At 37.7% G+C, this 72,089-nt stretch overlaps 1 protein-coding gene across 1 annotated transcript; it reads left to right on the top strand.

Annotated features, from left to right (window-relative positions):
• Positions 1 to 26,730: 26,730 nt before the first annotated feature.
• FUT13 (fucosyltransferase 13) lies at positions 26,731 to 30,176 on the top strand. The gene is made up of 3 exons (XM_087661912.1): positions 26,731 to 27,690; positions 28,916 to 29,089; positions 29,182 to 30,176. The coding sequence occupies exons 1-3, from the start codon at positions 27,145 to 27,147 to the stop codon at positions 29,749 to 29,751; spliced, it is 1,290 nt and encodes a 429-aa protein (XP_087518038.1). The 5' UTR covers positions 26,731 to 27,144; the 3' UTR covers positions 29,752 to 30,176.
• Positions 30,177 to 72,089: the final 41,913 nt, after the last annotated feature.

A 72,089-nucleotide genomic window follows, 5' to 3' on the forward strand; every position in this document is an offset into this window, starting at 1 on the left:
AGATGCATGGAATACACGTGGGATTAAAATATAGGGGAAAATATCGGCTACACTGGCCAGGTATAAAGGTGCAGGGACTTGATTTTTCATTATCAGATAAATATACAAGTCTTCTTTCTCCTTCTCCTTGCTCTCCAAGCTTCCATGTCTTCCTTCCCTATCTTCTAGTCTTTCTCTCTCTATTTCTAGTCTTTCTCTCTCCTCATAACTGTCTTTCTCTCTCTTCTGCCCTACTTCTTCTTCTCTCTGCAGTCTTCTCTCTCCTCTTTCTCTCTCCCAGTTCCTCTCTTTGACATTGTCTATACATTATAGATGGGTTATTGATCTTGTAACCATGCCTACAGGGATCTGGAATATGCAGTATTTAGTGCTTGCAAGAGAAGATCTAACCAATCAAGTTGAAGGTAAAGCTTTAACAACCAAGACTACTCAAGCTGTTTGTCGCTTTTTTCTTAAAGAAGTATTTTGCAGATATGGTTGTATTGGCAAGGTAACCGCAGATAGAGGAGAATTGGATGTCGATGAGGCACGCAACTTCTTTGCTCAATTGGGTATCAAGTTGGCTTGGACATCAACCTACAATCCTGAAGGCAATGGAAAGAGTGAGAGAGGACATCAACCTATTCTCAAAGCTCTAGCAAAGTCTTGTAGAGGAACGATCAAAGAATGGCCTAAAATGCTAACTTTTGCATTATGGGCTAACCGAACTACTCACAGTACAGTGACTGGCTATATGCCAGCTAAACTTATGCATGGACAACAACCAATTATGCCAATTGAAGAATCTATTCTCACATGGAGTTTTCTACCCTGGGAGGAAGGCATCAGTAGAGAAGAGTTGTTGACTTTGCACATATGCCAACTAGAAAGAAGGCCTGAAGATGTTCAAGCAACTATTGAGAAGCTAAAGACAGCAAGACTAAAGATTCCAAAAATTCAGTCAAGAGTTTTTATTCTCCCATAAACAGCAAAGTGCTATGTAAAAAATACTAACGGAAGTTACGAATTATGGCAGGAGCAGAAAATGTCGCAGCAAGACCACGCCCATCGACTCCCGTTCACTGACGAGGAAAGGGAGCTATATTGCATCCAATTGGAGAACCGTGCCTTCGGCCAGCTCAAGTTCCGAACCATCCACAACATCGGAGTCGTGGTGGCGAAGGAGGAGGCAGCCAGGAGGGTAGTGGAACAGTGCAACCTTACAAAGTTCATTGAAAAATTCTCGCAAGAGTTGGATCACTTTAAATGTGTAGAATTCCTTAGAACATACAATCCAAACCAGGAAGGTGGCATTGTAACAGTGGGCCGAGGAGAGGGTGCAAAGCAGGTGCAAGTCCTGTTGGACCCAGCCTTGGTGGAAAAGGCTCTGAAATGAAGAAGGAAGAGGTACTCACGAACGACGGCATAAGCATCCAGGACATCCCTGACACTAATGCCAGGTTGCAAGCCAAGTTGGTGCACGTGCTCTTCTCCAGCCAACGTTACAATTCCTTAATGCATCGGATTAGCGTGCCAATGCTGGAGAATGTAGCAGCCCGCACTCTAGACGAGGTGGATTGGAATGGCTACGTGCGGAAGACGATTGATCAAGCGGCCAAGGCACTAGCCGTGGGAAGTGCACCAACCTAGATAATCAATACAGTGCTTCTAGGAAGATGGTAAAGCGTTGGTTTTGCCCGTATGTGGTAAAGGTCGTTCATGACAATGCCACATATTCATTGGCTGAATTAGATGGAACAAGCATGAAGATACCCGTAGCTAGAAAAATAATCAAGCTCTTCAAATGAAGAGAAAGTTCAACATATGAGTTAGAAGACTTGGATATAATTTAAGAGCATGAAGACATAGAGGAAGAAGAAGAGGCAAAATATGAAGACATTGACATGGCAAAAGATATTTTTTCTAACACTGCAGATTCGTAAGACTTTGGCACATGCTAGAGGATGTGCAGGTTAGGAGGGGGTGGATGTTGTGCCGCTATGCACACACCGTGTGAAAAAATGTAGAGTGTGGATTTCTTATTGATTTAGAGAGCCAATGCCATTTTAGACATTAGTGTTATTATCCATGGTTCAAAAATATTAGATTTTTGGACAAGTTTTAGCCAATTTTTTATATGTTAGATATTATCTCTTGTAAAAATACATAAAACTGTGGACAAATTCTAGATTATGATAACATGTAAAAGAAAGCATGTAGCTTTCAGCTAATTTTAGAGGATTTTATGTAAAAAGAAATATTTGTCAAATCGTGCGACGTGCGATCGCTGTTTTCAGGCAGTGAACAGCACTCCGAAGTGGGAGATGAAGAATGAGTGATTTGGAAAAATTATGGCCAAGTATGCTAGTATTTTACCCCCCTTTCGGAGCCAATGGAAGCATCAGATTGGCCATCTGAGCAGCATAGAGGAAGGTATTATTTTATACACGTTTTTGTCTATTAGAGTTTTATCTTCTCATAATGCAGGAATAAACTAACAGGCTTTATCTCTATTAGTATTCTTCTACATTTTCTAATTCTTTTTTGGAGTATTCTTCTACGTCTTCAATTTCTTCAAACCCTTCTCTTCCGTCTACTCCTCTCCCTGAATCTACCTTCACCCTGATAACTCCTACCTCCGTGGTGGACTCTCGATACAAAATGCACCGACATCGTGTTAAGGGAAGTTTATGCTATCATCATAGGTGAATTCTTAAAGATATGTGGGCTGATTTGGGGCTGATATCTTCAGCCATATTCAAAGAATTAGCTACAATAGTGTTCTTTTAATTCATTTCTTACTCTACAGAAGACATCTTGTCAAGATATGCAAGTATTATGTGCCCCTATGGCAAGGCAATGTTTGTAGATCATTCATAGATGCTTTGAGTTGAATTAAGAGGAGCTTTTTCTCTTTTTTCTTGGCTGTGGTAACTTATCCTTATCAGGAACTCAATTTGAAGCTCTCTTGAAGTAAGTCTCTTTGCCCTACAAGCCTTGTAATTGACTCATAAGCTTTTGTCCCTAATCATGCAAAGTTGATTCATGCTATGGCATCATGTATGAATGATATGATGCAGAGTTTTTTATGATACGTGACATCATATTGTACTTGATTTTATCATTTGTGATTGCTCTTACAATCAAGAAAAAAATCTTGATTTGAGTTAGAACTTATGAGATAATACTCTTGTGATCTTTGCTAAGAACATGCCGTTGGAAGCTCTCTTAACATCTTCAAGAACTTGCCTTGAAACCTTCAACCCTTCTCTTATCTCTACCATCTCCAGAGTCTAAACTCTTGAAACCCCATACATTCTTCTCTCTCAAACCGTTGTGATTGACCGTGAAGTACCTCTTGAACCTTTAAACATTCACTATAGTCTACTTATGTCTTGAAGACACTTCTCCATATATCTTGTCCAGTTTTCTTGCCAAACCCTTATGGTGACCTTCAACCCTACGCGCTGTGACACCATGCTACAAGTATAGCACGCTCGCTGAAATATGCTCCAAAGTTTGTCACAATGGATACTTCATTGTACATACTATCAACCATGGTTTCAATAGAGTGTCATTTTAATACCATGCCAGATGGAATACGTAACTTATCACAATTCTCTGTAATACCCACTCCATCCCCTATCCCTTGAATCCAACCAATAAACCCATTATCGATTACATCACTAACGGTTGTCATCCGCATATTCCTAGACAACCTTAGCACCTTAACACACTGCCATGAATGAGATTACTATAGTGTCGCATTAAAAATATCTTCATGGGAGCCCTTCATCACGACAGGAAGGATTTGTCTAAAATCACCTCCAAGTAAAGTGACCTTTTCATCAAATGGTTTATCACAACTCATAATATCCTTTAAAGTTCTATCAACTGCCTCAAATGCATACCTATGCATCATGGGAGCCTCAGCCCACAAAATAAGGCTCGACTATCTCAATAGTTGAGCAAGATTGCTTTGAATAAGAATATTACAGGTGGATTGATTACTTAGATCTAATGGAATTTTAAACCTCGAGTGAGCGGTACAACCATCCTGTAGAAGCAAAGCAGCAATGCCAGATGATGTCATTGCCAATGCTATATGACTATCACTGCGTAGCCTAGCAAGTGAACACTTATCAAGAAATGTCTTCCCAGACCCACCGACACCATCCAAAAAAAAAATCCCCAAAGTTTGCACCAATAGCATCCATAATTGCAGTATATGCAACTCTCTGTCCGTCATTCAACATTGCCTCTATAGAAAGACAAACTCTACGTTGCTCTACTATATCATATGCATATTCATCTTCTAAAAGAGGGTTAGCACACAACTGAGAATCTATTCGATGAGGCTTTGGCAATCCATCAAAGTCAGACAATCTTCACCCATGCTGCCGCAAAAGGTCCTGAAGTTGCAATAAAGCCTTGTTTGATGCCTCTTGTTGCAGATTTGCAAAAGATACATGTGTATGCTCTAGTTGCAATTTATACAAAATATCCTCTACCATTGGTGCCATAAACCTATCCCAAAGCTGACTAGGCTGAGCAAGCTCACAAAAGACCAAAATTGCAGCAAATAAAGCCCGTAATTGGGCACCAATTTGCAAAAAGGCAGCTTCTCCCAAGCACATTTCACACTCATCATCACTTCTGACACGCCCTTTGCAATGCAAGCTTCCTTAAAAAGTATTGTACATCACATTGCCAACAGTACGCAAATCCTCAAAAGACGTACATATGCGAGACATTGTTAAGAGCATTCGCAAGTAATAACGCTCACCACATGTAGGCGGCACAAAGTATATTTTACCACATGTATTTCCATGCTTTCTCTTTGTCCACACCTTTTGATGTGCATTCCACACCCAGTACATTGGGAAGTATTGATAGCAAATAGCCGAGCCTCTGGATGAACACGATTGCATGCAAACCACTTTGTAAGAGTGGTTTTCTTAACATCTTCATTTTGCATGACATTTAATATATTATCTGTATCCTGAAACACCACACAATTCTCACTAGGCAAGTGCACCTGCAACCGTTGTATATCAGGCTTCTCATTGTGCAATGCATAGTCATATATTCACCAACACGCTTCTGAAGCATAAACATATCGTGCATCTAAATAACTCTCGATCTCATCCACTTCATGGATGCTTGTACCATTCAACCATGAGCTTCCAACAGAAAACTTAATGGTTGCACGATCATGTCCCTTGTATATATACTTATACAAATACTTAACAGCTGCCACTGTTGAGCATACCTCAACATTTATATGTGCATTGTATTTCTTACTCAAGTAAGGATTATATGGAACAATCCATCAATTATCAATAGTATTACCCTTTATTGTGACTGTGTTTCCATCATCCCATCTTCTATAAATAAGATAGCTAGAGCTATCAACAGTTGTCACATTCACAAACCTCTGAGGAAAATTTTTAGTACATTGACCATCACGCATGCAAGGGCTCTTGGGATTCAATACACCACAATGACCATGGATATTACACTTTGAGATAGTTTCAAACTAAGCTGAAAACCTTGCTTTATCAGGAAACTCAGCACAAACAAACCTATCATAATGGCATGCTTCAGAGGGTTTAAAAGGGTGCACGAAAATTAGCAAAGTATGAGAATGTGGCAACCCTCGCTTTTGAAACTCAAGCAAACTAACATAGCCTACAACATTTCCAAACAAATTCCTTTTCAACAATGTATGCATCATATCATCATGTTTTTTATGAAAGACCCGAGTGGTCAAATCAGGACGATCATAAGCAATCTGTCCAGGTAACAAAGCATTAGTTATCTCTGACCACTTTGGATTACATGTCATTGTTATAAAGAGATCTGGTTTTCCCTTACTTCGCACTATAGCCATGGCATCTTGGTACAACTGATACGTGTGCCTTGGCCCACCAGTAAAAGAAGATGGCAAAACCACCCTTTTAACAACAAAGGCACCAATAATCTGTACTGACCCATTATCCATAAATCCCATCATATCTGCCAAGCCTTTATAAACTTTTGAGCGTAAAACTGATTGATTCTGATGACACCAAGCCAACCTACATTGCTCTACACTACAATAAGCATCAACAATAAATCGTTGCAACAATCGACCACCATGCAATATGCAAACCTCGGTGTCCTCACACACTTGTAGTTGAAATGCATAAAATTGCATCTGAGTAACACAGTTCTTATTAGAAAATCCATGTACATTAACTAGAATATTAACATTACTATAAGGCACCTTTACATGCCAACCATCATCACCCATAGGAAAAAGAAGAACATATAGCATTGGCCTATATGCCCTATGCAAGTTCGAAATAGCAATACATCATCCACCTCGACTATAAACATGTATATCTCGATGATCAAGACTATTCTCATCGTCTTTTCCTGGCATGATAGCCGCAACTTCAGTTGCCACTGGAGCAAAGTATTTTCTATTAGCCTCTTGCATGCCAAAAATAATTGGTCTTAAATCATGCAAGGGATTGTTTTGCAATTGCATACCCACGGATATAAAAGCTTGCGCATATACATTGTATTGATGCATCATAGGCTGAAGCTCCCTAAGTAAATTTGGCAATAAATTAGGCATAACACCCAATTGATTAGATAACTCATTCTCAGTATCATAAACATAAAGTTGTGCAAATCTTGGCCGTTCTTATCCTTGCACATTAGGAAGTAGAGAGCCTATACGGTGATAAATGGAGCCATGCACTCTAAAGGTATAAGAATTCACCGCAACAGATAAAAACTCATCAACATTTGCACCAAGTGACACAAATGCAAGAGAACTATTACACGCTCGTATATTATTCTTAAATACTCTACTTTGAGGATGCATACCATGCAACAAATCATGTAATGGCTGCGATGGATGTTGCAATAGTGGAAACATTACTTTTCCATTCCGACAACAATGTTTACCAAACAAAACCGATCCTTGCACTTGAGTCTCACATCTCCACAATTTAGCTGAACATCGCTCACACATCTCAGAAAGACTTCCCATGGAATGCACAACCAGGTCATGAAATAGCAATATTGTAGTTGCAAGATGAATATCCATTGTAGGAAAAGCATGAAAAATGGAACAAAAACCTCCATTTTGAGGGCTAAATTATTGACACATGACTCATTAATCACATGACTTCCTAGATTTTGACCATTTTTAGTATTGCAATTATAATTCATAGCAAAAGAAAATTGTTGCTCAATCAATTCACCATTCCCATCTAAAACCCCCATGTGAGAAGGCATATTTTGCATACTATGCAAGGTACTCTGAACTCCCTCATGGATCACACTATCGTGATCTAGAGCTTCTCTCTGTGAAATGTTTTGGCACCCAACCATAGCAGAATACATCTCTTTGTGCCCCCTTTGACCATGTTTTGTTTGTAGCCGAATCATTTGAGTCCTAAGCCTAGCAACTTGTCGTCGTCTATGCCGCGTAGAGTCAAGTCTATGCCTATGAATACGTAATGCATAATCTCTGCTAGTTGACCAATGTGAAAATCCCATATTGAGTGGATTCTCACAAAGCCTGCACACCAAGAGAGAACATGCATTCTTTCAAGAAGAGACTTGATTGGGATTAATATTTTCAAAAAGACTTAAGAGGAGAACCAATCTAGAATCACATAATTCAAAACACTATATTAATTTATTTAAATCAACACAATGTTACATACAAGGAATGCTAGTACTCAAAATAAAATTTATATATTTTTATATTCCATATATAATTAGATATCTTATCCAAAGAGAGACAAAGAAAATTTCTATCTAACCAGCAAATGATCCCCCAAGCTTATAACTCAAATCCAAATATATCATTCAACAAGAATACTCGATATACCCAAAACATTAAGATTCTTAAATCATTACCAACACCAACAATCACGAAACTATGCCAGCATTTAGCAGAGACTTGATGAAGATTCAAGAACTACCTTTGCCATGACGAAAATAATAGCAGAGTTATCTCTTCACAAATTGCAAGAGATAACAATTTTTTCTATAAGTTAATCTTTAAACTTGATCCATCTAGTCTAGCTTAGTTTAAGTTTGTCACATAAAAAGCGCAGCTGCATAATTTCTCAGCCCATGAAATGCAACTTCACAAAAAGAAAGCACACATCATTTGAAAACTGATGCAGGTTTCACAAAAAGGAAGCATATATCACCATAAGAAAGTGGTGGCCCAAGCACTTTACAATAAGCAAGACAATAGTCGCTTATAAGTGTCATCCCGAGCAACAAATACATACTTAAAATGAAAAATGTGATCTAATCCAAGTCCTTATACATTGAACCAAACATTGAAGAGAGAGAGGGAGGGAGGGAGGGAGAGATGAACATTTAAATGTAAAAACCAATTAAGTTTTCTCTCTAGATTGCAAGACAATAAGTTTTCCCTACAAACCTTAAGCGAGAGAGAGAGAGAAGGAGAGAGAGGGAGGGAGGGAGGGAGAGATGTGAACATTTAAATTTAATCAAATATTATAATTAAGCCAAACACCAAGCATTCTATAGAGATTATTACTCTCATACGGATCACATTGCAAAAATCGACAAAGTTCTATCTAGATTGCAAGAGACAATGCATTTTCCTATATATGAAACCTTAAGAAAGAGGTATCATATCACATTGCAAGTACCCAATACATTTTACTTAGTTTAGCTTTGCCACATCAAAACCAATGTAGGCCCCACAAAAAGGAAGCACACATCACCACAAAAAAGTGGTGGCCCGAGCACTTTAAAACAATATATGGAACTAATGATAAGCTTGATCCTGAGCAATCCTGAGCAAGTCCTCCCCCTTAGTTGTAACCATTCCTTTGACGACTCAATTGTTGAAGCAAGGCATTAAACCTATTAACATTCATTTGAAACTGCAAGAATGGTAGTCGACAACCTCTCTAGTAAATCATAGGCTTGTGGTTATCTCCAAGCCCCCAAAACGATGCCCACATATCATTCACCAATAAATTCATCAGCCTACTTGTCTCAGAGACAATTGTCGAAAGTTCCCTTACTTCAGCACCCAGACCACTCGAGACTTGTAGAAGAACACTCTGGGTGTGCTCACACAACACTATATAAACCCTTAGCCTGTTCATGTAGCTCTGCGGAGTAAATGGCAAGTGCATGATCAACACGCGTGCATAAACTCATCTGCAATTCCATCAACTCATTCATCTTTGCCTCGAGACGTTTAAATTCCGAAGAACTTGAAGCAATCTCTGTGTTCCTTCGAACCCTTGCTATTCTTGCAGATTTAGCAACACACGTTCCTTGTTGCCTTGTCACTTCTTTCATTTTTCACACACTAACTTTACTAACTCTATTAAACTCCACATTTTGGCTACAACAACATATACAAATATACAAATGATTATCTCCAAAAAAAGTATACAACACTTAGTCGTAAATACAATTAGAACTATCTTCTATACCCATGCGAAAGGCTCCAAGCAGGCAAGCATCGAAGAGATGATGTCATGGCCATTTTCTTTAATTCCATTGAATCAAATGCATTCAATGGCATCGAATGCACTATGTTTGGAACATCATCCATGGCATTGCTTTGTTCCATGATGACTACACGAAACTTTCAAGAGAGTATAAGAGTTCCAATAGAGAAATCTCAAAGCTACTCAAGATACAATCAATAAACACATTTGCAATCAAAAACCCTAAATTCAAGGTGACATAAAAGAATAGTCATGCGCATGAGCACATGCTTAAGTGGGGCCATACATGATCACATGCATACATGGTGCTTGCCAAAGGCCAACTAATAACCCCTCCCTCTCTAATGGATGTCCATTCATCCACATTTGCACACGACTCTCACATCACCAAAGGCCTAGCAAGCACCACTCAAACTTGAAAATATGCAAGCCTCAACCATATTCGAGACTTGAAAGCAAAAGAATAAACATGCATTAGGCCCAACATGCATAAGCAAATGTGTATATGCCGATAGTGAGCACATGCATACACAATGCTCAATAAAGGCCAGCCAACCATTGTCTAATCTTCCCCCTTCTCTCTCTCTCTCTCTCTCTCTCTCTCTCTCTCTCTCTCTCTCTCTCTCTCTCTCTCTCTCTCTCTCTCTCTCTCTCTCTCTCTCTCTCTCTCTCTCTCTCTCTCTCTCTCTCTCTCTCTCTCTCTCTCTCTCTCTCTCTCTCTCTCCAAGCCTTGCCAATGGATGTTCGTTCGTCTACATCTGTACATAGGGATTGCCAGAGGGTCGAAGGTGTTGTAGATCAAAAGGTGTTCGAGGTTCCAACCAAAAGAATACCAAGGTGAAAGATGAAAAAAGAAACCATTAAAATGGCTCTAAAAAAGTTTTGTAATCTAAAAGAGATAAAGAACATATTTCAAAATGTAGACTTTCATCAATCTAATAAGGCAAATAAGAAGTCTCATAGAGGTTATACATAAACTAAGCAAACTAGAGATCCGAGGATGTGCTTATGTGGTGATTCTTTCAAGTTAACATTGCCAAAAACCTATCAAGATAAACTTTGAAAGAAGCAAGTTACGCATCAAGGGCAATGTTCTCCAGTGTAAGGAGATGAACCTATGCGGTGATTCAACTAGGTCAACATCGCCGAGAACCTATTAAGGCAAACTTTCAAAGAAGTAAGTTGCACATCAAAGGCAATGTTCCCAGGTGTGACCAAGCTCTCATTCTTGTGAGTAATTAACTCACATACTCCATCCTCTATACAACCTGCACTGTCAATAAGATCTTTCATCTTCTTGTCACGATCATCCAAGGATCTAGCATGTGGCCAATATTTTTGAATATGGTTGTATATCTCCCTTATATAGCCCTTGATTTCTTCCAACTCATCATGTATTCCTCACTCCATCACCAAGGTTCCCTTCATATTTCTCCCCCAACATTCTCTCAATCCTCTGTAGACGGCTACAAATGTTTTTACTAAGAGAAATCAAAGCTCTTTCATGTCAAAATAATGTCTTCACTTGCTTCTCAATCCCATCCAAAAGATGAATGATTCTCAAGAGCCCAATAGAACTATCATATCCTCCAACATGCTTGAGTGCACGACGAATTCCCTTCCTCCTTGTAACGTCTTTCACCTTGTGCATACTCATTTGTACACTAGGAATGCATTGTATAACATTTGATGCAAACACATTCTTGTTTGCTACAAAAGCCTCCATGCTGCGCAAAACACATGTGTTAACATTAAGGTGCATATCAACTATCCTTAAAATTTAGAAACATTGAAACATCCTAAACGACATTAGATTAGCCTTCCAATACATTAAATTTGAAACATATGTGCTTTACACCATGTGATTGATCACGATAATATTTACTATAGCAAGCATCACTTGGAGTGAGGTTCCAATCTGTTTATCTCACACGGAAGACTCACGTGTATCCTTTACTAACTCACATACAAGTATTTTAAGCAAATTCACATGGCCTCCTAGTAGGCAAGAGATTAGAGTTATTGTCACAATGGATGTATTCATTTGAATATCCCTATGAATACATCCCTCATGATGCAAAACCCCTCTCTTAGTCTCTTGTCTTTGTTCACAACCCATGGACAAATTCAAAGTTCTCTATAATTATACCCACCTCACAAATTGTAATAAGCAAAGTCGAGGATGGATCTTTTAATGTACATAATGTTACAACAACCAATGAGTTGGGCTTTTAATTGGAATGAGGTTTTTTCCCTAGACAAAGAGTCTCATAGCTTATACACACTACACAACATTCTTTCCTAGAAAATCATGCCCTGCAACAATGCAACAATCCCCATCCCTGCTAATAAAACCAACATTAAAAAGTTCCAAAGTTTAAAAATGTCTAAAATAGGGTTTTTTATATGCATACCAACCTCACGAATTGCAATGAACAAAGTAAATGATCGATCTATCTCTCAATAATGAAAGTCATAAATAAATAATATTATCACTTAGCCCCTAGTGCATTGAATGCTACAACTACCAATGAGCTACCTTTTCAATTTGAATGATCCCTTTTCTCCAACACAAATAGCCTCATTACCTTATCTCATTCGCATCTATAAGATGGACTCCTATAGTCCAAGGGTGCACACTACACAATATCCTTCCTTAGAAAAGCACTACTTGATAATCCATGAAGAACATAAGTATAGAAATTTGTAGTCCCTACATTAGAGTTCAAGAGATATGGCTCCATCCTGGTACTTATAGAGGTTGATAATATAACACATATCTTAAATTTAATATAGAAAATAATAAAATAAACATAAATTTAAATCCCCATATTGTTGATATCTTGCACTCCATGTCTTAAAATGCATATCTTAAAATGATTATTCTAATATAATGTACATCCTCATATTTTAAAGTGTGCAGATAGGTATTCTCTATATAAATCCAACATTGAAAACTCCACTATTTCAAAAGCACACACACACACACACACACACACACACACACACACACATACTCATATTTTAAAGTGTGTGGGTAGGTATTCTCTATATAAATCCAACATTGAAAACTCCACTATTTCAAAAGCACACACACACACACACACACACACATACAAACACAATTTTTTTCTATAAAACCAAATGACTACACAAACTCAAATCAAAATACAAAAACTTTGCATCCTACATGAGACCCTGAGACACAGAGAGAGAGAGAGAGAGAGAGAGAGAGAGAGAGAGAGAGAGAGAGAGAGAGAGAGAGAGAGAGAGAGAGAGAGAGAGAGAGAGAGAGAGAGAGAGAGAGAGAGAGAGAGAGAGAGAGAGAGAGAGAACTGAATCTTCCACTCCATGTACTAAAATTAGTGAAGATAATAAAATAAACATAGATTTTAATCCCCATATTGTTAACATCTTGCACTCCATGTCTTAAAATGATTATTCTAACATAATATAGATCCTCATATTTTAAAGTGTGTGGGCAGGTGTTCTATATACGTCCAATATTAAAAACTCCACTATTTCAAAAGCTGAGACAAAGAAACACACACACACACACATATAGACACAATTTTTGCCTATAAAACCAAATTATTACACAAACTCAAATCAAAATACGTAAACTTTGCATCCTACATGAGACTCTCACAGGGAGAGAGAGAGAGAGAGAGAGAGAGAGAGAGAGAGAGAGAGAGAGAGAGAGAGAGAGAGAGAGAGAGAGAGAGAGTACTGAATCTTCCACTCCATGTACTAAAATCAGTGTAGAAGATAATAAAATAAACATAGATTTAAATCCATATTGTTAATATCTTAAGATGTTGATATCTTCTATTTCATGTCTTAAAATGCATATGTTAAAATGTTTATTCTAATCCAAGGTAGATCCTCATATTTAAAGTGCGTGGGTAGGCATCCTCTCTCTCTGCCCCCACACCTACGTCAAGAGAAAGAGACCTCCCCCCCCTCTCTCTCTCCCTCTCTCTAAGCAATCAACCAACCTACCAACTAACCTACTTCATACCCTATGAGAGACATAGTCCATAGCTTTAATCAACAATTGAATAATAATTATCATTTACTTCATACCCTATGAGAGACATAGTCCATAGCTTTAATCAACAATTGAATAATAATTATCATTATCAATTAAATTATCTATACTCAAATTAACAACCAACTAACTAACAAATACAATCTATAGTACTACTTTCTTATTTTGGCTCTTGATTCAGTTATCTCCCGAACCTCCATCCCCCCCCCCTTCGACCCCATTGTTTCTCCCAAGCCTGATCTTGAATTTCTCCCAGGCTTAAATTTCAATTCGAATCATCATTGATTTTATGATTTTATAATCCATACATGGTCTATGATCATTGAGGCCAATTGAGGTGGCTTTAATGTCCGATGTCCTCTCTCTCTCTCTCTCTCTCTCTCTCTCTCTCTCTCTCTCTCTCTCTCTCTCTCTCTCTCTCTCTCTCTCTCTCTCTCTCTCTCTCTCTCTCTCTCTCTCTCTCTCTCTCTCTCTCTCTCTCCTCATGACTCTCTTCTTCTCATGATTATAGATTATAGATAGATAAGAAAGTAGTGTACATTCTCTTTCTCATTTTTTATTTTGCAGACTTGTAGGCATGCTTACGTTCACGATTCTAGGAGCAAGTTGAGCTTGGGGACAACTAATAACTAACAATTATTAATCACCTAGTTAATCAACTAATAATTATATATCTATAACTATAATAACAAAGTAACTAATCAAAATAAATAATTATCAATAACAATAATAATCAACATTAACAATTATTATTAATCAACAATAACAATGACAAATATTAACTTAATAACTAATAATAACAACAACAATAATAATAACAGCAAACATATCATTATAATAACAAAATAACTAATCAAAATCAATAATTAGCAATAACAAAAACAATTGACATTGGCATTAACATTAACCATTACAATTAATCAATAATAATAATTGATTAATAATAATAATAATAATTAAAAATACTAACTTAATAACTAACAATAACAATAATAATAATAACAAGAAACACAATATAATAAAAATAAAATGATAATAACTCATCACAATGATAACTAATAACTAATAATTATTAATTAACTAATAATTATATATCTATAACTATAATAACAAAATAACTAATCAAAATCAATAATTAGCAATAACAATAACATTAACATTAACCATTAGAATTAATCAACAAAAATAATTAATAATCATAATAATAATTAAAAATATTTACTCAATAACTAACAATAACAAAAACAATAATAATAACAAAAAACACAATATAATAATAATCAATAATAATATAATAATAACTATAACTAACTAACAAATACATACAATATAATAAAAATATACAAAAATAACTAATAACTTAACTAATAACCATCTTATCTTAATGTTAATCTTAATGCCAATCAGCTAATAATTATCAATTAAATTAACTATGCTCTACTTAAAAACTAATAACTAACAATAATCAAATCAAATAATTATTAAATACATTCAATAACAATAAAAGAAAAACTAATCAATTATTAAAATTAATTATTAATTAATTAATATTATATTGATAATATTTAAATTAATTAATTTTAACAATAATGTATATATATAACAATAATAACAAAAAATTGATCAAAATCAATAATTAGCAATAACAATAACAATTAACATTAATATTAACAATTATAATTGTTATTGTTATAATATAATAATATTATATATTATAATATTATAACTATAATTATAATTATAATAATTCTGGATAAATAATAATAATAACCAATACAATATAACAACATGATAATAACTATAACTAACAAATACATAGAATATAATAACTATATAAAAACAACTAATAATAACGATTATATCTATACTCTTTCATAATTTGGCTCTTTCTTATTATAATGTAAAGTATAGATCAATCTATAATATAATCTATATCTATAACAATAATAACATCAACACTAACACTAACATTAACTCTAATATAAACATTATAATATAACCAATAATCAAAATTATAATATAATTATATAATCTATATCTATATCTGTATCTATATCTATACTCTTTCTTATTTTGGCTCCTTGTTCGGTTATCTCCCAAACCTCCATTTTTGCCCTCGAGCCTATTGTTCCTTCCAAGCCTATTTTGAACGAAGCCTATCTTGAATTCGAATTCATGCATGCATGGTATGTGATCATTGAGGCCAGTTGAGGTGGCTTTAATACCCGACATCCTCTCTCTCTTCTACTTCTCACGATTAGAGTATAGATTAGATTATAGATCTCTTTCTCATTTTTAATTTTGCATTTGGCTGCAAGCTTACGATCCGGACCACTCATAGATTAATAATAATAATAATAAGCAACCATTAACTATTAATTAACATTAACATTGATATCATATTATATTATATTATATTATAAATACTAATATAATAATTATTATTATAATTATCACTACTATTATTATTATTGTTATTATTTACAGTTTATATTTATTATTAATATTGATAAAACAAAAAATATAATATAATAATAACAACAATGATAATAATCATTAACTATTAATTAGCATTAACATTAATATCATATCATATTATATCATAGTATAATTATATTATACTTATAACTATTATTATTGTTAGTTTTACTATTATTATTATTATTATATTTATTATTATATATCTATGAATGTCTGTATGTAAGAAGCTGAGAATAAGAATTTAGTGTAAATAATATTGACATTATGCCATGTCACATTGACATTGGTATAAAAGGAGATGACATGTAATTTTACATCATCCTTTTTGACACATTAATACAATTACAGTCTTTCTCTCCCTTCTAGCTCACAGCTTCTATGGCTTCCCCTTCTTTCCTGTCTTTCTCTCTCTAAATCTAGTCTTTCTCTCTCCTTGTCACTCTTATTCTCTCTCTTCCTGCAGTCTTTCTCTCTCTTCTGCAATCTTCTCTCTCCTCTTTCTCTCTCCCTGGTTCTCTCTCTGACAAGTGGTATCAGAGCTTGAGTCTTTGATCCATTATTTTCTTCCATTTTCAGTCCCATTTTCCTATTTCAAAATCAATTTCAGACAAAAATGGTACAAGACAGTGACTAGTGGAGTGCTGCAGGACACCTACAGTTAGCAAGAGACTACATCTGGAGATATCCAAGGTCAGATATGGTGGATAAATGCTTAAATGACTGGACGTCATCAAATTTCATGCAAAAATGGAGGTAACTAGGGTAAAGGATGGTTAACCGGGCTTATTTTGGGGTTCAACTGTGGTTACTTTTCAAAAGAGGTCTTCCTTTCCTCTTTCTCCAAGCTTTTGCCAAGCTTTCATGGAGTTGCAGCAGAGATCTTCTCCTAACTTTCAGCCATGAGGTTTTTACAGGCATTTCATGCTAAAAACTTTCTTTACTCTTCATTCTTAACAAGTGGAGCACCATTATTGAAGGCTTTGAAGAGGCTTTAGAGAGCAAACTTTTCTTCTTTTTCTCCTTCTTCAAGGATTCCTTCCAACATCTATGGTGTTTTCAACATTTCCAGACCTAGTATGTTCAACTACTCCACCTCCAGTCGCTGGCACACTGGATCAGGAGTTCAAAGAAGTCCAAGATTTGCCCACTGTCACAGGAACCGCAGGTGAAATCACAGTTTCTCGCCCTCATGTCAAGCATGTGTTATTCAGAAATGTCCTGGTACAGGGTCTTGCTCCAACGTTAGGAGTGTTACTTAGAGTCTCCCCAACATTGCCTTGTAACGTTTAATGAGCTCTTTCATAGCCAAGTTGGAGTAGAAGCGTTCGCATGCTGCGTTCCTCTACCTCTAATGCTGAAGTAAGTGCAAGCAGGTATGCACACTCTTCCATCAAAACTCTTTCCTGAGCCACCACATGTGCCAGTTCAAAAACAAGAGAGTTGGTCTTTTCAGCCTTCGGCAATATAAAATTTACTGAGTTCTCTACAGAATTCATTAAATCAAATGCAGAGCCTGTCGCCTTTTTGACTGCAACGGTATCAGCCTTCACACCTCTAGTAACAGGCTTGACCATTCTTCGAGTTTTGGAGCTTGAGCCGAAAGAAGAGACTGAAGTTTATGAGCCTGTCTAGCTTCTGGTGGTGTATAAGCTAAATTTGTACTATAGCTCCTTCCATCAAGGTAGTTTGCTTGGAAACTGGCTTGATAGCTAGCTTTACATTAGCCTGTTTACTTGCTTTCACATTATCACTGTTGTAAATAGATTTCTCAATTTCCTTAGACATGGAAGGTCCTATTGAAACATGCAACAGTTTATCCATCTGATCCTGGAGCTTTTGCTCAACTGGTTGAATCTTCTCTATAAGAAGGCGAATTTCCACAAGCCGAGCAATCACAGGATGATCTTGAACAGATCGCCTCTCTAACTTCATGATTAAGTAGAACAATATGGACTGACAATAACACAAAAGCAGCATATGTTTTGTCTCTAGAAATTGGAGACCCTCCTTGGTCACAAGATTTCCTACTTTGGCTTTGTTTAGAAGGGGTTCAATCTTGCTTTGAAGTTCCTCTAATCCTTCTCGGAATTCTGCAAGTAGTCCAACCAGTTCAGGATCCTCCAGCATAAAAAATGCTCCCTTGGCAAGATATGTAAGAAGGGTCTCTTCTGGTTGTGATGCTCCAAACAACTGCTTCAGGTCTTCATTCACAGCTGCAGCAAGCAGCCGTGCTATTCTTGTCCGTTGGACTTCCCAGTCCCAAGCCCGAGGAAAGCTGATTGTAATGTCAAAATAGCATACGAGTGCACAACTGGATTGTATGAAACACCCCGGCCTCTCAGATTGTACAGCCAGGCAACTTCATCAAGAGTTGTGATAACAATCACATAAGCCGTTTCTTGAAGCAGCTTTGTCCTCAATTCTGTTAACTTTTCTTTTGAGGAATGACCAGCAAACTGTAGTGGGTGAACAGAGACGGGAAAGATGGTTGGATGCATTGTGGTAAGTGTGCATATTACCTGCTATCTCACCTGATTGGGCTGATATCAGTAGCTCTCTAACTTTGCATAGCTCCTCCTGTAAGGAGGCTAGAGTTGTACATGCCATCTGTGTCATCATCTGCACTAGTATCTTCTTCACTACTGAGATCAACTTCATCTTCATCTTCTTGGCTTGAAGAAGAGTCTCGGTTTGCTTGGGACTGGAGTGATCTGAGTTTCACTCCTCCCCAACGACTTGCAAAGATCGATCCCATGGTTGGAACAGTATTCTTAGCAGACTGTGGCTTTGGAATCTGTATACACTGAAGAAGTCACATTGTCTAGAGATTCAGCAATGTTTCAGCATAGGGGATAAGCATTTGGTTCTTCTTCAACAAGTTATGGTTCATGGAGAACCATTGGAGCATTATTGAGTAGAGTATGATGCTGGGATATATTACTATTTTGGTTCAAGTGTTCTTACTACAAGATTGGCTTTGAGGAGTTCATCAAGCAAGCTCAAGTAGTATGATGCTGGGATATATTACTATTTTGGTTCAAGCGTTCTTACTACAAGATTGGCTTTGAGGAGTTCATCAAGCAAGCTTAAGTAATTGGGTATCTTCTCACCTTTGAATCTACTTGGTATGATTCAATTCATTGGGTACTTTAAAGCTTGCAACCAACTCAAGCTATATTGGAGTTTGTTTCTTGGTTAGCTCCATTTTGAAGCAACTATTGGAGTTCTCAATGCTTATGGGTTTTGCTTGATCAAATGGTTGAGAGTATGTAGTAAGGATCAGTAGGGCTATTTGTAGAGCACTTCTTGGATGTATCAAGGATGTATTTGCAGGGTTTGTGCATGTCTAATCAGTGTTCTTACTGATCTTAAGTGCCTTACAACTTTCCCTAGATGAAAGGTAATGATTACGAGGCAAAATAGGGTCATTACAGTGCTAAACAGGGTGCAGTCCAAACAGGGACAGATTTGGGAAAGTTGCTACAGAAATTAGTAGCATCATTCTAACGACAAAGGAACAACTGGAAGTGATACTAGACATCATAAGCTTCGAGTGGAGCCATCAAACGTCTCATTTGGACACATATTTCTCGAGCTAGAGCCTATTTAGTACCGGCAGTTCACTAGCAGTTCACTGTGGACAGTTCTAGAAATTCTTAAACAGAGAGGGGTATTGCTACTCCTAAATTCAAACCAGGATTTCTACTTGATACTAGACATCCTAACCTTCGAGTCAAGCTATCATACACCTTATTTGGACTTATATTTTTCAAGGAACAACATATTTCTTCAACTTGACTGCAATGGCAGCTGAGATCAATAGCTCCAGTTCTAGTGAAAAAGGTTGGCTTCAAACATAGGCTAATATTGACAAACTTGGACAAGGTTGGCTTCAAACACAAGCTAGAATTGACAAACTTGGAGTTTTGGCTGATCAGTGTATTGCTCTTATAAAGGCGGTTATGGAAAAAACAGCAAGACCTGAATCAAATGCTTATGCTTATGGCCAGCATCTATATGCTGATGGTACACTTGAATCAAATGCTTATGCTTATGGACAACATGTATATGCTGATGAGTATCATTCCATTGAACCTTGGCAGCAGAATGGCTATTATGGTCAACATGCTTATGCTTATGAGCATCCACCTCTTCAACAACAAGATTTGGATAATGAACAACATGATCAACAAGAGGATGAGCAAGAAGACCAAGAAGATGTACGAGTCCAAGAAGATGTACAATAAGGGAACAATGAAGAGCAAGATGTACAAGCTGATGGTATCTTCGTTGATGAATTACATGAGGCACTTGCGGATGAGCAAGATGTACAAGCTGATGGCATCTTCGTTGATGAATCACATGAAACATTTGCAGATGTAGATGGTCATGTTGAAGGTTTTAGACTCTTAGAGAAACCTCATGATGATATTTTTGGGCATCAGTTTACACTTAATCAAGGTCTATAACAGCCATTGAACGCATTTGATAATGAGTACCTTGATCATGGTTATGATGACTGGCACATGTCTGATGATGATATAATACACGATTTGGGCATACATGAATATGAAGATGGCATTGTGCTTCCCTATGATCTGGGGGATTATGGATGTGATCATGGATTTGATAATGGGGATACTTCATCGTATCCATTTGATCCGGGTGGATTGGAGTATGTGGTTGAGAAGCATTCTATTCTCTTGGATAATCATTATGACGGAATACCTTTTGATCCAGGAGGCTTTGAGCAGGATTTTGCACCTTCATTACACCAACATCCATATTGGGGTTCAGAATTTTCATCTTTGAGAGGCTTATTTGGCTGAAAATTAGTCCATTTATCTCTGGTTCTACTACAGACAGTTTCTGGACAGCTTACTGTTTTGGTTCAGCTTTAATTCTGGTTTGATTACAAAAGAAGGATATCTATATGGGTTGCAAGTATGTCTAATGAGTTTTCTTTTGACTCATAGTACACTTGATTTGGATATGCCCATCACAAGATATCTCCATTTTACTACAGCAGGTTCTGTAGTAGACAACAAGTTGTCTATTTCTTGCAGGTGTCCTTTCTAGGAGTTATGATGGTTCAATTTTCAGTTTTATCATTTCAAAATGGATGTTCATATGGCCTATTCACTTTTCCCACTTATGATCCTCTCCATTACTTAGTACAAACTAGTGCTTTTCCTATTTTTTGTAGCCCTTATATTAGAGTAGTACTCTGTTTCATCTATCCTTTTCTAGTCTTTCAGGTTTGTTTTTGAGGACAAAAACTTTTGGGAAGGGATGGATTGTAAGAAGTTGAGAATAAGAATTTAGTGTAAATAATATTGACATTATGCCATGTCACACTGACATTGATATAAAAGGAGAGAACATGTAATTTTACATCATCCTTTTTGACACATTAATACAATTACAGTCTTTCTCTCCCTTCTAGCTCATAGCTTCTATGGCTTCCCCTTCCTTCCTGTCTTTCTCTCTCTAAACCTGGTCTTTCTCTCTCCTCGTCACTCTTATTCTCTCTCTTCCTGCAGTCTTTCTCTCTCTTCTGCAGTCTTCTCTCTCCTCTTTCACTCTCCCTGGTTCTCTCTCTGACACTGTATTTGTATATGTATCTATAATCTATAACTATATCTATAATAATTATTATATATTATATAATTACAATATAATATGGTATGTAATGTAATATATAACAACAATAATAAAATAACAACAGCAACAACAAATACAATATGATAATAATAACACTTATAATAATAATAATAAACTAATGTAATATAATAACCAACCATTAACTAATAATTAACATTAAAATTAATATCATATCAATTTATATCATAGTATAATTATATTATATTATATATATATATCTTATTATTATTAGTTATACTGTTATCATTATTATTATTATATCTATCTAAATTTATTATTGTATATCTATGAATATCTGTATTTGTATTTGTATCTATAATCTATAACTATAACTATAATTATTGTAATATATAACAATAATAATAAAATAACAACAACAATAATAATAACAATATAATATAATAAGAAACCATTAACTATTAACTAACATTAAAATAAATATCATATCATATTATATCGTAGTATAAATATATTATAATAACAAAAAAACCAATATAATATAATAAAATATAACAATAATAGCAATATAATATAATATAATAACCAACCATTAACTATTAATTAACATTAACATTGATAACATATCATATTATATCATAATATAATTATGCTATATTTATAAGTGTTATTATTATTATTATTATTATATATCTATATTTATTATTCTATATTTATTAATATATGTATTTGTATCTGTATCTATAATATATAGCTATAATAATAATTATTACTATTATATAATCATAATATAATATAATATATAATATATAACAACAATAATAAAACAACAACAATAACAAATATAATATAATACAACATAACAATAACAACAATAATAACAATATAATAAGCAACCATTAACTATTAATTAACATTAACATTAATATCATATCATATTATATAATGCAATGTAATAAAATAATAATTATATAGTATAGATTAATCTATAGTATATCTATCTATATTCTACAATCTATCTATCAATATTTGTATATGTATCTATATTTATAATCTAGCTATCTATATCTATAAAGTATACATTAGTAATTGCAAAAATTAATAATTTGTATACTATATATATATATATATATATATATATATATATATATATATATATATATATATATATATATATATATATATATATATATATATATATATATATATATATGTACTAAATATAGATATAGATATAGATATATATACATTAATAATCTGTATCTTATAAACTATAAATATAATAACTAATTCATTCATCATTCATCATATCAATGACAATGATAGATTAATAATAATAGTATAAGCCACCATTAACTAAACTATTAATTACCATAAACATTACATTAACAGCAATAATAACATTAACAATAGCATCAACAATAACATTAACATTAATGTTAATGCTAACATTTATATCTACATTATCTTATAACATCAATATTAATAACCACATTAACTTAACATATTGATGTCGAAGAGAGAGAGAGAGAGAGAGAGAGAGAGAGAGAGAGAGAGAGAGAGAGAGAGAGAGAGAGAGAGAGAGAGAGGGAGGGAGGGAGGGAGGGAGGGAGGGAGGGAGGGAGGGAGGGAGAGATGTCCATCGGGGAGACACCTGCTTGGCTCACGCTTACGCCACCCCGCTTGGCCCGTGCTCGTGTCCACCTCCACGTCTGCCTCTACTACACCCCATCCGTGATCGGAGGGAGGGAGGGAGGGAGATGTCCATCGAGGAGACACCTGCTTGGCTCGCGCTTGCACCAGCCCGCTTGGCCGGTGCTCGTGTCTGCCTCCACGTCCGCCTCTACCACACCCAATCTGTGATTGGGGGGAAGAGAGAGAGAGAGAGAGAGGCGTTTGTCGGGGAAATGCCTTGTGGCCCATGCCTAGCCCCCGCCCGGCCCCCACCTGGCCTGCGCCCACATTCCCCTATGCCACTCCCCGCTTTCGCGATCGGCGAGAGAGAGAGAGAGAGAGAGAGAGAGAGAGAGAGAGAGAGAGAGAGAGAGAGAGAGAGAGAGAGAGAGAGAGAGAGAGAGAGAGAGAGAGAGAGAGAGAGAGAGAGAGAGAGAGAGTTGTGCCTCAACGAGAGTGAGGGAGACACAGCGACAACCCGAAGCTTCCACCTGCGTTCGGTTATCTCCCGATAAAAAATGAGATCAAAAATAAAAAATGAGATGAAAAATCTATTACTCTAATCATGAGAGAGAGAGCACATCAGGCATTAAAGCCACATCAACCAACCTCAACCATGCATGCATGAATTTGAATTCAAATTTTGCTTGGGAGATAGGCTTGGGAAGAACAATAGGCTCGGGGGAGAAAATGGAGGTTCGGGAGATAACCGAACCTCTAGCCAAAATAAGAAAGAGTATATACATTAGTAATTACAATAATTAATAATTTCTATACTATATATATATATATATATATATATATATATATATATATACGTACTAAATATACATATAGATATAGATATATATACATTAATAATCTGTATCTTATAAACTATAAATATAATAACTAATTCATTCATCATTCATCATATCAATGACAATGATAGATTAATAATAATAGTATAAGCCACCATTAACTAAACTATTAATTACCATAAACATTACATTAACAGCAATAATAACATTAACAATAGCATCAACAATAACATTAACATTAATGTTAATGCTAACATTTATATCTACATTATCTTATAACATCAATATTAATAACCACATTAACTTAAAATATTGATGTCGAAGAGAGAGAGAGAGAGAGAGAGAGAGAGAGAGAGAGAGAGAGAGAGAGAGAGAGAGAGAGAGAGAGAGAGAGAGAGAGAGAGAGAGAGAGAGGGAGGGAGGGAGGGAGAGATGTCCATCGGGGAGACACCTGCTTGGCTCACACTTGCACCACCCCGCTTGGCCCGTGCTCGTGTCCACCTCCACGTCCGCCTCTACTACACCCCATCCGTGATCGGAGAGAGGGAGGGAGGGAGGGAGGGAGGGAGATGTCCATCGAGGAGACACCTGCTTGGCTCGCGCTTGCACCAGCCCGCTTGGTCGGTGCTCGTGTCTGCCTCCACGTCCGCCTCTACCACACCCAATCTGTGATTGGGGGGAGAGAGAGAGAGAGAGAGAGAGGCGTTTGTCGGGGAAATGCCTTGTGGCCCATGCCTAGCCCCCGCCCGGCCCCCACTTGGCCTGCACCCACATTCCCTTACGCCACGACCCGCTTTCGCGATCGGCGAGAGAGAGAGAGAGAGAGAGAGAGAGAGAGAGAGAGAGAGAGAGAGAGAGAGAGAGAGAGAGAGAGAGTGCCGGAGAGAGAGAGAGAGAGAGAGAGAGAGAGTTGTGCCTCAACGAGAGTGAGGGAGACACAGCGACAACCCGAAGCTTCCACCAGCGTGCTCCTTGCTCCAAGCTTCCACCTGCGTTCGGTTATCTCCCGATCAAAAATGAGATCAAAAATAAAAAATGAGATGAAAAATCTATTACTCTAATCATGAGAGAGAGAGCACGTCGGGCATTAAAGCCACATCAACCAACCTCAACCATGCATGCATGAATTTGAATTCAAATTTTGCTTGGGAGATAGGCTTGGGAAGAACAATAGGCTCGGGGGAGAAAATGGAGGTTCAGGAGATAACCGAACCTCTAGCCAAAATAAGAAAGAGTATAGATATAGATAATGTCACTTGGCAATAAGAGCACCTTTTTGGGACAATTAGATTGGAAGGGACATTCCCACAAGGTGATGCATCTTTGGACCTATCAATTTGGTTGAATGTATTTGCATTTGAAGATGGCCACTTTGTGGGTTCTTTAAGAGGAAGTTTGCAACCAAAATGTTGGGGAATGGCTTGTAGGTCTAGTCAAATTTATAGGATTCCTCTAAATTGGAATTAAAGGCCCATTTAATAGATTACCCAAATGTTGAAATTGAATCCAAATGAGGCTTCGTGGGGCTAAAGTAGGTAATACTTGAGTTAAAAGAGATTTGGTTCACCTCTCCTTGGATTCTAGCTCATTTAATTGAAACGTCTAGAGGTGTAGGACCTACAACTTTCTAAGTTCAAGCCAAGGAATGTGGGGGGGCAAGTGACTTGGATTCCTAGAACAGTATAGTGCTCGAGGAAATCCCCATATGTCTAAAGAAGTCTTATGGACGACTATTACTAAGGTTTGGAAAACTAATCCTCATAACAAAGTTACCTTTTTACTTTGGAGGACTGCATTGGTGAGACTTCCAAATAGGGACATACAGAGAAGATGGTCAAAGGCCCTCTCTGTTTTGCCCCTGTGTCATATTGAAGAAGATTGATAAATCCTTGGTTTTGGGGTTCAAGAGAGTCAAGGGTATTTGGAGAAAAAGTGTAGAAGTGGCTTATTGATGCATGGCTGCGTGGCTAACCTAGAAACATACATTACCAAGATGTAAGGGAAGAATTCATCCTACTATTAAACTAAAATAGCATGTGATAAAAGGCCTTGCTCTTTATTGTTGGGAAGCTAAGAGGTATACCATCTTTAAGGCTATCCCTAAGTTGATACCTTCCCTATAGGATAAATTTTAAGGCTAGTCCAATGGATTTTGAGGTTTTGAAACCTTTTTGTTGTGAAGGTAGTGGCAATGTCTTCCTTTGTAAGCTTTTTGCCTATGAGGGTAATGTTTGATTGGAATGAGACATTGTAAATATTACCTCATTTTATACACATTACTACTTGACATTTGAAGAAAAGAGTGGGTGGGGGCACATTTCTGTGTCTTGTACACCCCCTATATTTGTGTGCATATGCGCACATGCACACACACACATCATGGTCCCTTGGGGTAGGCCCTATGAATCCTTTCCATTCGGTGCTTCATTCGTCACATATGTATCTATGTCTATATGTACGTATGTTTGTATGTATACATGCATCAGCATATGTGTGCTATATATATACATGCATACATACATATTTTTGTGTAAGAGAAGTCCAAGCTTTGTTCGTTATGAATGCATGTGCGTAATATGAATATATGCATGCAATATATTTATCGTACACAGATGTGAAAACTAACAGGCACATGGTTTTGTATGACCGAAGTCCGAACGGAACTGAAACGAGGGTTGGGTGCTTGCAAAATATCAATGCAAAAAACCGTGTCGGCTGGAGTTTGATTAAGGCTCTAAATCAGAGATTATTACGTTAATGCTATTGTTTGTGGCAGGAGGAATTGCGTTTGCCTTATGATTTGATCCCAAGCCAAAAAATCATCCGTCAGGACAGTGCAGGGGTGCAGATTTACTGGTGTATAATTTGTACAGTGCAGGGGTGCAGATTTGATGGTGGAACACACAGATTTATTGGTACATAATTTGTCCGGTGCAGGCCTGCAGATTTAATGGTGGATCTGAGCTTTTAAGGGCGTTTACTCTGCACCCTGCACACAATTCCTTGGGAGAACAGCAATTTTATGACACATGTAAACCTAGAAGCACTTTCAAGAATGAGGGGTTGGGCTCACAGGGAAGCCATTGCTTGCTTCAAGAAAACAGCCCTTGCATGGAAACTGTTTTCCAGAAGGTCCTGGCTGCACTGTGCCGGCTTAGCCTCTGTGCTTTTCGTCTGCCTGTTTACACTCGGTGATGTGCGGACCACACCACCTGCGACAATTGCACCAGGTCTAGATCAGGATAGCTCAGCAGCAGACTTCAATTTCACTGATATTCTTGATGCGTACAAGCGGTGGGATGCAAGATGGGGATGTGGTGCGTTCAGGAAAAAACACGACAAGGTGTATTCGAAAAGTCCGAGCCTGCAAGATCCGAATGCAATTTCGTGCAGTTCTTTGAACATGAAGCATGTAACGGTCCATATCAAGCAGTGGACATGGCTTCCAGACAACCTTGAGAATCTCTACTCTTGCCAATGCGGCCTCACTTGCATGTTGACGAAGTCTGAGGTGCTAGGTGACGATCCAGATGCGTTGCTTTTTGAGTCTGCGACTCCTCCTTTAACGGTAAGTCATCTAACTAATGCCTGTAGATCTTTTTGACGTACTGGCACAGACTGAGCGTGGATAGAGGTTTAAAAAAACTTCCTGATAGCATGCTGCACATTTCCTTTGGTTTCAAAATCAGTTCTAGTGTTTCTTTTCTGAAAACAAGTTTTTGCTGAGAATTATGCTGGATGAGTCTTGTTTTATCATTAGTTGCATGTGCTAGAGCCTAGTTTATATTTGATGATCAGGAAATGTTTGTGGAAAAGTTTTCCTATAAGCTGCCATGTGAACCTAACATTTATGCTGAAGTAGGACTTGCTTGCACTGCTTGATGATGTCTCAATATCTGATGACATGTTTGCAAGCATCTGTTGTATTCATCCGACAGTAGAAATTTTTCCATGAAAGATTTAGGAGGCCTATGGTTTTATCAATGAATGGGAAAATCCTTTTCTTCCACAAAGATGAATACCCCTGTACAGATGAGCTGTTCCTTGGAAAAGCATTGGCATGGTGTATGGGTAGTAATCCCTTTATATGCAGTAGGTTGGCTTTTGTGTTTCTTGGTACACCTTTCTCACACTTCTTCTAGATGTTTGGTATCTTAAGCTGTCCTGCTTTCAGCAAGACTCAATATGGGGTCTTATGGTTCTTTGGGATAAGATTATTTTGTGCTGTCCACGAAATTTGTATTTTGTTTATGAAACACTGTTATGAAGCCTGTGTGAACCACCCACTTGCACATCCCAAAATGTCATGTGTCATGCCTATCTTTTAGTGTCATGTATAAGGGCATCACAGTGCCGTGTATCAATCTTGAAACAACTTAAAATGTTTCATGCTCGTAAGTGTCCAAATCTATTCAGGATCATTTATGGCCTTATATTCGAAGCCTGTAGGGGCCTTCTTGGGTTTGTTTGTGTAGGATAGTTTTCAATTATTATCTAGCGTAGGATTGTTTTCAATTATCATCTGGCTATTTTATTAAACAAGGCACCGCAAGATGTCAAGTGAGCTTGGAAATTGTTTTAAAAATTATGGTTTTTAGACAACCCATTGGTGGTGTATCAACACTTTCTAAAGTGACAAACATGATCTATTGTGCTTGCTTGCTTACATTGATGAACACACTTACCTTATCAAGTGACCATGTTCAAGTGTATTTCATTCTTTGGTAAGGTTCCAAAGCTTAAACCTTTTCGTATTTGCCTTGTCTAATGGTTCATCTTTTCTGCTCTGAAAGAGGCGGCAAGGAGAACCTTTAAGGGCATATTTGGACTTGGAAGCAGGAAGAAAATCTTCAGGACATGAGGATATTTTTATCAGCTATCATGCTGGTGACACAGTCCAGGCTACTTATGCAGGAGCTTCTTTTCATGTTCATAGGAGCTATTTTGTCTCTTCGATCAAGAAGACTGTAAGTGCAACTTAAATTCACTTTGGTTATACACATTAGGTGATAACTTGACAGCTGGTTAATTAACCTAGTCCAGTTTTGCTACCTAACAGGATGTCCTGGTCTACTGGTCTTCATCTCGTTGTCTAAGTGATCGAAATGCAATTGCTCAGGAGTTTTTATCATTGTTGCCTCACCATTCTTTTGGGAAGTGCTTAAATAATGTTGGTGGCGAAAACGCAATATTAAGGATGTACCCTGAATGCAAGGGAAGCTATGGTGATAACCATTATTGGGCTTACCACTTGCATTGTGCCATGTCTCATTACAAATTTGTTCTGGCCATTGAGAACACAATGACTGAGAGCTATGTTACAGAGAAGCTTTTTTATGCCCTAGATGCAGGGGCTATTCCTATATATTTTGGTGCTCCAAATGTACAAGATTTTGTCCCTCCGAATTCAATCATTGTTGCCTCAAAGTTTAGGACGCATCAGGAGTTGGCAACATACATTGAGAGGGTGGCCAATGATCCAGTGCTGTATGCTGAGTATCATGCTTGGCGAAGATGTGGCATAGTTGGGAATTACTATCACACACGAGCTGTTAGCCTTGATTCATTGCCCTGTAGATTGTGTGCTACAGTCAGTAAACTTGGAGGAAAAAGTGCTGCTGCAAGTTAAAGGCAGAAGTGTTCTCAGTAACTCAATGGAGGATGCAGCATCTTTATATGGCTAAAATATGTTGGGGAGGCAAGCCTTTCTTGTGTGAAACCTTGAGACACTTCTGATTCTTATTCGATGCCAGAGGTTGATTCAGAAGGCATAACGAGTTGTGCATGGATCTGAAAATCACTACCTACTTTTGATTCTCAAGGAAAATGTACCAGTGGTTCAGAAGTTTGCATGGATCATACGAAAATTCTTTGTTTACATCTGGGCAAAAGATTACTTCAATGCACACAAGTTTCCATTAATGATAAAAGAACTCTGGTTGTAGAAAATCGACATTCTAGGTCAGAACATTACATGGAATTCCATCACATTACCCACAAAAACTTAACTATAAATACCCTAGAGTCCCTCAGGGGGGTTATTTGTTGTGCTTCTTGTGGGGTTCAAATTCCTTTTTGAAAGCAGTGAATTTTAATGTTGAAGGCTTAAAGAGGGTCTCTTATTTCTTGTTTGGTATTACTTCATATACATAATACCCTCCTGTGGGAGGTCCCAAAAGAAGTGAAAACCTACCATGGAGAGAAAAGTCGAAATAAGATGACCACAAATGCTTACTCATTCCAGAGCCAAAGGTTTAGAAGTGAAAGGGGAAAGAAGAGGCAAAGACCTGCTTTGCTCGAAAGAGTAGGGAGGTAAATGCCTGCGGGGGGGGGGGGGGGGGGGAGAAGGCAAAACCTGCTTGGTGGGAAAAAGAAGGCAAAAACCTGCTTTACCCACAAGAGTAGGGTGTAAAGGCTTTCTTGTTGGCAGTTTGATAAGGGCCAGTAAGCATCAAATTGTCAACAACTACTTATTAAGATTACATAACACACGCGGCCCCCCCAGCGCCCCCCCCCCCCCCCCCCCCCCCCCCCCCCCCCCCGCCCTACACATGGTCTGTTGTACCTACTCCGTATAATAAAGAGATCTTGATCTTCCACTTGTAGTATATCTATCACTTGAGAGTCAGAAGATAAGACACATGGACTGCTAAGGGTTTGTTTCACTTTGTATGAACTTAAGTTTACTTTTTACAAGGGCGTGTTCATTAGATGAGACACACAAGCAGGCATACACAATTGCATAAACATGCACATGTCCACATCCCTGCCCCTCCACTCACTGACTTTTGGGGTGTCAATATGACATATTAATGTTATTAGTATATTATTGAATATGTTGAGTTTTTAAATTCAATCTAGCTATGCAAATGTATGCAAAGTTTTGCTAACTTGCATTTATACAGATTTATGATTTTTTGGCTCGTGCTTCATCTTTGAGTTACAAGCTATTTTATGTTGCCATGGCTAGCACATGTAGTGAATTGAGAAGGCATTGTTTTGAGTTAAATGCATTTGGTAGTGCTTACATGGTGATAGGGTGCTAGGTGGTAATATTTCTTGTTAAGGCAAACAACGGTACAATGGCTTGGTGAATTGTTATATTAAAATACAACTTAGTTTCTTTGGAGTTAACAGGTATGCTTTTAATTAAATGTGATTTTTTCTTATTTGTATAAAGATTGCCATTTCATACTAAAGTAATCCTTGCTTTGGCCGTTTTAAGCAAAAAAAGGGGCAATCTAATGAATGCTTGTGCACACTTGTTTAGTCACTCACGCTGCGATTTTCTTTGTCCACTTAGTTGCTTCCATGTTGAACACAAGTATAAATCTTGCCCTTTATATGGTTAGCTTAGACTAGTTTTAAGTGCACACTAGGATGTCTTGGAGCATTGCCCCTTTGTTTCCAAGAAGAGCTCCTACAACTACTTTAATTTCAAAAAATAAGGGCTTTGTCAAGATTCTTCTTTAAAAAGAAAGAGTTTAGACAAAAAAGGAAATTAAGCTAAAATAATTACCTCTTAATTCAACAATTCAAAAAAGTGAGCCACTTAAGTAGGTTGTCATTGTATCATTTTCATAACACATTTTCTAATGAGCAATGTTAATAAACTTTGCAATGTTTTAGCACTCATTGCCCTACATGTTATTTATAATTTGTTAATTAAAAAGTGAAATATTAGAAAAAGCTAAAGAAAAATATTGAACAAAGCAAACTTGAATCCAATGGCAAGACAAATAGAGATCATAGCCCCTTGGGCTAATGCTAACAATTGGCTCGAATTAGTGGTTGTTATGCTACATTTGACTTTATCCAAGTAGAACACAAATAAAGAGGTAATAACCACTTGTGTTAGTCCTTACCATGTGATCATTTGAATTAATGTCTTTCTGGTATAATCATCTAAGTGCATATTTGTCAAGTCTACTGATGAATGGATTGTCTGGTATAATCATCTAAGTGCATATTTGTCAAGTCTACTGATGAATGGATTGGATAGATGAAAGGATAGTTGCCCTCATGGTGGGTAAGCATGGTATTGGCAATGGATCCCAAGGCCTTTGACAACCCTTAGCACCATTTCAACTCAATGTTTTAGAATGTCAAGCAAGACAATGGTGAACTTGCTATTGCCAAAGAACAACATCGTCAACATCATAATCAACCTTCATATCACAATAATTTGATAGCTATACTTGGAGCGACACTCTATCATGACTTTCAATACTCACACTATCACCGCAAACAAGCGATATGAGAACAATTAAATATTAGAGTACAAGAGATGAGCCATAGATGCATGCACTTGTATTCCAATTTGATAAGTGCTTTTTGTTCTTATCCAATTACATTTGTTGTACGAATTTGTGTTCATTTATTTATGTGATTGATAGTGTGAGCTCTTTATGCAGTGTTTTTTTAACAACAAATACGAAAAGTTGTATCAATTTGAGTTGAGTATTTCCAACTCCTTTAAGGATAGACTCCTCCAAAAAAGGAAACAAGGGAATCATGTAGTATCTATTTCTTCCAATTGTTTGTTGCCTTCATAATCCATCTTGGATTATGAACTTGTAGGTCCTTTCATTTCATTGCCGTGAATAGGGGGATACCATTGCACATAACCCACTCTTTAGAGGGGTTGGTTGTCTTTGCAACACAAGAAGTTGGCCATGATCGCATAATTCTTCCTATTGAATCTTGAAGCCACTATGCTTCTTATTGGTTGAGCCCAAAGCTATCTAGTAGGACCCTTGTTATTTTAAATTGTCTTAGAACCATTCAAATGTATCTTTCATGGCAATATAGATTCCAATGGGGTAGCCTAGGTATCAAAAGGTAATACTTGGTTCACTTATCTTGAAAATAGGATAAGCCACTCATTCAACGTGATCATTCTAGCCACTATAAGTAGTTCTCTTTTGTGGTCGTTGATTTTTGAGCTTGAAAATTTGGGCATTGACTATTCCTTTGCAATTATTGAGTTGGAGTTAACATCTGTGAAAATTTGAGCAACAAACTTGCTTTCATCCGAGAGGGTCAAAGCCATTAGAGAGTTGTCCCTTGCTCTAAGCTCAAGGTTCCTTAAGAGAGGTATAGTGACTTGTGCAAAGAGGAGAGGAGCTATGGGGTAGCCCTTTCTCACTTATCTTTTTATTGAGAAATCATTAGCATTATAACCATTTATGGAGACGCACACTATTGCATCAACAAATAGAGCTACTATCAAATTGCAAAATTATTTGGCAAAGCCCAAATCCATCATTACCTTTAGTAAAAGGCCATATGAATCTACCACATGCCTTCTCAAAATCCATACTGATGAACAACTAACTCTTGTTTTGGCTAGGTGTATAATCCATGATCATAGCTAGGTTCATCACACTGTCATGGATCCTCCTACCCTACACAATAGGGTGTTGGAATCTATTTGTGAACTTAAATAATAGGAATCTGATTCTTTCAATTGGTGTCCTGTCCAAGCCTCTTATAGATGACATTAAGCATTGTTAGTGGCTGCCATTAAGGGGGCTTACTTCTATGAGCACTCTTTAGGATGAGTTGAACTAGCCCTTTGTCAATGAAATGAGATGCTACTCAAGGAATCCGGATGTGATTGAGTACCTCTAACATTCCTTAGGATAGAGTGTCAATAATGTTGGTAGAATTCGACAGGGAAGTGTCTGAGGCTTGCTGCCCTTGGTGATCTATCCTTGGGTCAACATCATCAACAATAGCTAAGTATTTGTTGAAAATTGCTTCTATTCAGATTTATGATCTACATAGACCTTTCCTTCATCATATATGATCATGATGATCAAGTCCATTTTCTTCTTGGATTTTAGCGCCTACATGTAGAAGTAAGGGGGTACCTCCCCTTCAAGAATCCATAATGATTTGAGCTCTATATTTTGTGCAATGTTTTATTCCCTTGATTTCTTTAGTAATCTTCTTAGTGTGCTCAATCTTAGCATAAAACTTGTAGTTTCCCAAGAAAGAGTAGTAAAATTTGAAGGGTGATGTCCCTTGATTGATTGAATTTGGATGTGATTAGATATGGTGTCATTGAGGAAGCGGAACCTAGGGTTTGAACCCAAGCACCCACAATACTCAACCCATAGTCAAACCGCTAGGATATGACCCCATTGATTGATTTACTAGTTTTGGAAAACTAGTTTGTGGTATCTTGACTATGAGTCATCGATAATTCAAGGCTTGAATAGGACAGAAGAACTCTCAAACTTGGTGAAGGCAAATTTGATTTTCCTTTAGTGTGCCCCATATTAATAAACATCGAACTCCTCATATCTATAATTTCCTAGCATGCCAATGGGGTTGCAGCCTAGTGGTTTGTGTGTAGGTTGAGTATCATGGGTGTGCAAGTTCAAATCTCGGGTTCTACTTCCCCAAAGGCACAAATCATTGAGCGTCTATAATCTCCTAGCATTGTGAAAATATTTCTAGCAACTTGTGTATTGGTTGTGACACGTTATTAACTTCATTGTTATTACTAGTAGTTTTGGATTGTCTAATAGTTTCTTTCCCAAGAGATTGGCTTATTTTCCCTTTTGAAGTATCATATTTTTTGTTTAGGTTTTACCTTGCAAGTAGGATGCTTCACCATTTTTCTTGGAGACTTTATCAATTGTAGGGGAGTCCATCAATTTGGTTGCCTATAGCTACAAATTTTAAGGCCCACTAAACCTTATTGAAGTTTTGTGGATTCAATTTGTTTTTTGGTTGCCTTCATGCCGCTCATGGTAATCGCAAGCGAAATGCCATGATTGTCACATATGTAGTAACTATTAGAAAAAGCTGCAACCTTGACTTCGTCAAAATCCTCAATGTTGTTAACACCAAAAAGCTCAAGTGCCTTAGGTTGGGAGATCCTCTAATCCCACAAATAATTGGGATAAATATTATTAAGAAATGCACGAAATAGAGGCCTGTTAGGTTTAATGAGTGAGTGGAGCATTTAGTCACCTTTAATCTTTACTATTAGTTAAGGGGAGGTTGGGGGCGGGTGCCACGTGGCAACCCCCAACCTCCCCACAAAGAAACGCGGGGGAATCGCGCGCCGGGGCGAGTCTAGGCGCGGAGTGCCTAGTAGTCATTTAAAAATGCGTTTAGTTAAACCTGTGCCACTTGACACGTGGCGCCCGCCGCGCCCGCCCCCGCCCCCACCCACTGCAGCAAGTTGGGGGAGGGAAGAGACCTCCATCCAACGATGACGAACAAACCCATCTGAGCAAGAAGCAGGCAAGGAATGGAGAAGCCATGGAGATGGACTTCGTGGCAGCCGCAAAAGGCAGCAAGGTTGACATGGCGCAAATGGAGAAGCAACACGTCATTCAGTTAATAGAAGAAAGGTGGACGTAGCCGCGTCCAATGCTAAGATGTTCACGACTCGTGTGGCCTTCTTGCTCCGGCGCATTAAGCAGAGGTATGCAGAGTTTGCTACCTGTGTTCCTATTCTTTTAGTTTATGGGGCGCATTCCTGGCAATGAGGAGTTTGCCAAGTGGTTCAGGCAGACATATCATGGCAGAGCAATCCTTAATTTGACATAAGTTCATGGGTGAAGGATTGTACTTTCCTTGGTTACCTCCCAACAAGAAAAGGATAGGATCTTCAGCTTTGCTCTGGGATCCAGAGGGAATTTCGTATATGCATTGTGGTGGTCGCCTCATTTCAGTCATGATGATGATACCTTGCAGCTGCATGACTGTTTTGTATGGACTACATTGGCTAGATAGCGAAATTGGAGTCCTTGCAGACATGCTGGGAGAGTCCTTTATATTCTAGGAAGTGCTAATGGGGTGCTCAGAGAGGGAAAATAAATGCCTTCTTTCTTTGGGACAATAGAAAGTAGATCCCAAAATTGATCGAAGTCTTTGATCCGAATAGATTGGAGATATATATTAAAGTAAACTTTAGCTGTTTCCCCAAGTCCTGCTATCTATGCCATCAAACCGAGCATTATGCAATGGTCTACAAAGCTAAGGAGCAGAAAATGGAAGAGCAAGCGCACCACACTCAACCACAGGAAGGCACACGAAGCACTCAAACAAGTGCAAAGAAAAAACAACGAGGACATAATGATTGTTTGTTTTCTCATTAGGGTCCTACACGGAATTGAAGATTCCCCTAAGTTGGAGGAAGGGAGGAAAATTGTGGCTATCAAAATGCAATTAAAAGGCAATAACCTAATGGAAAGCAATGCCTCAACACATGTATACTTCAAGGCACTTCAAAATAAGCATAGGAGGGAAGCTATCCTCTTGATAGAGGATGAAGAAGGTAACAACATTACTCACGATGTCTCTATTTGCAAGTCAACCATCTCTCCAACATTGTTGGAGCCTACCCTACTTAAAACACTAGGGACCAGGAGAATATTCGAAGGACACTGGAACCAATCCAATTTGTCATTGTGAATGAGGAAAATATTCTATTAGCTAGACATTTTTCAAGTGGCAAGTTGCATTTTACTATTAAAAAAATGAAAAGAGGGAAACCCCACGAGCTAGATGGCATTCCAGTGGAAAGTTAGGTTTATGAGGCCTTATGAAAGACACATGGCAAGGATATTTGTGCATTTGCAAATGCTTGCGTGACGTGTGGTTAGATTCCAAAGGATGTAAATAAAGGAAGGGTTAAACCATTGCCAAAGTGCTTGATTAGAACCAAACCAAGGCAATGGCGTCCTTTGAGCAGGTTAAACGTCATTAAATATCACTTATAAAATAATCTCCAAAGCTAATGCTCAGTGCATAAAGTTCGTGTTGGGGAGGGTACTCCATAAATCCTAGTATAGCTTTATCCATGAGAGGAAAATCATAGATGCCATACTCAACATAATTGTGGGATGGAACATGTAGTGGCCACAAGAAGATAGTTTATCTTGTTGAATATGGATCTAGGAAATTATATATGATAGGCTTAGCTAGGATTTCTCACTAAATATGTTGGCTAAATTAGGATTTGGCCAAGATTCTATCAAAGTAGTCAAAATTCCCTTTTCTAACGTGATAGCTAAAGTAGAAGTAAATGGCTATTGTCACATGCTTTCGAGCTGAAAAGGTTAGTGAGTCAGGGGTGCCCCCCTCATACCATTGTAATAGTAGCAACTTCCTTGCTCATAAAATGCAAGACCTCAAAAAGTAGTAGGATATAATAAAAGGAATGCCACTCATGGCCAACAAATTCGCACTCGACTATTTGTCGATGATAATTCAAGCATCTAAAAGCTACCAAGAATAATGTGGAAGTCGTATTGCAGGCTCTTTTATACGTATGATGAGCTATTATTCGAGATAATTAGTGAAGTGAAGTTTGAGATACTTTACTTGGGGCTAGATACCCACCAATGTGGCCAAACAATTTTGGTGTCAAAATGTTGAAAATTGGAACAGTCTTTAGATAGTTTTCTTGCTTGAACAAGGAATCTATAATGGGAGAAAAATGTAGTGGCTTTTAAGTAGAATAGAGATGAAGATGGAGAGATTTGCATCAATACCAACTAGTTTTGGAGGGTTGCTCATAATTCTAGATAAGATTTTGTCCCCTGCTACAACATTCGTCGCATCAATGACTCTCTTTGTTAAGGCCGGTTCATAATTCTAGATAATTTTTTGTCCCCTGCTACAATATTTGTTACATCAATGACTCCCTTTGTCAAGGTCTAGTGGGATAAATTTGACAAACTGATGAAGCCCTTTCTTTGGAAGCATGGAAATAGAGAAATGTGGCACTCGATTGCATGGATGTAGCGAATGCTATATGAAGGAGTGGAGGATTGGGCTTCAAAAAAGGGGCAAAGAAAGCTAATAGCCTTGCGTTCAAGCTTGTTCCTAGATTGGATTACAATGAACCTTGGGCGATTATTTGTAAAGTTGCCATCTTCCAAGCCATGCATCTTAGAGGTAAGTTGCTAATGTTGAATTGGGATGATAATGTAATGGCATTAGGAACCAAATTAAAAATCAAGGAGTATGACACTACTTAAAGATTGATGGTTGTATGAAGATTGTGTCTACAAGAACTAAACTGGAAGGGGGAGGAAGATTGAAAAGGAGACATTAGTCTTCTATAATGTATTTGGTTTTTCCCATTCTTATATGTTAAGAACACTGCTCCATTCGTAGAAAATCCAAAAATAGTTGCTAAACTAGTAAGTAAAGGGATGTTTAGGTAGATAAGTATTTGGGAAAGAGATATTGGCATCATGACTATAGATCAAATAGCTGATAAGCTCATAATAGAGGAAGACGAGAAGAACTTTGTCAAAGGAGTGCTTTAGAAGAAAGTTGATAGCTAGTCAATGTTTTCCAAAGTTAGTTCCCAATTCTATTTGGCAAAGCCTTAAGCAAAACCTATGGTAAAGATGAAGAAGACAAAGGATTTCAAACATCTAACTAGCCCCTTTCTTGCCAAAGTGGTGACAGAGTGAAAATATAGTCTTGGAAATGATACCTAGCTTGGGCATTTATGCCTAAGATTCTCTTCTTATTAAAGTGCAATGCACCCATGATAAGATATATACTAGCTTGTTAGAAGTAATTGATATTGGACTATGCATGATTATCTAGGCCTAGGCAAACGTGTATCATTATATGTTACTGGTTCTAATGCATGTCCATCATGTGGTCCACAATTGCAAGCATGTTATCGTATACACTTGAAGAATATGATATATATTTTCATGACACAAGGTGATCTGTGAAAGGCATGGAGATCTAATGCATGCAAGTCTCATGTAAGAATAAAAGCTTTCTATATATTTCATAAATAGATTCAATACACATTTATAACAATTTTGATTGTGTAGCTTGGGATCACTTAATACTAAAACTTAACAAAGATGCAATACTATTACACAAATGAGTGTGGGTGGCTTTCATAAGCTCTATGGGTGTTATCAAAAAGACAGAAGCAACATAAAAAACAAAATTGTATCCAAGTTCAAGTATCGGAATTAAACCTTTCTTAAAGGGTTCATTTAGTAGGAATAAAAAATGATTGGCTTAAAGTCATATAATTGGTATAAGATACTATATTTTTTACACTTACAATGGACTATAAGTCATTATTTGATAGTTTGAAGTAATATATTTATAATTTGGATCAAGATAGCAAGATGGATTTTGTGCAAGGAAATTAATTAAGCTCAAAATAGTAAGAAGGAATGCCATTGAGTAATGTATAATAGAATAATGGAAGCATAGATGTAATCAATAGATGCACTTCTATAAGCATATCTACGATTACATTAATAAGTGTATTTATAAGTACAATTAAAATTTGAATTACTATAAATGTATATATATATACACTTTATGTATACATGTATTAACATAACATGAATCTACTCTATCATTAGGGATAATTCAAAGTAAATAATTATTTTAATTAGTATTCATTGATGAGGAGATTGATAAATAAATAGAGCATTACCATTGATAGATGTATTTCACAACTTTTTTATTTTTTTCATGTATACCTTCTTTGAGAATTAGATAAGATATACATAGCTTAGGGTGTGTAGTTTAAGCTTTATATAAGAATCAATCACTACAAGAAGATAATGGGCAAATAACGACGGTGGTTTGTGACGTAAAATAGTGGCATCACTATTTGCGTCATAAACGTCGCAAAATATATTTGCGTTGCAAACGAGTGCGGTATTTGTGGCAAATGTTTTCAAGAGAGTAAAAGTGAGAGCGAGAGAGATCGTCACCTTGAGAGGGAGAGGGAGAGGGAGAGGAAGAGGGAAAGAGCAAGAAGGAGAGCTTCTCACCACCACCATATGCAAAGAAGAGGGAGAAATGCACAAGGGAGAAAAAAGGGATGTCGCTAAGAGGGGCGAAGAATCCATCCTCGGGTCTTTGTAGTAGGTACATTGCCTCTTCGTGCTTTGTTCTTGTGTTTTCTTTTTTTATTTTGTTTGTTTTTCTTTGTAATGAGATCTGTTGAGAGAGAGAGAGAAAAAGAGAGGAAAGGAGAGAGGGACAAGAAGGAAGGAAAAGGAAGAGAGAACGAGAGGGAGAAAAATATGAAAGATAACAAAGAAAGAGAGGAAGAGAGAAAGAGAGAGAAAGGGAGGGAGAGAGGAGAATGAGTGAGAGAAACAATTGGGGGGGAGAGAAACAAAGAGAGAGGCAACAAAGAAAGAGAAAGAGAGAAAGAAAGTCATGGGGGAGAGAAAACGAAACAGAGAGTGAAGGAAAAGGTGGATAAAAGGGTGACGTAAAGAGAGTGAAAAAAAGAGAGAGAGAGCTCAAAAGAGAGGGAAAAAGGACAGAAAGAGGGAGAAAAAGAGAGAGAGAGAGAACAACAAATAGAGAGCGAGAGAGAAAAACAGAAACAATGAGAGAATTGGAGAGAACGGAATGATAGAAAGATAAAGGGAGAGGGAAAAGAGACACAAAGAGAAGTGGGGAGAGAGGTTCTTTCAATGTCTTGTTTTATGAGTTTTTTATTTTCTATCTTTGATTTTGATTGTAATGAGATGCGTTGAGTGTGAGTAGAGAGAAAAAAGAGAAAGACCGAGAAAAGAAGGGAGGGAAAGAAAAAGAGAGAAGAAGTGAGAGTGGGGAGAGAAGATGTGGGAGAGAAAGAAACATTGAGAGAGAGAGAGGGGGGAGAGAGAGAAACAAAGAAGGATGAAGGAAGAAATAAAAAAAGAGAAAGAGAGAATTTCAAAGGTAGGAAGAGAAATAAAGGAGGAAGGGAAGAGGCAAATAAAAAAAGGGAAAAGAGAGAGAAAGGGATGGATAGAGAAATAAAAAGGGGTATAGATAAAGACAGAGACATGGAGATAAAAGTAATGAATAAAGAGAGATGGAGAGAGGCAAACAAATAAATGAAAAGGGAGAGAAAGAGAAGTAGAGATTACAACGAAGGAATACCATCAATGAGGGGAACAAAAGCCTGTTGTTTATTGTATTGTAGACCAAATGGAGAATGATGATGGTCGTGAGGTCCAAGATCGTGCGGCATATCTTAATCAATGTGTCCAATGTTGTTACTCTTAATATAAGCTAGAAATCAGACGAAAGCGTCACTTATCCATAGAACACATAGGATGCTTTAGCAAGTCTTAATCGGAGATCATTAATCATGTTATCTTAGACTTTGAGTGAACGATAAGAAAAGTATGTATCCATCATGCTTTACATTTAAAAAGCAATAAAATATTATTTAAAAAAATATTAGAAGTGCCCATAAAATTTGTACAGAGAGGTGACACCTAATCCCAAGAAATGCACCCATTGTTGTGGCTAGTTAAAAGAGTTCGTGGGCGTGTGATGGATGAAGTATTTGAGTTGATACACCAACTGGAGGGCATGATTCAGTCTACACCCTCGATACCAGAGGAGATAGTATGCATTTAAAAACATTTATTGTGCTTTTTCAAGGCATCCTCTGATTTTTTTCAAGTTACTAAAGTATCATATATTACCACTTGAAAATACAATGCGTGAGTCCCATGATGCGCGACTGGTGTTACAAAAGGCTAGCATGGACTACAACAACATCCATGCATGTGTCAATGATTGTGTGCTATTTTGAGGAGACTATGGGACTATGGAGACATATCCAAAGTGTGGTGCTTATAAGTATTGACAAGACTTGCAAGGGCAAACTATCTCTTAGAAAGTTATTAGACACTTTTCACTTATACCGGGTATACGTCACATGTTTCGTACATCGGACATGACAAGCTTGACAATGTGGCATGCAAAGAATAGATCCATAAATGTGACATGCAAAGAATAGATCCACAAATGGAGTCCAATAAATATCAGCAGATTCATATGCATGGAGCCACATTGACTCCACTTTTCCAAGCTTTGCATGAGGGCCAAGGAATCTTTGGCTCGGTCTTGCTATGGATGGTGTGAATCCATTTGGTCTTTGCTCAACTTCTTACAGTGTGTGGCCTATAGTCCTTGTTAACTACAACATCCCGCCATGGCTTTCTATGAATAAAGGACACCTAATCCTTAGCTTGCTCATTCTTGGATACTACAAAGTCAAGAACATGGATATCTACCTCCATTCATTAATGGATGAGCTCAAGATTTTGTAGGAGAAGGAGTCGCTGTGGAACACATGAGCAAGCACCATGATTAACGTCCACCAATATACGAGCCATTCTCGTGTGGATCATGCATGACTTTTCGAGATTCTACCAAATAGTGTGGTGTGGTTATGCGGGCGACATTTTCGTGTTGAGCGCATCGAAAAAGTGCGCTCCACAACAGATTGTAGTGTTATGTCAAAGTTCGAGCAAGAGAGCCGACGGTAGGCCACAGATCCGAACATCATTGTAGATGAGATTGAATATTTTGGAAAATTTCAAAGTGTTGTCTCAGTGGATTATCTTAGTTTCTCCATGATCATATTCGATGTACAATGGTTCAAAGTGGTATTGGAAGGAGCTGGGGTAACACTTTGGTGAGGTCCATCTAGATTTCTGAAAATAGATTTCGAGAAAAGATAGATGGATCTACGCAATACATGTGTCATATCGGTCCATTGTGAACAAGTGCATGATGAATTTTTTTACATCACGAAACAATCATAAATGTTGATTCAGTCTTATATGTGATATTAAACATGTAATCTTCTATCCAAATCTTTGACAACCTCAATGGTGGTATGTTATGTCATCAACTCCTCGGAGTGCGATAGTATATGATGCAAGCAACGTTTTCAAAGCGTAAACGAGGAGAGTATGTAGGTGGAGGGGTTGATAGTGTGGAGGGTGGAGGCCAAAGAGGGCTTGGAGCATGTAGAGGAGGCAGACACGGGTAATATAAACGAAGAGACAGGAGGCTAGAAATTCTTTGAGAATGAAGTGGAATTTTTTTGTGGTGACCTATCTATAGACCTTTTAGTGTACGTGGAGTTGTGTCAAGAAATTGACATGGAGCCATTGGTTGGGTCATATTTGCATCCGTCTACTCAATTCGTTGATGATTCACTTTTAAGGATACTTTAGAATATGCATTTTAATTAGTATAATTTTTTTCAAAGTTATATTATCGTGCTTTACCTAAATCTTTATATTGATTATACTAACATAATTTTCTGTCTATGTAGGTTACCTTTGACGATACTTGAAGAGTAGGATGAGTCAAGGGATCAGTGATGAGAAGTTGTAGGAGATATTTATACGTATGTCTCCGGATCAAATGGATGGATTTAGAGATATGGCGGGTCTCGGATACCATTGGATCGTTCTGTGAGATCTACTTCGGCACGGTTTGATGCTTCGGTTTCTAGTAGACGAGATTGATGTTCTAGAGATCGGGCCCGGATGGAGGGAGTGGTTTTGGGGGGTGCTGTAGAGATGTGAATGCTGTGAGTCCATAGTCAGTTCCAGATAGGAGTGCTACTCCTTGCTTCTCTCGTATATGTTCTAGAGGGTGACTCATATAGGTGTTATGGAGGCACCGATACAATGTCTCAGTCTCGTCGATCTGGTTGATACATATCACCTCCAAGATTTGTTATACCTGTAGAGACATCTACTGTAGTGACTCTAGCTTTGCTCAGGCGTCTGCAAGTGGCACCCCTATAGGTGCTACTTTGCGAGATACTACCCTCATGGGTATGCAAATTATATAGGGGTCTTTTGCTTATGGCTAGGAGCATAGATACAAGTGTGTGGGAGAGGACACACCTTAGATGTACCCCAATAAGATATGGATACCTTGTAGATGATAGGACATGTGCTGCGATGATGTGAATAATGAGGGGAGGAGGGTGATATCTCACATGAGAGAGTTGTGTCAGCAAGTATCTAGGCACAATGATTTGAACCATTTGAAGAATATACTAGAGGGAAGCAAGGAATATATAGTGACATCTTTGTAGGAGGAGTTTTCGGTACCTATCGCGACAAAGAGGTTTTTCATTGGATGGATGGAATGCATGTGTATATAAATGTTGCATAGACTATCGTACGCATGCAAGGTACTCGAGTGGCATCTCAGAGCTCGAGTGGCTAGATGCAGATGATTGACGGAGACTCAAGGAGGAGACTATAGATTCTCAGGACATTGGCAATGGGAGGCAACGAGGGTATGATTGGAGGCAGGGGTTATGCATCATTTGGGGAGTGGTAGCCACATGATTTATGTGGAGAACTTTGTAAGTTTTTTTAAAAATTCTTTTCACTTTCTTATTTATAGTATCGCTTGTACGAACAATTGTGTTTTTACTAATTGTATTCTTTTCTTTGCAGCACTCCATCACAAATCGTGATCTCATAGGTTTGGAGACTTGATGTGCAGAGAGATACGGTCTCACTACACTCATCAATAGATTATATGCACGTGGCGGCTAAGTAAGTCAATCATATTTCTTGTTTATAGTCACTTTTTTTAAAAATACATTATGTATAGTGGACTGATGTGTAGTTCATTTTACAGAGTCCATTCAATGCTCCTTTTGCGGCGGTACGAGTTTTCTAATGATAAGGATTTGTAGCATGTGCTTGGATTCATGGAGTATACACCCTCTTCTTTTTTGGTCATGTGATCTATGTAGGCATCTTCAATGTACTATTCCTTAGATGTACTTATTATCCTTTGTATAAAATTACATTTTACGATAATTATAGATAGAATTTCATGTTTGTTTTAGCTCTCCTCTCTCCATGGTTCCATGTAATGTTATGAGTTGTCATAACTAGTCTTGTACTTATTCTATGAATTATCAATCTTTTGGGTTTGATAGTTTTTGTACTCGTCTTGAAGACCATTACGTATCCAACATGTAATTGCTTTATACAATTTTATACAACATATGGTACTATATGTGGCAGAGGCTGTTACAAAATTTTTCCTTTATAACCATTCATATTAGCATCACTGATTTCTCTATACATGTTGTTATTGTTGTTGCTATGTGCTTTACAAATCGTCACTATTTGCGTTACTATTTGTATTACATTTTAGATAGCGATGATTTTGTAGAGATGTTTATATCGATGCTTTTGGTAATGATGGGGGCAATTTTTTTAAAATAAACATTTGCATTGATTTGAGCGTCGATATGAGGCGTGTATCTTGTAATGAATGTTTATAAATGCTTATGTATAAATAAGAGTGATTTATTTTTAAAAAAATAAATTAAAAAAAACTAATCCTCTTTGAAAATATTTATCTACAATAATTATAACATAGGACTTCGATGGATTTGAAGGTGGATCACATGACATTAAAAAAACTTTGAAGTGGTGTATAATAACATTTTTATATTTAAAAAAATAGTATAAAATATATAAAAAAATCAATATGAGGACAATGAGATATGAGGATACATTCTACAAAAAATTCAAACTTGTTAGTTACTTGGAGCTAAGATATTTTAAAATGAAAGGAGAAGATGGCAGAGCCAAGCTTAGACACACATGTCTTTGAGTATTTTAAAAAACTACTCTAATAACTCTTTCATCTAGTATATATATTCAATTTTGATTTTTTACATATATATTTTTATATATATCATTTTTAACTTTGTTATTAAATTAACTATGATATCTCGTAAAATTTTGAACACTTTTTAATTCTTATTTAAAGTATCTTTATCTATAAATCTCTTTTCAAAGTAAGTATTTTTTAATTTTAAAGGATGAGAACATATTGTAAAAAGTAAATATATATTTGTTCATTCTCTCTACTTGAATCTTTGTAAAATTATATATCTCATATTGTAAAATCTTGCATTATATTAGTAATACACATACATAACTCTCTCTTATTATTTTTTAGCTTTGCAATTTATATTTTTTAAAATTATTTTCTTTGAGAAGCTTGACTATGAAGATTTATATATACATGATAATAAAATGTATAATGAAGAGAGACTCCATACACTACCTTATATGACTTGGTATAACAAATAATATAACCAAGTCAAGTGCTTATAAAAGAGGATCTCTTTGAGCTTTCAAGGGAGGGGACACATATACTTCATTCTATTACTATATTCATATCCTTTTTCTCTTTTTCTCCTTTATCATCTCTCTATCCCTCTTCGCTTCACTATCTTTTTTTCTCACTTCAATCACATATGCACTCTTTTTCTCTCACTCTTCCACTTATCTTCCAACTCCACTATCCTTCTTATTTTCACTTCATAATACTCTTATTATTTTTTATTTTTGTGCTCATTCTCTCATTCTTAATCTCTCCATTATACCCATCCTTTTTATTTCACTACTCACAAACCCCTCTATACAATTATCATTTTCTTCTCTTTCTCATTCTACATTGTCACATTATCTCTCTATTTATGTGCACTTGTTTCTCCTATCATTTTGGATTGGAATACATTAGTTTTACCTCTAAATATTAGCACATTCAATTATTTACTTCATAATGTACTACACTTTTTTTTCTCTTTCTCACTTTATATCGTTACCATCATTAGCTTTACTCATGTGTGTAAAAAGTGTCCTAGTTCATTTTTAATTTAGTTAAGTGGTATCTCTTTGACATTTTTAATATAAAAAGATTTATCTCCATTTTTGTATAGGTCATAAGTGCTTATTTTTTTTTCTAATTAATTAGTATTCTAGTCGAGGAGATTCTACAAGAAACCTTTCATTTTTCTTTGAGAGATGACAATTTATATTTGATTTCTAAAAATTTTTAGAGATGAAATATGGTGGTAGAAAGAATCAATCATTTGGAGAGAACATATTATTTATACATTTTCATTTTCAATTAGTTCATATGATTTTTAGTAGAAAACTTTATTTTCAGCAATGTATAACTCTCATGTTTGGGCCACAAAAACTACTTGAGATTAATGCTTTTGGTGGAGTTATTCATTCTTCTCATAATTAACTATCAAAATTAATTTGATGTCATGATCTTCATCTTATAATATGTTATTTTATAAAGATATAAATTTTATCTAATTTTTTTATTATTTCTTACTTTGAACAACAATAATCTTGTAATCATGTAATTCCTAAGTTTCTTAGATTGTTCAAAGGAGAATGCTGCTAATTCATGGATAGCTTAGTAATAGCTTTCCTTGTCTCAAGAAGGGATGATAAGGCCACAAAGCTTCATGGTCTACCATTGGTTCTTAAAGAAAAAGCAAGGTTTGGTATAGTGATTTAGGTGATGGAACTAAAGCCACATGGGAGATCCTCAAGTATACATTTTTTCTATGATATGGAGGAGGTGATGCTCTTGAAGATTTGTGGAGATAGCTCTTAGAATTGTGTCAATGTTCACTCAAATTTTATGCTAATTATGAATCTAGGTTTGCGAGCATTTGGACAAGATGATCTACTACTTTACCTGATGGAGAGAGACCTTGATTTCCTTATTAAGAAATAAAGATTTGTGATGGGTCTTTTTTCCGTTCTCCAAGAGAATATCAAAATCAAAATTTTTGGTATGTTTGAAGAGAAAATGGAAGTGATAAGAGCTGAAGATCGAAAATTGATATTTCAAGCCGAAGTGTCAAGGGTGGAGTATTTGTAATCACAACTCGTGGCTGTCCAATGTGTGGTTGTTGTCTAACCACCAACACCACCACCACCATCTATAATTCCCACAAATTCTTGCATGGGAGATCATAATCAAGAATTATTAAAAATGGTAACTAATTAACTAGATAATCTTTCATTCAATTTGATATGTGATATTAGGGTTTTACAACAATAGCCTCTAGTAGTAGCTAGTAGTGAAAATGGTCGCGAGCTCTAAGGGAGCCAACAAGAATATTTTTACTACAATTGTAGTGAAGAGGGGCATGATATACATTTTTTCTCTTATCCAAGAAGAACCATTAGAGATACCTGGCCTAGACTACATTGACAATAAGTTACACCTCTTAGAGAAAGGCCTCTTGCTTCGACTCAATCCCTTTTATAAACCTCACCATAGCTATAAATTCTAAGACCTCTAGTAACACCCCAATCACAAGCTATAATTCCTTCATTGTGAGAAGATCGTGCTATGAACATGATTGGTTTTTGGAGAAAATAGAACAAGAGAGGAAAAATGGTAGAGTTGGATATCATGCCAATCAAGAAAGCTTAGGTTGATAAATATTAGCATTTGTACCATAGCAAGACTAGGACTGGATGTGATGAAGGCACTTCAAAAGAGAGCAAGAAGAGGTCAAATCATCCTTGACACTAGATACGGATTAAAGATTACCTATTAGAAGAGGAGGATTAGCCTTATAATCTAATTAAGGATGTGAATTTATAAGGACCAAGACTCACATAGCCATAACTATTGCATTTGTCACTGCAAGTACAATGACAATAGCCCCTATGGTGAATAAAAGAAGAGTAGTAAAGAATGTGGGCTTAATTATAGCCCAAGGCATTGAGGATGTGTTACCAATAGTAGGGGCTTATATCAAAGGAAAAAGAGTATCCAAGGTATATATTAATAGGAACATACAAATGTGTGTAATGAGTGATAAGCTAATGCATCATTCGAAGCTAGAGGTGAATGGATTCTTTACTTTCAAAGAAAAAATAGCAAATAATATTTCTATTAATTGTGTTGGTGTGATAAAAGATATAATGATTATAGTATGTGGTATTTAAGTAAAAGTTGATATGTATATATTACCATCCAAAGGGAAGGGCTTTCCAATTATACTAAGAAGACCTTGGCTCATTGCTTTGAAAGTAAGGAAAGATTGTGAGTTTGGTATACTTGCATTGCGACTACAAGAAAGAGTTTGAAGAGAAGGACAGCCATAGTGTAAAATCTTACGGAAGAAAGACAAGAGAGTATAGAGTTGGAGAGTTTGAAAATGAGTGGAGCTAAGAAAAATGCTTTTTATCCAATGAGAAGACACTTGTAGAAGAAGGAAGTAATTCATTAGAAGTTATGGGAGTTTTCCTAAAGGAATCAACTGATGGAGGTAAGTCAAGCACTTGGATAGGACCAAGTGGATAGGGACATACAAATGTGTGTAATGAGTGATAATCTAATATATCGTTTGGATCTAGAGGTGAATGGATTCTCTACTTTTAAAGTATAAATAATAAATAATATTTTTGTTAATTGTGTTAGTGTGATAAATTGTGTAAAGATTATAGCATGTGGTATTCAAGTGGAAGTGGATATGAATGCATTGTCATCTAAAGGGGAGGACTGTCCAATTATAATAGGAAGACCTTGGCTCATTGATGTGAAAGCAAGGTAAGATTGGGAGTTAGGTATACTTGTGTTGCAATCACAAGAAAGATATCGAAGAGAAGGATAAGCCATTTTGTACAATCTTAGGAAAGAAAGACAATATAGTGTTGGAGACTTTAGAAGATGAGTGAAGCTTAGAGAAATGCTTCTCATCCAATGAGAAGACATCTGAAGAAGAAGATAGTAGCTCATTAGAAGTTATGGGAGTTGTCCTAAAGGAACCATTTGAAGGAGGCAAGTCAAGCACTTGGATAGGACCAAGTGGATAGGGATACACAAATGTGTCTATAGAGTGATAAGCTAATACATCATTTGGGTCTAGAGATAAATGGATCCTCTACTTTTAAATAAAAATAGAAAATAATATTTCTATTAACTGTGTTGGTGTAATAAAAGGTATGAAGATTATAATATGTGCTATGAAAGTGGATATGTATGTATTGCCATTCAAAGGGGAGGGCTATCCAATTATATTGGGAAAACCTTGACTCATTGCTATGAAAGTGAGGCAAGATTGGGAGTCTAGTATACTTGTGTTATGATCACAAGGAAGAGCTAGAAGAGAAGGACAAGCCATTGTGTACAATCTTAGAGAAGGGATACAAGTGAGTATAGAGTTCGAGATTTTAGAAGATGAGTGGAGCTTAGATGAATACTCCTCATCTAATGAGAATACGCCTAAAGAAGTAGTAGTTCATTAGAAGTTATGGGAGTTGTCTGAAAGGAACCAATAGATGGAGGCAAGTCAGACACTTAGATAGGACTAAGTAAAGAGGAGTTAGAGAAGATATTGTGGCCAATGATCTTAGTACAAAGAAGAAGGATGATTATGTGATAATGTTAATGAAGCATGTTACTTTGTTTATATTTAATTATGATCACATTGTAGGAGTGACCATTGCAAAACACCACATCAACTTGAAGCTAAACAGTAGAACTCGGTGTAATACAAAAGTTGCGGCGGTTGGGGATCATACAACAAAATGCTCTCTTAGTGGAAGTTAAAAGAATCTTAAAGGTAGGTTTTATCTATCATGTAAAGGATTTTGAATGGGTTTCATTGGTTGTGGTAACACCTAAGAAAAATGGAAAGTGCATGGTTTGTTTAGACTATTAATGCACCGACAAGGAGGCATTATTTTCATTTTCCATTTCAAGATGAGATTCTCACAACGAGATAGCTGGTTATGAAAGATACACTAATTGTGATAGATACTTAGGCTATTTTTAAATTTGAATTGCTAAATAAGATTTAAAAAAGACAATATTCATTACTCTTTAGGGATGTTTTGTACATAGGGTCATGCCCTTTGGTCTGACTAATATTTTTGCTACCTTTTAGCATTTCATGAATTTTGTTTTTCAACCTTTCTTTGGTAAGTCAATCAGGGTATTTATTGATGACTTTTGTATCTATAGTTCTTGTAATGTCCACTTAGCTAGAGTGGATGAAGTACTAAGTAGATTAGCACAAATGGATGGATAACCCCACATAGACAAATGTCATATTGGAAAAAGAAAGGTGATCTTGCTAGGCCATGTGGTATCAGAAAATGGAATTGAAGCTGATCTAGAGAAAGTTCGTGCTCTCTTGACACTATGGGCTCCTATCTCAATTAAGAAGCTAACTTCTTTCATCCAGAAGGGTAGGTAACTAAGCTAATTAATTCATTTACTAGCACAATTGGTCTTTTCCTTGTAGTGACTCACTAATTTTCTTAGGATGAATAGAGTGAATGACAATTCCAAGAAATAAAAGAGATCCTAGAATCTCTTACCATAATCATACTACCATGTTGGGACCAAGATTTTCAGGTGAATCCTAGTGTGAGATTAGAGTCTCTAGGAGTATTATTACCACAAAAGGATCCAAATACCTCATTCACGAGGCTTGTCTACTTTGCTAGTAGAGTGATAAAGCCAACATAAAAAAACTACACTCTTGTTGAGTAGATGGTTTTAGCTCCTCTTATGTTTGGTATGAAGAAGTTTCATTCCTATCTTTTGTTTAGGTGCTTCTTTGTTATTATTGTAGAGAAAACCTTTTCCTATGTCCTATAACACATGGATGTTTTAGCTAGGATTTCTAAGTGTGTGATCTAGTTGTAAGAATTTGACTTTATAGTAGTGGTAGAAAGAAAATTCATCTCGGATATGCTTTGCTAATGTACTAACTCAAAGATATCATGAGAAGAAGGTAAAAACCAATGATTACTTCATGTTGCAACCACAAATGGAACCTAAGGTACTAGATAAAGCCTTTGCACTCTACTTTGATGGGGCATATAAGAGAAAGGAAGGATAAGCAATAATATATATAGTGGTTTTTAACCCTATGGGAGATAAGATAAGGGAAAGTAAAGTTTTCATGCAAAAAGTGAGATCAAACAATGAGGCAGAGTATACAACTCTTTTTAAGGGGCTAGAATAGTGCCGAGTTAATTGGATTCGTAGATTGAATATTTTTGGTAATTCCATATTGCTATTGATAAAATAGAATCAAGGTACTTGGACTTGTAAGAGTGAAAATTTAGCCACTAGATTAAGGGATATGAAGTCTTATGAAGAAATTTAAAGATACATATGTGTATTTTATATCAAGAGAAAAATTAGATTGTAGATGCCTTGGCTAGTGAAAAAATAAAAGATTAGATGGTGGAAGTTGTAGAGCTACAAGATCCTAAGTTTCAAGGAAGTGAACATCTATAGAAAATTATTTATTTATTAGAGATAGGAGAGCATTTAGATCACTTAACCAAGGAGCAACAAAAGTAGCTAGCTCAAAAGGCAGTTAGATATCGACTCATTAACAATGATATCTATTACCAAGGAAAAGTTCAAATTTTTCATAAGGTTTCATCTTGCAAAGAAATTAGTGGCATTTGGAAGCTTGCCATGATGGAGTATGTGGCAATCGTTTTACCCATGATATCATCAATAGAAAAATACTCTAAGTAGGATATGTTTGGTGTCTACATCAAGATGTGTAATTCTGGTGCAAGGCTTGTGATATGTTGTTAAGCATTTTTGCGTAAACTAAAAACCCCTAGAGAAACATTAGGTTGGTAGGATTTTTGTCACTTAGCTATTTGTGTGTTTGCTTATTTTATTATTTTATAGCTATTTTTTGTATTTTTCTAGTTCAAAAATTATTTTATCATTTTATTTAAAACTTTTGAGTGTAAAAACTTGATAGCATTAGTTGAGATTAGAGTTTTCTGGACAGATTGGAGCAAAACTTTAATAGTTGCCACCGAATATCTTGAAATATACATATTTTTGTACCGATACTCTTGCACATCACAGGGATTATGGATTTACGAGCATTTTATGTTACACTTATCTATTGCACTGTCCTCAGAGGTCCTCTCATGATTTTATCGATTCCTTCCATGCCATGGATTGGATTGATGCATGTTTTAGACCATCTTTGAGTACTAGCACAACATGATGCCCACTATAGCTATAGTGCAGTAAATCTTAGATGCACACGTACTTGAGAGAGCACCTTTCATTGTGCATGCACATGCCTTTGCATGTATGAGAACTAGGATACAAAAATAGGAATTGTGGTTGAGTCCCGGGGAGGGGGGGTCCACCTATAAGAAATCATCTATATAACATGCGTCCAAGGAAAATTAAGAAATACCATTTCTTAACATGCTACAAGGCCTTAAAATGACCCCTTTTACTTTACTAAACTTACAATTTTTTCTCAAATTGTAATTAAAGAATCCCTTTTGTAAATACAATCCTATAAATTTTACTAAATATAATACCTGATATTTTGAACTCATGTGGTATCTTACATTTCTATAAGGTGGACTCCCTGAGGGTTGAGTGGGAAAGGTGGTTGGGTAAGTTTGAGGGTCGTGAGAAGGATGCCTTCAGTTGTGAGATAGGTTGTTTTCTTGGTCAACATCATGAGGACCACTGTTTTCTTGAGAGAAAGTGAGATTTTGGGAGGGTGGAATAGAATACAATATGTTTTCTTCTTTGTTGAGTGATAAGAGGTGAGGTTAAGGATCATAAAGTAAGTAAGAAATTGTGTTTGTATCATGCATAGCACACATAGGCACATGTAAATAGACTATGCACTATTTTTTTAGTGAAGCCATCTTTTTGTGTGTAGCATTGTTTGCATGGCGTAAATTCAACCTTTATATTTTTTCACAATACATATGTGATTTAGTATTTGAGTACATTCTCAAAGCATATTTTTCAAATAGGACACATTGCAATGAATCAAAAGTAGGAAAATATGGTCAATAACACTCTTTGAAACTGAAGGGGGGATTTGAAGACAAATTGGAAAGACTAGGCCTTTAGTATCTTGATTTTGGATGGTATTGTAAAGGAGAATAGCCAGATGTCAAGGGATTATGGGAAAGTTCCATTGGGGGTTAAAAGTATAAGTCCCAACTATGGATGTTTTGTGTGTTTATGGAGGTGTATTCATTGATGGTCAAATAAGGCAACTTCAAAAGGAAGTAGATGTTGCAGTGGGCACACCCTATAAAATTATTAACTTATTCAAGCAAGGTGCTTTGAATCTCAATGCTATAAAGTATGTGGTTATTGATTGTTGGGGGTATAGGTGCTTGTGTCTAGCCACCAGTGTATTTCTACACTCATAATACCTGCACCTACACACTACAGGTGACTAATGCAATCACTGTCACTTCATTATTTATTATTTTAGTGACATTTGAACAAAGGGAAGGCCAGTCACACATTGTGACTATTGGAGTTCCCACATTTGGAGTCTTTCTCTCTCTTGCTCTGTTGCTCCATCCACCATAGCTCACACCTCTCTTGCTTTTGCTTGCTCATGCTTCCACTTGGACTTCTCCCTTCAACTGGTATTAGAGCTATGTTATCCATGAGCTTGAGCTCAATCCAACATTGCTTCAACTCTCATTTGAGTTACCCACAACAGGGTTTCACCATTGGCAATCATAGCTCCATCTCCTTGAGGTTCATATTGAGCTCTCATTGCTCTAAGACTTCTTAGGACTTATTGGAGCTATCTCAGGGAAATCTTGAGCCTACATTGAACTTATTTCAAGGAGTATTCAAGTCAATATTTAGGGCTGGAAATGCAAACACGTTTTTTTAGTTGTGCCCACTTTCAAGCACTTGTGCTTGCTTAATCACTCCTTGGTACTGGATAAATGCTTTAACATTGTTTACCACTCCTCTCGGCATTGACCATTAAATTGAGCATTGGTTTTGAGTCATTGAGCTTCACCTATTAATTGTGCAAATAGGGCAACATGCTGTCATAAAACAGGGATAGCCATATCTTCAATGTTTGGAGCTCGTATATGCTTCTTGGGATGCTCGTATACCTATGTTTTGTTGCCAGATACTTGGGGGATGATATGTCATTGGTTTGAGATACTATTGGACTAATTTGAGCACTCTTTTAGCTCCATTTTCTCATATATATCACTATTGTCATAATAGGGCTGAATGCTATTTGCATGAGAAATTTCATGCTCTTGGCTTATGTGATGCTCTCGGGATGCTCATTTGATGCTAAACACTTTTTGGGAAATGTTTGACCAATGTATTGGAATGCTTTTGGATTTATTTAAGCCCATATTTGGCTTAGTTTTACTATCATTTTTACTATTAATAAGCATGACTGAAGGTTATTTAATCAGTGAAAGCATATACATATTGCTTGTTGATGGTTCCTGGCTACTTGGGATAATACATTGATATCTATGGTTGATCCCACATGCTTGTACATGCTCTCAAAAGGCTTTTCGGCTTCAATTGAGCTCACTTTTTCTTAGTCTTAAATACCATTTTACTATTGTACGTATAGTGGACAACAAGCTTTTAATAGGGATAGTCTATGCCTAATGCTCTTTCATGATATTCGGGCATTCTATCGGATGTATTGGTGCATGACATTGAAGCTTTATGCTTGGTTATGCTATTGAATGCATTTGATCTTTTATTTGAGCTTAGGACATTTAATATCAATTGTTATTTACTTCATTGGATGCTTGGAATACTATGTTTCATCTAACTTTTTTTTCAATGGGAGCCCTTACTTGACACTTAAATATCACATTGAGCTTTAGATTTTATTTGCAACGAGCTTGTACCTCATTTTCAGCATGCTGTAATTAGATATTGTTGTATTATTTATGATAGCACTCTCCTCCATTTGATCCTATTTTGGTAATAGTTTATGGGCATCTCATTATTTGGTGCATACCTCTCATTTTCAGCTTGTTTTAGCAATGGTTTTGAGGTTGTTTACAGGTATTACAACAACTTGTTTGGTTTGAACTGTGCCTTTTTTTCTTGCAGTATGACTGGTCATTCAAATGATAGTGCCATATTCAACATTGAAAAGTTGAATGGCAAAAATTATGGCTATTGGAAGACCCAAATTTGGTAGGTTTTAGTGTAGAAATCTCAGATTAGGCCAATCAAATGTAAAAGCATTAAGCCTAAAGGTCACGATTAGGATTTATGAGATGATTAGATGAGCTTTGTAGGCCCATGATTATCCTATCCCTCAACAAGCAGGTTTATTATAATGTTTTTATAGATGGGCAGCAGTCTGCATGGGATCTTTGTGAGAAAATTTGTAATCTCTATGATAAGCAGAGCCCTGCTTCTCAGATGTATTGGCTAATGCAACTTATGGATCTTCTTACAAAAGAAGGTACCGGTGTTTCTTAGTATTTGAGTGAGTTTCATGCTATCATTAGCCAATTGTAATTGTAGGGTATTGAGTTTAAGGACAATCTTCCATCTTTGGTCTGTTGGTCACACTGCCTAAGTCTTGGGACACATTCCATACTGCTATGTGTGCAAAGACTAAAATTGTTTGATGTAGAGGGTGCACTCATGACAAAGGAGATCAATAGGAAGAATGTGGATGCTTCTCATATTTTTCATACTTTGACTGTTCAAGGTCACCATGATGGCAAGAGTGGGAATGATCACTATGGTAGAGACTCGTAGAAGTCTCATTCTAAGTCTTGTGGATGGGGTCTCGTAGTAAGTCCCGTGGAGATAAGTTTGATTTGACATGTCATTATTGTGGAAAAGCAAGACATAATAGGCCACAGTGCCATGAAATGCACAATGAAAAGCATAAGAAAAAGGACAAAGGAAAAGTGCAAGACAAGTCTAATGATCACAACATTGTATGTGCTAAGTCCTGTGTTAAGATCAAAGAGATCAATGCAGGGCAAGAAACAACTTGACTCTGATGATGATTACATACTTGCAGCTTCTTCTTCGGATAAGCCATAGTTGTTTGATGTCTTGCCTCATTTTACTAAGTGTTGGTTGATGGATTTAGGGGCTTCTTTTCATGTGACCCTCATAGAGAGTGATCCTACCTCTATCGCAGTATGAATGGATTTGTCCATTTGGGGAATGACTTGGCATTGCAGATAGTTAGTCTTGGTGATATTAGACTATAGTTTGGTTTAGGTAGCATGTTTACTTTGGATAATGTTTGACATGTATCGACTCTCATGAAGAGTCTTATCTCTACTGGCACATTGGATGATGAAGGTTACTTTGTTTCCTTTGGGGATTCTTCTTGGAAGATCACCCGTGGGAACCTTGTTTTGGCACGTGGTGCCAAGTTTGGCACTTTATATCCCTTGGTTGTATTTGGATTTGTAGATCATGTTTTTTCTGTGGCTGTAGTTCCACATGTGTCTCTTTGGCATCATCACCTTGGACAAATATCCTTAAAGGGAATGAAAATTCTTACTTGTTTGTAGTATCTTTTTCCCCTTTACTATAAGTATTTTGAGTCATATGATCATTCTTTGTATAACATGCAGACACGTAGAACACATAAGAAGTCTAGTACTCTATGTATGGGTGAGCGTTTGGCTCTTATTCATTTTGGTGTTTGTGGACCTACGCCCTATCAGTCATTAGGAGGCACCAAATAATTTGTCAGATTCATTGATGATTACTCACATAAGGTCTAGGTATATCCCATAAAGCTAAAATCTAGTATTTTGGCTACCTTTCAATATTGACTTACATTGGTTGAGAACCAGTTTGGGTATAGATTGAAATGCCTATGGTTAGATAACAAGGATGAGTATATCTCTAAAGACTTTGAGCATTTTTGCAATGAAAGGGATATTAAGCGTTAGTTGACCACCCCATACATCCCACCCCAGAACGGTATGGATGAGCACATGAACACGATAATACTACAGGAAAGGGTCCATAGTATACTTAGTCACAGTTTTGGGCTGAGATAATGACTATTGTCGTACACTTGATCAATTGATCTCCTTGCTAGTTCTATTAACTTTTAGGTTGCAGAGGAGGTGTGGTCTAGTAAACCTTCATCATATGATCATTTGTGTGTCTTTGATTGTGAGGTTTTCTGCCATGTATCCAAGGACAAGCACACAAAAATGGATCCTAAGTTTGTAAAATGCATCTTTCTTGGTTATGGGGATGCAGGTGAGATGGGCTATCGTCTATGGGATCCATAGGCTCGAAAAGTCATATGCAGCCATGATGTAGTTTTCTATGAGGAAAATATGCATAAGTAGCCTAAGTGGATAATCGAGGTACATAGGGTTATCTTTTAGGAGGAGTCTCTTGCTCCTGTGTACAACCAGCTAGATAGCCTGCAGTAGTAGCTAATGCTCTAGTAGTCCATGGCCATGATATTAGACAGAATGTGTAGGCTCCTCAACTTGCCTTGAGATGCTATGCTAAAGCTAGATGTCCTTCTGAGTGGTTTGAGCCCTCCATTGATTATGTGATGGTGACAGATGTAGGTGAGCCTCTCACTTATGATGAGGCCACGCACTATGGTGATAATCTCTCTTGGGAGAGGGCCATGTAATCAAAGTTTGACTCTTTACAGAAAAATCATACGAGGGAGTTGGTTCCTTTGCCTAGTGAAAAGAGTACATTGCCATGCAAGTGGGTAGATAAGTTAAAGAGCATCCTTGGACACGCCAAGCCTGCCTATAAGGCTCGATTAGTTGCTAAGGGTTTTAAATAGGAGCATGATGTTGACTTCGAGGAAATATTTTCTTCTGTAGTCAAGATGACTACACTATGGGTTTGGTACTAGCATTGGTTGCTCAGTTAGATCTGTGCCTTTATCAGATGGATGTTAAGACCACTTTCTTACATGGGGACTTGCATGAGGAGATTTATATGCAGCAACCTAAGAGCTTTGAGAAAAAAGGCAGGGAACACCTAGTGTGCAGATTGAGAAAGAGCCTTTATGGTCTTAAGTAGTCACCTACGGAATGGTACCATAAGTTTGATGCTTTTATGCATTCACAGGGCTATACATGCAGTGATATGGATCCTTATTTATACATGAAGAAGGCTCATGATGGCAACCTTTTGATTTTGGCACTCTATGTGGATGACACGTTGATTGTTGGAAGAGCTCCTAATGAAGTTAGCTCAAGAAGAGCTTTGAGATGAAAGACATAGGACATGCCTCACATATTCTTGGGATGCATATTACACGTGACTGCTTATAGGGGCCTCTTTACTTGTCACAAAAGGAGTATATCGAGAAGGTCCTTGAGTGGTTTCATATGTAAGATGTTAAGCCTATTGGTCGTCCTTTGCATTCTCATGTGAAGGTGAGCCGCCAAGCCGATTGTCCATAGTCTGATGAGAGCAAAAAGTGGAGATGGCCAAGATCCCTTATATATCTGTATAATGGGTAGCTTGATGTATGCCATGATAGCCACTAATCCTAGCATAACTTTTGTAGTGGGATTTTGTGGCATGCTATATGGCTACACATAGCACACAACATTGGATGCCATCAAGGATATCATGAGGTACATGAAGGGCACAATACATATATGCATACATTATGGTGGTGGATAGTATATATGAGTCATGGGGTACATTGACTTTGATTATGCAGGATATGTAGATAGTAGAAAATCCACAAATTTCTATGTGTTTATCTTTGTTGGGGGTGCTATTTCTTGGATGTCCATAGTGCAGAAATGCATGGTACTCTCTACTATAGAGACTAAGAATGTTGCCGCCACTGAGGCTTGCAAGGAGGCTCTCTGATTAGAAGCTGACAGACGACATGGTTCCTACATTGCATTTGGATTCTATGAGTGCTATCCAATTAGCTAAGAATTTGGTCTTCTATGCAAAGATGAAGCACATTGAGGTGTGATACCACTTTCTCAAATATGTCATTGAGGACAAGTTTTTTGACCTTGTCAGGATCTCAATTGACCAAAATCCTACAGATTTGCTCACGAAAAGTCTCACAATAGAGCATTTTTCCTTCCTTAGGAAGTTGATGGGTGTTGGATGAGATGACCTCTATTTCTCATTCTCTTGTACTCTATGTACACATTGTAATTTGTCAATTTTTTTTCTTATTCCCTCTTTAATCGAAGCACATTCACCTTTAAGTGGGAGATTGTTGGGGGTAAATGCACATGTGTCGAGTCGCGTGTATATTACTACATTGATAGTACCCATGCATGCACACTATAGGCAATAGACGCCCATCATTGTCACTTCATTCTTTATTCTTTCAGTGACATTCGAATAAAGGGAAGGCTGGTCACACATTGTGACTGTTGGAGTTTCCACATCTTGAGTCTCTCTCTCTTGGTCTCTTGCTCCATCCGCCATAGCTCACACCTCTCTTACTTTTGCTTGCTCATGCTTCCACTTGGGCTTCTCCCTTCATTGATGAAGCTGATTGAATGTTAACAATTGGTTTAATAAGAATATTTAAGAAATTTTGTAACATTTTTTTTTCAAAAAAAGTTTATTTTTTTGCCACCATCCTTGATTGGGTTAAAGGCCTTGCAGGAAAAGTTGATAGACATTGTAGCTGAAGGCCTAAACATTCAAAATGTTGATATTGTTATACATTATGATGTGTCTAATGACACAAAGTCACTCGTGTATGGTTCTAGAAGAATGGGTCATGATGACAAATAGGGAACGACTATTCTTATGCATGCCCACTTCAACTTGCAGCAGGCTTCAACACAAAGATTGTTCTAGCTCTTTGGATCATCTGAGATATTCTATTGATCAAGCGACTGCCAAGTTACAAAATGTACATACTAATGCGAATAACATTTTTCTTCCTATAGCTAAGAAACTACAGAAAAACCAATGAGTAGAGAATATTTTTGAGGTACTGAAAGGTCAAGGATGGTGCTTGGGCTATGAAATAACTCCTGAGTCTGACAAAAGCTTTTGAACAGTGATAGATACTGGTGGGTGGAGTATTATTCTTATTGCATCTTAGTTCATGCATGCTAGGGGATTTCATCACTAGACAAAGATGGATATATAGGCAAAGATGACATCATTATATGCATGTTGAGAGAGGAACCTTGTGGATAGTATGCAACATACCAAAGACAAAGCTGGAAAATTTGTAGAGCTTGTGGAAGCTATAGTAGAGTCAAGTGAGCACACAAAGAGGAAATATGAGCACAAAAGTAGTGGCAAATGATAAACTAGCCATTTGTATTCTCAGAAGAGAAGGCGAAGCTCTGGCTTATATAGCTTAGAAAGACATGGTTTAGGAGGTGAGGAAGAGGCATCGTATGGTCTAGTTATTATAGAGAGAACATAACTTGAAATCTTCACTATATGATAGAGAAGAAGGTGCTGCACGAATGTTTACTCGGGGTACTCCTTATTTCAAGCCTATGGTCTGGATAAAATAGGACACACTATGGATGCTATGTTGTAGTCTATGATTGATTTTATGTGATCATACACGATTTGGAAATGAATATACACTCTTGAGTGAGAAGCCAAATGGGATTTCTTCCTTCACTAGGTACGATTGTTGGGTATACAAAAATGATATTTATGGATGTGTATAGCAAAGGTGGTAGACTAAGAGAAGGATAACGACAAAGCAAAAGTGCTTTTAGTAAAGCAAAATGTTTAAGAAAATCATAATGCTTTGCATTAACAAAACATTAAGGAAAGCTTTAAGTGTTTTAAAAAGCATGACACAAGTGAGAGAAGGAAAAATCCTATAAAAGGAGAGAAAACTATTGAAATGTAGAGAGAGAAGATATGTAAAGACGTTGTTGGAGTGTATGGGGTTGAAAGTCTACCACGGGGGTAAGAGATAGTAGGGTGAAGGGAGATTCAGGGAGAATAGTAGATGAAAGAGAATGGGTTTTAAGAAATAGAAGATGTAGAAGAAAATTAATAGAGGTGAAGCCTGATAATTTATTTCACCATCCTATAATACATGGAAGTCATCAGCTTGTAATCATAGCTCATAATAACCAAATACATCCAAATAAGGGTGGGTCGAAGTCTAAGACACACTGAGACAATAGCTCAGCTCATACACAAATACATAACATAATCCATGATCCATGCTATTTCCATCCATTAAATGCTATAGGTATTCACCTCAAAATTACATGCAAACTTCAAACTAGTAGTGGTAGAAGCCATCACAACCAAGTCACATATCAAAATCTCCTATCAAATCCTTGTCAAAGCTAAAGATGCACTTCAGCCCTATCATTAACAGTGTATTTTATCTCTCATTCAAGGCTCCAAAATGCATACAAATCCACTCACAAGTCTCTCTAATGAATGATCAAGGTTTCCCTATTGTTTAAGGACAGTATTCAATACATATATTCACTTGGATTACTTGCAAGCTCTCCCAAATTGAGTGGACTGTGGGCTACCTTGTTTATGACAGTTTTGAATAGTTCAAAACAACCCATAGACCAAGAAAAATCACTCGTAAGAGTGGACTATGGGCTGCCCTTTTTATGACAGTTTTGAAGATTCCAAAACAGCCCATATACCAAGAAAAATCACTCATTTGGTGGCTTTCCCAAGTGGTACACTAGATCTTGGGAGCAAGAACCATCAATGAAAGCCCTGAGAATGAAGATGAAGCAAGAAGAGACCTTGCTGGTCATGGATTCCATGTTCTTCCTTGTTCAAGATAGCATTGCATGGCAAAATTCCACTTTACCTTCCTCCAATTAATCTTGACCATTTCCCTTGAGTTGAGCTTGAGTTGCATGCCTTGGAGGGTCCTCCTGTGGTCTAGTTGTGCCAGCACTCTCCCTGTAGAGTTGACGCCTGTGAAATGCACCAAAAATCATGCTAAAGGCCTTGCTCCTCACCCACCTAACCACTAAGTTTCATAAGGCACAGTTAAGTTATGTAAGTTATTAACAAAGGCATATACCATGTCCCATGCTCAAACCAAGTAGACTTGTCGAACTAAGTGACATCCAAGAAAAATGAGCTTAAAGAGTCACTACTTTTTGTCCTCTAACCTATCTTGAAGCTCCTGTAGACCAAGTATGCAAACCTACATGATCCACAACATCTCCATTTTTCACACTGTAAATATAAAATCTCATGACATCCACCCCCTCCTAGCTTACACATCCTCCGGCATGTGCCAAAGTATTATGGATCTGTAGTATCAAAAGAAGTATCCTCTACCATGTCAATGTCTTCATATCTTATCTCTTCTTCTTCCATATTCTCATGTTCATGCTTAGTATCTAACTCCTGCAACTCATATGCTAAAGACTCCGTTTAAAGAGCTTGATACGTTTTCCAGCCCCCACTGGAATCCTTAGAACTGTCCCATCCATCTCATTTAATACATAGGTAGCATTGTAAAAACAAGCCTTACCACATATGGACCAAACCACCACTTTGCCATCTTCCGACTTGCACTATGTTGATTTTCCAAGCTACTATCATAAACCAACATCTAGTTCTCCTCTTGTATAGCTCGTGGTCGAAATTTGCGTTGCTTGTCAAACCTCTTCTTTTTCTTGGTCCTTTCAGTCTTTAGCTTTTTCATGGCTATCTCAATGTCTCCAGGCCTTCTTCCTAACTGTCTAATGCGTAGGACTAGCAACTCTTCTCTATTCAAACCCTCTTTCCATGGTAGAACACTCCAAGTAGCAATAGTCTCCTCAATAGGCATGATTGGCATACATTAATTTAGCCGACATATACCCTGTAACTGCACTATGAGTTTCATATCAACCCATAAAGCAAAGAGTAATATTAGTGGCCACTCTTTCATCCTACCCTTGCATGACTTTGCTAATGCCTTAGTGATAGGCTCAGATGACCTCTTCACTTTTTCCATTTGCTTCAGGATTGTAGGCTGAAGTTAAAGCCAACTTGATACCCAACCCTGAAAAGAAGCCACGAGCTTATCTGCATCCAATTCTCCTCTATCTGCAACCACTTTACCAACACAACCATACTTGGAAAAGACTTCTTCCAATAAGAATCTATAAACTGCTTGAATAGTCTTTGTACTAAGAGCTTGACCTTTCACTTGATTTGTCAAGTCTTCTTGTGTATGCAGAACTATGTATGCACAACATATCTCATATTCCATAAACATGTAGGCATGGTAACCAAATCAAATACCCATTTGTAATGCATAGACAATGGATAGGCTGGTTGCAACCCATCTCTATGCTTTACCATGGAATATATGTGAAAGACACTGCATGATTCCACATAATGCTTCACATCTTTTTACATGTTGTGCCACCAATACTTCTCTTTGATCTTGGAAAATGTGCCCCAAACATGTCTATGTCTAGCCCAAAAGGTTTCATGAAACTCCCGCATCACCTGTTTTTGAGAAGCCCTATCTCCCAATACACATATTGGAGCTTCTCTCTTTTTCTTTACATGCTTCCATAAATATCCGTTTGTTAAGAAAAACCCATAAGCTTTTCTTTTAGTCCTTTTGAATTCAACTTCAGACTACTCAGTCTTCTTTGTCTCATGAGGCTGAGATATTGGCATATTTTCAGCCAATCATGCTCATACAACTCTTCCAAAAATTGTAGTCTCACTAAAGCATAACATTGATGATGCATTCTCTCTGCTGCCCATCTCTTCTCCATGGTTGTAAGCTCTTTTCTTACTGCTGAAATCCCTATTACAATAGTTGTACCTACTGTGTTTGATGTAATGATAACTATACTTGCATTAATGACAGTTGCACTTGCATTTATGATAGTTGTACTAGCTATTTTCAGATTTGTACCTACAGTAACAACAACTGCATACTCATTCCCTGCTATCAAAAATTCATTTTCAACACCTATCATGTCATTCTCTTCATCTTCAATCAACTGCTCTTCATCTTCAAACCTTGCTTGTGAAAGCATAGTAGCCATGGGGTTTTCTCTACCTACAATATGTTGAAAATCAGGGTTAAGTGACTTTATATATGCATTCCACCATAACATGGCAATATCGGGAGTTGAGCAATTTACTATCATGCCCAATAGAGGTAAACAATCAATCTCTACCACTACATGAGCTTCCATAAAATACTCCCTATCACACTTAAGGGCTGTCACTACACCCCAAAGCTCTCTTTTGACTTGAGAATACCACCATTGCCATTCATTGAGGACCTTTGTTCCAAATCGAATGGCATACCTATTTTCATAAGCATCATCTTGACCCACTGCCCAACCAATGAACCAATGCCAATTGGACTTGTATCCACCACAGTGAGAATGGTTGCACATTCTCATAAATTTCTCTCTTTAGTGTTGGGATTGAAATCAATAAGCTCTTTACCTTCTCAACTGCCTTGCTATGCTATTTTCCCCACCACCAAAACTTTTTCCCTTTTCTGAAGAGCTAATATAAACTCTTAGCCACATGAGCAAAATGCGGAATCCATATCAAGTAAAAGACACATGTACCCAAAAATCTTCTCATCTCGGATACATTCGAATATGTCTCCTACATCCTGCTTATGGCATCAATCTTCATTGATGAGTGCTTTCTTCCATATGGTCCACATATGTGCTCAACAACCAATACTTCCTCCACTCCAAAAATCAACTTTTCTCCTGACAGAGTCAAATTCACTTCTTCAAGACGGCTCAAAATCCTGTCACAATTAGCAATATGATTAGCCACAAATCTTCTACATTCTTGCTCCTTCAACTCTTCATTCTTCTCATGGATATCACACCCTTTGATAGACACATCATCAAGAAAGGGTAAGGTCAACTGAGGAATATACTTCCTCAAAACTTTATACATATCCTTCATCATATGCACCACTGAATTGGTTGCTCCCTGTGGAAGCATACATATCCTAACCAATCCAAGTGGCATCTTCATGGTAGTGATATCTCGGCTTTCCAATGCAAGTTGGAACTAATCATATCCTGAATATAAATTGCCCATAGAGTAAATTACCTTGGCTACAAATGCTTCTGCAAATTCATCTACTATCAGGCCTGATCCAACATTCCTTATGGGTGGCTTTATTAACTGGTTGTAAATCATATATAAACCTTAAAACATCATTCTTCTTTGGAATAGTAAACCACCAATTTGAATATGGAGCTGAAGAGGGTTCCAAAATCCGGATCTTAATCTTCTTATTCAAAAGCTCTAGCAGCTTAGGCAAATATGCCCAAGGCACTAGAATAGGCTTTAAATTTTATGGCACATGAGGTACTGTAAAGATCACCATTGGTGCAACTATGGTCTGATCATCAACACATCCAATTTCATCTGGTTGAAACGCAAAGGATTTTCCATGCCTTGCTAACATCTGCAAGAAACAAGCTCTTTTTGCAGGCAAAAGAAAGCTTATATTACCAAATTTTAGATTTTGTAAAGTTTTGAATTGTGAATTCATGTCCTACTCTACTTGGATCCTGCAAACTAGGCCGTTGAGACACTTTTTCAACCAACCCATTACTTTCAGGAGTTAAAGGCAAAGCCCCAAGCTTAACTCTCTTTGCAGCTGTTTTGTACTTTGTATCCACCCTTGCTTTAGCCCTATTTTGCAACCCATATTGTAGCCCATAACATTCATGCTCAACAAACTCTTGAATGACTTCATACATCTCTAAAGTATCAACATAAATAACCTCTTTTTTAGCCATGTTTTCAACATTAATTGCTGCACAAATTTCAGTCACTGTATCAACATCAACTAGCCCTGAAAACAACCTTGAAATACCTTCATTTGCAGCCATCGAACCATATGTAGCTCTTTTTCAACCCAACCTACATATTTCTTTTTAGTCCTGCACATGGCTGAAATATTCTTAAAATTTCCAAGACTACATGCTGTCCATTCCTGCAATCCAGACACAAATATAGTTTCCCCCTTTCTTGGAGGCATAATTATCTTCCTAGAGGTGTATAGTTCTATACCCTATCAGTCATTAGGTGATATGAATTATTTTGTGACTTTTATTGATGATTAGATGCATAAGTAATCTGGGCATATCCCATAAAGAAGAGATTAGATCTATTTGTTGGGGTAAAGGCGCCTCCGCCGTGCCGCCCCGTGTATTACTACATTGACAGTACCCGCCACTGCACACTGCAGGTGGCGGGCGCCCGTCACGTCACTTTATTCTTTACATTCATTTTAGTGACTAGTAAATAAAGGAAGGCCCGATCACACATTATGACTGTTGGAGTTCCCATTTATTGTCTCTCTCTTTCTTGCTCTTGCTCTCTCACGATAGCTCGCGTGCAAGCTTTGATCCTTCTCACCTTTCAACTGATATCAGAGCTTGGCTTCCTCTTGCTCGAGCTCGACTCGGTGCTTGCTTAGCTTCGCATTGACTCCCTTCTTGCATTGGATCTCCATCCCGATAGCCATATCCGATCTCCTCGAGCTCCCGTCACTCCTCGCCTTCCCGAGCACCTTCTCGGCCTATTGAGGCACCTTCAAGGCATTGGTACTGAGGTATTTGATCATTCTTTCAGGGTTTTATTTCAGTTTACAGGTTGCAAACAGCAAGGGCAGCCATGGCTTCAAACCCTTGAAGCTTATTCCCCTCATATTGTGCCTTACACCTATCAAGGCTCAAAGAGGCTTGTCATAGGCCTTTGATAGGCCCTTCTTGAGCCCCCCATTACCCCCTTTCAGCCCACGTGGAGTAGCAACAAGTTCAGCACCAATAGGAAAGATTGCGCCATTTTTCCAGGCTGTTAGCACTCGTCTACTTCAGCTCCACACTTGGCCATTGCTTGTTGCTCTCTACCTTGATCAAGAGGGCTATTAGACTTCATGTTTGATGTCATTCAAGCTGTGGGCATTGGTCTTGATCATTCGGGGCTGATTTCTTCAGATTTGGGACTATCATAAACTATCATAACAGGCTGAAAACAGGGCAACAACATTGGCATTAGCATTTGTTGTAAAATATTACACGGCGCAGCGAATAGAATCTGAGAAAGAGATAGAGAGTACACAACAGATAAGAGGAGAATCAGTAAATTCTTTAACTCCAAACAACTGATACAAAGATGGCTCTGTCCACCCGTGCGCTTCCACTGTGTGAAGCTTAGATGGCGATCTAGACAAAAGATAGGTGAAGAGTTTAAGGCTAGCTAGAACAACAACTCTGACTGGGTGAAAGATGAGTGTATGATGGCTGCGAAGGGGTTTAGCTTTTATAGCCCGCGAAGGTCATTAGGTCGGCCTGCTGACCGACCTACCATATGAGCCTCCACTAGTCGGCTAGGGAATATTCTAGGGAATATTCCCTTTACCATCGGGCCAGGGGCGCTGCCCCCGGACCCCCGCCAGGGGGGCCGTTGGCCCCCCTGGGACCCCCCAGCCAGGGGCCGCTTCCGTGGCCCCTGGACCCCACAATAGGGGTCCCTTTTAACTCCCTTACCACGCAACTCAATGCAATGTGCCTCGAGTTGCTACCAGCTTAACCACTCCGTCTAACCCAAAGATTAGACCCACAACAATCACCTTTTTGCCATCCGGTCACATAGACCTCATCTGATATACAAGTCAGGACTCAACCAATGTCCGGGCTCACATTTGGCTTCTCCTCATAATGGGGGCCTTACAACTTTGAGCACCATGGATCATTGGTAGCACCTAATGAGGGTGGGGCATTGATCATATCTAACATTTGTTGCTTACACTCCATTCCTGTTGTGCTATTTGATGCCCGTATGCGGCCTACATGATGTCAAGATTGTGGGAGAGAAGGAAGGAGTCTCGCTTGAAGCTTTCTTGCTTGCACAATGGGGGAAGACACACAAGGGTGGAGGCTGAAAACAGTTTTCCTCTTCTTAGTTGTGTAAGCCAAAAGAACTCTAGTACAAAGAAATAGAAGAACCCCATATATGGGTCTCAAACCAAACTCAACTAACTAAGGTGGCATACTAACTGAGCCACGAACTAGAGTAGATAAGGATAGCTATCATGTAGCTATTATTCATGGGCGGTGTACCAACCGCGTCTGCAACTGACAAGTCGGTGACATAAATGCACAACGGTCACCCTGGCGTATCACGAGTGGAGCTCGATATCTCAACACATGATGCCTAGTGCCTTGGGAATGTATGCACATGATTATGCCATGATTTTGGCCTGAAATATTGGCTGATTTGGAACTGCCATTTATTGTTATACAGTGTTGGAAATAGGGCAGCCACACTTGGCATTGGCATTTGATGCTTATACTCTACTCCGGTTACCTTGTTTGATGCCCATATGCGGCCTACATGATGCCTAGTGCCTTGGGAATGTATGCACATGATTATGCCATGATTTTGGCCTGAAATATTGGCTGAAATTTCTCAATTTTGACAGTCAAACTTGGCTGTAATAACAGTGGGCTGAAGGTACTTTGGATGCTTTGTCACTTACCTATTGGTACTAGATGTATGCTTTGGGATTTGCCATCATGTATCTGACATTTGGGGACGGCTTTGGGCTCATGTTTGAATCTATGGAATGTATTTGAGCTATGCATAAGCTCCATCTTGGTTGGTATTTGCTGGCATTTGGACCGACTTGGCATGCTCTTGGACCGCTTATACCTCATGTTTATGCTTGACAATTAGGCTTCATACATTACATGCTTTGGTCCGTGGTTGATGCCTCTTAGTTCGTTCATGCTTGACAGATATTTTGGAGCTCTGATTTTGATGTTTTGAGCACTTCTGACTCACAGGGATATTGACTTTGGCTTGCTACTGGATGTATTGACTTGACAGAGATCTTGTCATTGGGATTATGTCTTGCTCAGTGGTTGCTACGACAGTTGCTTCATGTATGTCATGCTCTCTTGGATGCGTCTGACGCATTGACTTGGTCACTTGTCACTGGTACTTTGTCTTGGGTTGCTTGAGCCCTTGAACTCGTTTGTACGCCTTTTGTGCCAGTGGGAGCATCTTGCATGCTTACTTGACCTTGAGTAGGGATTACATGCTATTGGAGCACTTACATGTATTGGAGCAGTCTATGTCATTGAGCAGTTACAGATGTATTGAGACTTTGGGATTATACTCCGACAATTGGATGTTGCATTGAGTATATGTCTTGGTTCACAGGATGCTTATGAGCTGAGTCTCAATTTTGGATCCGCTTTCTTTTGAGCAGACACCTATTTGTGTTAGGTTTTGGCAGTTAGTTCTACATTTTGCCTAGATTGTCTGGGGGTGTGCCTCTTACTGGCAGATGCTATTTGACATCTCTCGGTGTTATGCTCATGTATTTTCACTATCATTTGGCTTTGCTTTGTCCTCTTTATGTCGGCTTTGGACCTAGCATTGTTTAGTTGACATTAGATCGAGTTTTGGGACAGTTTGCTCTCATTATTGCAGTTCTGAAATTTATTACAGCAAGCATTTATTGGTGGACTGAGCAGTATTTTTTATGCTGAAATATCCTGATTTGGTGTACCGCACCTAGTACTAAGTGGGCAGCATCTTTTGGCACACTTTTCTCGCCATTTGGAGCTCATTTCAGCGGATTTTGAGCATTTTCTGCAGTAAAACAACCAGCAGTTTTACATTGTCTGTGCATTTCCAGCCTGCATTATGGCATCCTCTTCGACTGATAATGCCATATTTAACATCACAAAGTTGGATGGTACCAACTACTCTTATTGGAAGAGTCAAATTTGGCAGGTCTTGGTGCAGAAATCTCAGATTAAGCCACTTCGGTTGAGCAGGGAGCAACCTGAAACTATGGACAATGATGACTGGCTTGAACTTGATGAGCTATGCAAGTCCACGATTGTATTGTCTCTCACAAAACAGGTACATTATAATGTATTTGAGGAAGCACAGAGTGCATGGGATCTATGGAATAAGATCAAGAATCTTTATGATAAGAAAAGTCCGACGAGTCAGATGTACTGGTTGAAGCAACTTATGGATTTGCGCATGAAGGATAATGCGACTATGTCTGCTCACTTGAGCCAGTTCCATGCTATACTGAAGAACCTGACTTCGCAGGATATCACCTTTGGAGAGGAAGTAATTCTTCTTTTCTTGCTTGGGACTCTGAATGAGTCATGGGATGTATTCCGCACTGCCCTATGTGCCTCTAGTGCTACTCTGAAATTGAATGATGTTGAGAGTGCTCTTCTGCAGGAAGAGGTTAATTGCAAAAACTTGGTTGCCTCTCATGTTTCACATGCTTTGACAGTTAGAGGCAGGAATGAACGTGGGAATGGCCATGGCCGTGACTCTCAGAAGGGTCGGTCTAAATCTCGTGGAAAGTCGCGTGGGTGCAACGCTAATGTCACTTGTCATCATTGTGGGAAAAAGGGCCATATCAGACCACAGTGTCATGAGTTGCGCAGTGAGAAGCGCAAGGATAAGGGGAAAGAGAAAGTGTAGGAGAAGTCCTCTGATCGCAGCATAGTACCTGCGAAGTCCAGCGTCAAGATTGAGGAAATTAATGTCACGCAGACCGAGGATTCCGATGGTGGTGATGAGTTCATACTTGCAGCTAGTTCTTCTGATGCCTCACTCTTGACTGAGACACCTAGTATGTATGCACAGTGCTGGCTATTGAATTTAGGTGCGTCCTTCCATGTGACGCCTTACCGTGAGTGGTTTCACTCTTACCGTACTGTATCTAGATCAGTCAGACTTGGAGATGATAGGTCTCTTGATATTGTGGGCTGTGGAGATATTCGGTTATAGTTTTCCACTGGCAGTTCCTTTTTGCTCAGGGATGTACGTCATGTACCTGCGCTTACGTGTAGTCTTATGTCTGCAGGATAGTTGGATGTGCAGGGTTTCATGTCTGTTTTGGGGATTCTGCCTAGAAGATTACCGGAGGCAAACTTGTGCTTGCTAGAGGCGCCAAGGCTGGCAGCCTCTATCCTCTTGTTGTATCTAGGTCTTCTGTAGACCATGTTTTGGCAGTGGGCTCTATCACTTTGGCATGCTCGTTTGGGGCATATGTCTTTGAAGGGAATGAAAATGTTATCTGGTTTGTAGTCTTCTGCCTTTGGACTATGCACATTTTGACTCGTATGATCATTGTCTTTATGGTAAGCAGAATAGGTCTACGCATAAGAAATCGGGTAGGCCATGCATGAGTGAGCCCTTGGCTTTGGTGCATTCAGATGTTTGTGGGCCCATGCCGTGTATGTTTTCTAGGAAACTGTGGGCTTATCCCATAAAGCAAAAGTCCGATGTCTTGGCAGTCTTTCAGCGTTGGCTTGCTCTTGTTGAGAACCAAAATGGGTATAGGCTGGAATGCCTTAGGACTAACAATGGGGGAGAATATGTCTCACGTGCTTTTGAGCAGTTTTGTGATGACAGGGGTATTAAGCGTCAGTTGACCGCCCCTTACACCCCCGCCCAGAATGGTTTGGCTAAGCGCATGAACAGGACTATGCAGGAGCGTGTCTGCTCTATGCTTAGCCATGCAGGCCTACCACAGAGCTTTTGGGCTGAGGCAGTTAGTAC

Source organism: Lygodium microphyllum, chromosome 21 (genome assembly GCF_053477565.2).
Source record: "Lygodium microphyllum isolate KBCC chromosome 21, Lygodium_microphyllum_v1.1.10, whole genome shotgun sequence".
NCBI lineage: Eukaryota > Viridiplantae > Streptophyta > Polypodiopsida > Schizaeales > Lygodiaceae > Lygodium > Lygodium microphyllum.

Coding starts and splice junctions, on each gene's coding strand:
- FUT13 (XM_087661912.1), top strand. CDS start 27,145: ATGACACATGTAAACCTAGAAGCACTTTCAAGAATGAGGGGTTGGGCT. Junction 27,691..28,915: donor CTGCGACTCCTCCTTTAACG/GTAAGTCATCTA, acceptor CTGCTCTGAAAG/AGGCGGCAAGGAGAACCTTT. Junction 29,090..29,181: donor TCTCTTCGATCAAGAAGACT/GTAAGTGCAACT, acceptor GCTACCTAACAG/GATGTCCTGGTCTACTGGTC.